Source organism: Zonotrichia leucophrys, chromosome 3 (assembly GCF_028769735.1).
Source record: "Zonotrichia leucophrys gambelii isolate GWCS_2022_RI chromosome 3, RI_Zleu_2.0, whole genome shotgun sequence".
Classification (NCBI taxonomy): Eukaryota; Metazoa; Chordata; class Aves; order Passeriformes; family Passerellidae; genus Zonotrichia; species Zonotrichia leucophrys.
In genome coordinates, this window is record NC_088172.1 from 107,038,215 (window position 1) to 107,110,303 (window position 72,089).

The 72,089-nt window shown below is 42.1% G+C and overlaps 1 long non-coding RNA gene across 2 annotated transcripts; it reads left to right on the forward strand.

Annotated features, from left to right (window-relative positions):
* The first annotated feature begins 38,628 nt into the window (after positions 1–38,628).
* Positions 38,629–40,875, forward strand: LOC135445067 (uncharacterized). Of its 2 annotated transcripts, XR_010439461.1 has the most exons (5): positions 38,887–38,986; positions 39,136–39,160; positions 39,264–39,357; positions 40,087–40,124; positions 40,677–40,875. It is a non-coding gene; the product is annotated as an uncharacterized LOC135445067 (long non-coding RNA). The 2 variants fall into 2 exon arrangements; XR_010439460.1 differs by lacking the exons at positions 38,887–38,986; positions 39,136–39,160 and adding an exon at positions 38,629–38,719.
* The last annotated feature ends 31,214 nt before the right edge of the window (positions 40,876–72,089 follow it).

The following is a 72,089-nucleotide window of genomic DNA, read 5'->3' on the forward strand; positions in this document are numbered from 1 at the left end:
ATGATTTTCCAGCAGCACTGTTTCCCTGTAAAGCAGCATATGAGACATGTAAGTACCACTTAGAGCACACAGGCAAGACTGAGGCTTGTCAGACTTCCAAGTTTGGTACAGCTAATTGCACAAGGTGTGTACAGTGCCTTGCCTGCAATGCATTCCCTGGCTTTCCTAAGGGTGATGTCCGACCCCTCTGCTGCCACTATCAAATACCTGGTGCCTCAGAGAAGTCCTTTGCAGCCCATACATGCAAAGCATCACAATCAGTGCCCAGGCACGCTCCCATCACCTGCATAAAACGCTGGAGGAGGGAAGGTGCTGGAACCTAGGACATGCCTCTGGCTGTCCTGGATGGCTTGAGATCCTGCCAAGGGGCTCAGAGACCTTGGCAGAGAGCCCAAGACCCCTGTGACATTGATTTTGACCCATGGAGCAAATTACCACCTTTATATGAAGAATTACAAGTCAAGAGAGTTTAAGTAGAATGATAGTGAATTTATCACAGGGTGAAAATGTAGAATATTGGGGTTTTTAGAATAGGAGTTCAGGAGGCAAGATGGAGGAATCTGGGCATGTCCAGTCTTTCTCCTTCTTCTTCTTCTTGGCCTCCATCTTCTGGCTGATGTTGGCACTTTTGGATTGGTTTAAGGTAGAACCTCACTGTCTAACATAGGTGATAGGTATTGGGAAGTTTTTGTAAATAGTGTACACATAGTTTTTAGTATAAAAAGATAACACCACCTCTGAAGGTGGCCAGTGTGCCTCAACCTGACCTGCCAGACAGATCTCGGCAGGTCAGAGAAAGAATGCTATAGATAAGAAATAATAAACAACCTTGAAAATGAGAACAAAAGAATCCTGACTCCTTCTTCAACTGCCAGGCTGGAAAAAAGAAGCTTGCATGTATCTCAGAGTGACTCTGACCAGCAGAGATTCTGAGAGGAAGGAAGCTGTTTGTAATGTTCATTCCCACCTTTTTAATATCATAGGCTCCTGGCTAGGGCATGGTGTAGAAGGATTGGGACAAATGATTGCAATGCTTCTTCCTAGTGGGACTTAAACCTGTCCAGTAAATGCTTAAACAGTGTTTGCAGATCTCATTCTCACATCATGGTCTGATGAGCATGCATTCAGACAAAACTGGAGTAGATGCCACAGGAAAAATAAAAATATTTCTAATGCATAATTTTATAGACCTTTGTTATTGGTAATTAACTAATCTTCTCACCTAACCTACCTGGTGTTATGGATCCTACCTGCAGGACCTGTAGCCTTTTTATCCACTGCCTGATTGCAGTCTCATCCAGGGACTTTCTTGGGTTTTTTTTTTTTTTTTCCTTTTCTCTCCTTAAATACATGTTCTGATCAAAAATGTACTGGAGTATGACGACTGCTCCATTTTGGTGTGGAAATCATTACACTAAAACACACAAGCAATGATCTATTAGTGAGCATCCACAGTTAACATGCCAGCCAACCATCTTGGTTTCAGAAAAGTTTGTTTCTGTAGTCTGAAAAAGAATATGTGAGAGTCAGCCATGAGAGAATGAATGCCAAAGTCAGGGCAATTCCCAGGTTACAATAAAGGAAGCTTGCAAAAAGCTGGAATTAAATTAATCTAAACAGATGTTAATGTAACTGAGATTGGAAATTGGCCCTGAACACATCTCTGTGGAGATATTATACTTCTAGGTTAAATGTGAAAAAGTGTCTCATTGTTAGGCAGCAGAACATTTGATGTTTGTCCCTGACAAGAAGGTTTTATCCTTCTCACATGATGTGACACAATCTCTGGCCCCAGACTCAGAATATATCAGCTGATGTCAACACTTTCTCCTTCCATGTTCTTAATATTGCTGATCAGGCCAAGTTTCATTTCACTGAAAAGACCACTTTCTTTCCTGACTGCGTGGAAGAGAGAAATTGTTAAGGTTCAGACGTGATACCTACGTCTCTGTCAGTTCAGACTGCAACCTCTGCAGTTTTCAGCTGAAAACTTCTCTACAAGGAAGCAAGGCAAAGAAATGGGAATTTGCTGCTGAGGTACAAACTCCCAGGGAGTTCTTAATCTCATTGCCACCTCTTCTCTGAGCACCTCCTGCTCGGCAGAACTCTGCCAAAAGAGGTATTCCTGGAAAGAACTGCAAGAGTGAAAGCAGAAATCTTTACAAACACTGTGCTGAACTAAAATACTGAATTTCAACATCTCCTTTAAGCCAGCCCTGCAAAAGTGCTGAGTTAATGCTTATGATAAACATTTAATTAGGATAAACATTTTTTTGAGCTGCAGCCAAAACAGAGCTCTGCCACAGCAACTGTATTAAGTGCAAGTGATACAACAGGGTGTCTGACTTCCACTAGATTCTGTCTTCTCTGATCTTATCTAGGGCACATGGACACAACTCAGGGTGTTGAGGCCACGTTCATTTGGTTTTGTTCTGTGTATTTCTACATACACATTCAAACAGATATTTTGTTCTATATCCCTTTTTATGAACCAGTCCAAATCAAAACACCTCCAAGAAAAAATCCTGTATGAAGTTGCCTGCCACAAGTAGGTTTTCCACTCAAGTTTCACTTTATTCATGTTCTCAGAGTTCCTCCTTTATATGTTCTCCTTCATTTATCTTCCTTACCTTGTGCTTCACATTCCTCTGCAGGAGTTATTGGCATTGTACGAATTAGAGTAATTTTTTTCACTTAGGATGTGAAAAATATTGTGCTATATATGAAAAGACATTTTGAAAATAGAGAAAATTTGGTTGAGGGATTAAAACATGATGGTCCTGAGAACTCACTGGCTACACTGAGGAGTTAACATGGGTTTGGTGGCAGAAATTAACCTGCTCTGAGAATGTCTCTGTCCAAATCTGAGTATATTTTAGGTAGGAAACTTCAAAACATAGCAAAACATTTGAAATGGCAAGATGTTTTAACAGGAAGTCCCTTTGGTGGTTAGGTGACATCCAATTCTAATTTCTTATTCAATTAAGCTCTTTAATTTGGGCCAAACAGGAAATTATTTCACTCAGGGAATTGCAAGCTGGTCATTTGGAGGCCACATTCTGGTCCTAGAGAAAGCAAACAAGAGGGAAGGAAAACCCAGTAGTGCAAAATGTTGTAGGCTTTCTCTAGAATTGAAGGCATTGTTCAGACAGGTCAGACACTCTGGGGTAGCAGGCAGCTTTTGCTTTAGACCCCATGTTCTCCTGGGATGCTCTCTGGTTGTAACCAAATTGCTGCCCTTCACTGTGAAGGAGTGTGCTCCTGCACTGTGCTGTGTAACTCAGTAGGTCTGTAAGAATGTGGCAAAATGGGAAAAGAGAGCCCAGGGCTCAGCAGGGAGAGAAGGAGGGAGAGAAGGAGGGAGAAGGTGTGAGAAGGTGCAGGAAGGCAGACACAGGGTGTGAGCACAAGAATGGGCCCAAGAAAGAGGCAGAATCTGCCCCAGGCATTGAAGCTTGGTCTGGTCCCACGGGAAGGGTGAAGGGGCCTCCTGGCTGGACTGGTGTGGATCATCAGTGACTGAGGCTTACTAATAAAGGGAAAAGTCTCCATGGCAAAGCAGGCCTTCCACTGGGGAATTCCCCAAACATCTGCTCTGCCCAAAGCTTCCCTTTTCTCAAGATGCCAAAAAAAGCAGGGAGGGGGGAAGGGAAACATAGACTTTCATTATTTCAGTCACCATTTTAGGCTGAAATGCAATATACAAATTTTGTTCTAATTTTTGGTTCCCACACCCTTTTTCTTCACCAGATAGGGACTTTGGGCTTTGATGCTGCCAAAAATCTTCCTCATCTGTACTATTTTCAGTTTTCCAACCACCCCCATTATTTTTTTCATTCACTCTGGTATAATTTATTGCTATAAGTAGTTTAACACTTAAAATCGTCCCATTTTCCACCTCTGAGTTCACCACTTGCCCAGACATGGAATGATTTTGGACTGGTAAGTCTGGAGTGGCTCCATTCCCCTCGCTGCCTGCTCAGCAGCCTGCAGCTGGTAAAACACATGTACCTAGGCCTGAGTACATCCTTACATCCTTTTTCTCTGTGCAGGCATGCAAAAGAAGTAGTCAGATCTGCATGGAAAAGACAACAGAAATCAAACTTAGCTGGGTAAATCTTACTTTGAGTTCCAAAGCACTGGTACAACTACCTCATGTAGTTGCAGTTTACCCTTGTTAAATAAAGAGAAGAAAAAATATCTTCTTTGATGAATCTATCCACAAGTATTATCTGCACCTATACTGTAATTCTCCCCATATGACTTTCTCACAAACTCCCCTTCTTCAGCAGCACAGCTCCACTCACACACAAGTGTGTTGAAAGACCTAAGTACTTTCCTTTTTACTTGATGTTTAAACCAGAAACTTCAGTGTGTGCACACTCCCTGTATTGAAACAAGCACTATGGTTCTGATAGACATCCAGGATATTACAGACTAAACCAATATGAACATTTATTTCCAGCAAACAGGTCTTCATTTAACAAAATTGCATGAGTATTATGAACTTAAGAAAAGAAAGATCTGAATTATATGTTTAATTAATCCTCTGGAGACAATAGTCCAACAATACATGTGTTCACTGTTATTATTCCTGTGTCCAGAAATTACAGTACAAACTGATCACTTGAGGCAAAACTAAATCCCTGTTGGCAAATGGACTGCATATGTTGACTAGCTAAATAAGTTGTACATTTCATTTGCCAAAAATGTCTGATGGGCCGAAAAAGGCCTTTTTGAAGTAATTCCGTTTTGGAAAAGAGAAGTACTAAAAGATCATAATGTTTTTGTGGGAAACACTAACCCCAAAATTTGAAACAGCTGAAGGATGTGCAGAAGTGATGCCATTTTTTACCTTATTTTAGTGGAATTTCAGGGTGATGGATTTTGAGGCACATCAGTCATGCTGCTGTCACCTGGCTTTAGGTCTGATCCTCTCTCCATACTCAGGGCAGGTTTTATTTGCCTCACACCTTTTTTGCTGTGAGGCTCCAGGGGAAATCCTGGCCACCCATCAGGCCTTGCCGTGGCATCCCTGCTCCCTTAAGGGGAGTTTCCCATGCCCAGGTCCTGGAAGGCAAATGCTGGGTCTGAGCCTGAAAGAACAGGGATGGGATTTGTTGTAGGGTTTTTCTTGACTTCATTCGCATAAAGGCCTGAGAAACACAGGGACAGGACCCTCTACAGAAAATATAGTCTGGAGCAAAGAGAGAAAACATGAGCCTGAAGGTGCTCCCAAGGCTGAGCACATAACACAGCATAGCTGGGCAGCAAATTTGACTATTTTCCTATTGCTATTTGACTGTTAAGGGGTAACTAAATAGGATCTTACAGATTTTCATTTATTTCTTTTTAGTTATTCAGATGTATCTGAAGAAGTTTGTTTAGACCATGATTTACCACTGAAAATATCCTGAGATTACTGTTTTTAATGGTTATTTTATATCCCTGTAGCTCCCAAGTGTGTCTCCTTGCTTTTCAGGAGATGGCAATACTGACTTAGAAGAGGAACAAGAAGAGAGCACAAAGAAATCTAAACAATATTTTGCTTCTTGCATGGGTAATTTATTTTAAAAAGTAAATAATTTCATGTTGGTCAAAATGAACTGGGTTCTTTAGATAGATTTTAAATAATTTGTTCCACTGTCTCCTTACAGAAAAATATTTTAATGTTCTCAGTTTGAAAAGTTTGAACTGAAGGGGAATTTTTATCTCAAACTACATCAAAGGTGGCCAGACACAAAACTGGGGATGTCAAAGAGCACTCCTGTTTTACCAAGGAAGAAATGAAAGTGTGTCTTTATGGTACAGAAACTCAAACTTCTTTTGAATTATGAGCTCCTACTGAATCAAAAAAAAATAGTATTAATTTTGAGAGCACCATTTTATTGTATAGAGAACAATGAAGTTAGAATGTCAAGGAACATTATGTTTGTCTATTTCTTTCAGTGCAAATAAAAGATACATTAAATGTTTATTAATAATTTCACCAGTGTGCAAAAAAAAAAAAAAAGGCAAAAAAAAATATAATCTTCTATACTTCCCCAATCTTTCCCCAGACATTAAAATAACTGCTACACCACAAACTTCAAGTCATAAACATATTTATTTATGGTCATTTTCCTATGCCATTTCCTATGACTGTAGATGTTGGGTTACTCTACAACATAATATTTTCCTTTCAAGAAATGGGAACTAGGTGGCCTTTGCTAAACAGAACTCTCTTCCTAAAATATTCTCCAATGACATGGGACAAAGGGCTTTATTCAAGTGGCCACTTTGTAAAACTAAAAATTTTGAAAGAAGAGAAAATAAAACCCAGTTTTAACTAGGTTCTAATGGCCCCTCACTGGCCATAGGAGAATTGGCTCAATTACACTGTGACCAGTGCCATTGCATATCAATAGCTGGAGCCTCTAATAATGCCAATAAACCATTTCTTTTGTTTCCTTTGTTAAACTGTTTGGCTTGATGCTGTAAATTGGGGACAACAGCATCAAGTGTCATCCCATGCTTGTGAAATCGTTATGGAGCACAGAACATTTTGTAGTTTTGAATGTCCACTCTAGAAAGGGTGTCTCCCTACATTGAACCACATCTCCTCCCTTGCCTGTTGTTCTTGCTGTTCACACTCCAAGAAAAGACAGAATTAAAAGATTACCAACTTTAGATCCAAACGGAATATACTCCTCTTCTCCTATCAGTCTGACCAAATATAGCCTCTGGGTTTCCATCTGACCTTATGCTGTGGCTTGTCCTTAAATAATCAGTTAATTAAAAGGTGACGTATCACAAACACCAAAACTTAAAATAACTTTAGTCGTCTAAAAAAAGAATAGATAGCTTTTCCTCAGAGGAAAAGTACTAGTAGCTTACTGAGAAAGCTTAACCTCCAAGGCCAGTCTAGCTAACTATGGCCTTAGGGACTAATCCTTGTAAAGTCCATCTGGAGAATGTCCTAATTCCACTGCCTGCTCTTCACAATCAGCCTTCTGCTTTTTTCCCCACCCTTGCATCCGTTTAGTGTCCTCATTTGCTTTCTAATGACTTTCTAAAGTGAACTCAGATCTGGTTTCTTTCACAGATGACCTTTAGCTGGCTTTCCTTTCCATTCTTCCCTACATCATGGCAATGTGAGCTGCAATGCTCATATCAATGTGAGTATCATATCAATACCATATGTTCCAGACACAGAGCAGGTAACCAACAACAAAGCTGAGCCATGCCAAAACACACCTGCGAACTTCCCAAAAGAGTAGGTGGAGCTGAGTAAACATCTGAACCACTTCTGCACTTTGAGACAAGTAAAGCTGCTGAAAGATTTTAGCCCTGGCAGCCAGGTCCAGTGCTTCCAATGTAGTTTCTGTGGAGCTTGGTGCTTTTCTGAACTTCCAGTAACTCAACAGAGTGGTATTAAAGACGAGGCAGTGACTCTGTTCTGGACAAGGTCGCGTGTCAAAGCAGTCATTTTAAATATTTTTACCAGCCTGACCCTTAAATACTGCAAGTACTAAGAAACCCTTGCTCTTCTCGGAATCAGTCACCAGATCTGTCGTGCAATTACCACAGAGTTACTTTCATTTGGAGAGAAATGTAGCAACAATAGCCTGATTTCTGGTATTGTGTTTATTGTTTCACCTTCAGAGTATGAGCATAGTTTCTTAATTACAGCCTCCACTTCAGGAGATTTGATCACTTTATATATCCCCAAACTGTATTCCTAAGAATGGAGATGGGGCAGAGTGCACCCCTGCAGACCACATGTAGAGCATTGTCTTAAGCTCTGTTCACCCTCATATCTCCCAGGAACCCTTGGAGAAGAAGTCTGAGGATCTCTAGTGGTACATGGACCAGCAGCCAAAATACAGGAAGCCCAAAGTCCTCAGAGAAGGAAGTGAAAATATTGCAGTGTTGTAATCAATGTGACATTATAGGTGCCAGAACATAAGGGCAAATGAGACAGTTCATCCCTGTTTTAATTTCTTGTTACATTCCAGTTTTCAGGTGCAAACTCTCTTAACAATTACGTCTTGCTGTTAAAAGAGCTTGTTGAAGAAGCCTCGTGGTAGAGTTAATTCTCTCACGTCCTGACACACTGACCTGAAATGCCCAATTCCTCTTACAGCATCAGGCTTCTTACTAACAGGGAGATCTCTGGTAGTGAGGACTTGACAACCTGGCAATACTGCAGAAGTGAAAAACTCCTTGGGTAAAAATAAGTTGGGTTAAACAGATACACCTATACTAAGTACCTGTTTACACTTATTAGTCACCTCATTAAAAGTATTACTCTAAATAACATGCCATTTATATTTGTTAAACCCATTTCACAGGAAGCTTAATGAAAAAGGAAAGAGGTTAAAGGCCAGATTTTAACCTCTGCATAAGTAGGTGGCTAATCACGGCTTCAGACACTCGTGGTGGAGGGGGAGGCCCTGAACCAGGGCAGACCTAAGAGGTGCATGCACACATAATCACCTCTCCAATGCTTGAGCTTGAGGCATGTTGTGGGAGAAACAAGAACTAGCACAATTGGGAATACCTTTTACTGCTCTGGGAATGATGCTTTTCTCTTTATGGGCAGGCTTTTAAATTATCTCTCCATATAGCATATTAACAACCTGGTTTCTTTCTGAGGACTGCTCCACATGTGTGGTGTGCCTGCAGATGCAGTGCAAGTTGCTCCAGCTCCCCACATCCCTGCCAGGTCTCTCCAGTCCTGACTTGCACACTGTCCTGCTCCTCTTCTTTCCACAGCAGAGGTTACCAGCTGTGGGACGCACCCTTATATTCTAGGAACTATGATGTCATTAACAAATTAATTTTTCCATGTAACTTGAGAGAGGAATAAAAGGCAAAATCTCAGCTAGCACAGATCATTACAACTCATTTGTGATGGGGAAGTTTCATGATACTGTGCAGAACAATGCTGATTGCTATCAAACAGGAATTTGACTCACCAGACACTGGTTGAGACTCAAACAGCCCTCCCCAAGCCCTGGTCTCCAGAAGGGCTAGATGGGAGAATAATTCCAGACAAAATGCCTTGGGTGCTATGTAGGTTGGACCACTATTCAGTTTTCAATGGGTTTGGGGTTTTTTGTGGGGATTCTTGAACCAGACTCAAAAGGCCCTTAATGGGCATTAGGAGATGGGGATGGGATTGAAGTCACCATTCCTTCCATCTCCCCAGCTCTGAATCAAGCTGTGGGCCAACATCCTCAGAGAATGACAAATGGCACAAACCAAGCAGAAGGAGCATACAGGTGGGGATGGGAAGCAGTGGGCATGGGGAGGGGCAGAGGGAGATCTTCCCCAGCAGTGACTCTGAGCTGTTCTGTCAGCTCTCTCCACTCCTTGGGTGCCTTCACACCCAACACACTGGAAGATCTTGTTCAGCTGCCATCAAAACCCCAGAAGGTCTTAACTGGCCAAAAGGTTTTGAGGTTTTTAGCTCCAGACCTGTGTGCAATGCCAGGGTTGTCCTGACACAGAAAGCTGAGGAATCTCATGCCTATCCCACAAAGGGAGCCAAGCTGGCTTCCCAAACAGGAGGCAACATGGCAGAGTCAGGAAGCAAAAGCTCTGGGTTCTTGATCCTGGTCTCAGGACTGCTTCATGCTCACTGGTAGAGAAGTACACTAGGAAGACTCTGGGGTGAGGGCCCTTACAGGAACCCACAGCACTGAGGTGAGACAGCTCAATGCTCCTTTCCTGCTGAGCTGCAAAGGAAAAGGGCCATTCTCAGGAGCATGGGTCATCACAGAATGGTTTACACCATTTTGCACAGTGACAAATCCTGCAAGGGAAGCCAGATAACTCCAAGTTGGAAGCTGGAGGACCAGAAACCACAATGTACAAGCTGTTCCCTTGGCTAACACCAGGCAGCTGTGGGCAGGATATCTGCAGGAGGTGAAACCTACTTTGAAATGCCAAATTCACCTCAAGGACTCAACAGGTATCACAAGGCACTCACCCAGGGATTGGGAAGTCAGATATTAGCAGGTGTTGTGCCACTTAACCTGTAGGCAACTGTGTTCTCTATAGGATTGGACCTGTCAAACCAAATCCGGAAAGTTATTTGTGTTTGTGCTTTGCTCAGCAGTGTGTGAAAGACAGCAGAAAAGTGAGCTGTGTAGACATCCTCTGCCTAAACACAGCCAAAATAATTACCAGATGGTGGTGAAAGTGACCCAGAAAAGAATCCCAGAATTCCATACTAAACAAGCTCAGATAAAGTTATTGTCACACAGGTAAAGGGATAACAGCAAAAGGCCTCATTAAAGGAAGAGGGGACTTCTAATCTCCTGTACAGGGACTAGCTTCTCTTGCTGGAGATAATACCTGTAAGGAATAGAAGAATTCTAATGTTCCAGTGTTCCCTTCTGAAATACCTTGACGTGTGTTACTGGAAACTTACTTTGAACACATATCAAGACCACTTATAAGAGGAATGAATCACTCCATTTTACCAGAACAAAGACAAGAGGTGCACTTTTTTTCTTTCCAGCACAGTTGTTTCTAGAGAATTAAACCTGTTTACCTCAGAGCTGGATTATAGACATACTGAAAAATGACTTAAAAGCTTCATGTAAGCTGAAACATTATTATTCAATAAAGAGTCCAAGTCAGTAACATAAATATAAAAGATAAATTGTTTCAGAAGGAGGGAGAAAGTAACTCTAAATTTACAGGTATAATATAGTACTTCTAATCACTCATTTCAATTTCTGGAACCTCTTAATCATACATGAGATGAGATGGTGAGTTCCTAGTTTTCTGACCGAGGTCCTGTTGTGCAGCATTGCCTGCCTGGAGTTCTGTGGCTGCCAGGGGACAGGTACAGCCTGAGCAGCACTGGGGGAAGAGGAGACAATGGAAACCCCAGCCACAGGATCCCACAGTGCAGAGTCCAGAGGACATCAGCTGAGTGAGTCCAGAGATTGTCTCTTCAGGAAACACAGCAACATCCCTCTTTTTAGAAATGCCTTCTCACCAGAAAAAATTAAATCAGACCAAATACCCTCCCACATTCCAGTAATCTGCCATTACTCTCCAAAATTTGAGAGAGAACAAGAGGGGAATTTACTGGTGAATTCAGGGAATATGAAAATCACACTGGGTATGGAGAGAGAGAATTCAGCAGAGACTGTGCTGTTGTTGCTGGTTTTAGGTAGAGCATACTCAGGTACTAACAAGATTATAAAACACAGATAGGTGCCTAGATAATGAGACAGACAGACAGAGCTTATTTGTTTTCCTGCTTTTTTCTTTCGTTGATTTGAAGCCAAAGATCCAAGCAAAGATCTTATATTTACAGCAGTCTGTAAATGGTATTCTCTCACAAAAAGTTGTCTGAGAGGCTGAGGAAGATAAAGAGAACTTAAGTATTTTTAGTGCTTTTTTAATAAAGAACTATTTGGAGTACAATCTTCATTCAATGTATATGCAGATCAGCCTTAATAATAACATGTTCTATTTTAAAATTTCAAAGAAGAAAATACTTCAGAGAAAGGATAACTCTGAGGAGCCTTAAACAAATATTTTTACACCATTTTACTTTCTTCCAAAAGTTTCTTGAAGAAGACACTGGATTTTGTCATTTAAATCACATTTATAGAAGCTGACAGATTTAAATTCTGACATGGCTCCATTTCATAGTTCAAGGGCTCATACACTCCTTGGTCACACAAGCATCTGTTTAGTTACTGAGCCTCAACTGTGCAGAATGGGCAAAGTTTCAGGCTTTTGTTTAAATTTTCCTGTAAGAATTAGGTCAGTTCTAATCTTCACATTTTAATAACTTCCTTTCCAACTGAAATTCAAATTGCTGAGAAGCTTTGTAGGGGAGAGGAATATTCCCATAATGATCTCATTTGAATAACCTGAGAAAAATAACATGTGTATCACTCAGTGCAGGTAAGCAGGATGCAGGTGAGCAGCCAAGTGAGTGGTCTCATCTCTTCCCACCAGGCTGAGTCTGACTTGCCTTGGATTTAAGGTTAGGATGAGCAGGACTGTGGACACTGGGTAACTCAGATCATCCTTGTGCTAGGCACAGGAATGGACAGTGAAGTATCCCATGGAACACAGAGAAATGGTGGAGAGATGGCCACCTCTCCACCTCTGTAGCTCTGGGTACAAGAACATTGCCTCCTGTGCAAGAGATGGACAAATTCCCTAAAGAGACAGAGTACAGACATTCTGCTTATTCCTGAGACCCAGGCTGAGATCCAGGTAACACAGGCTGTGAGGTACTCAGTCATGCTTCCTTAAGGAAAATGCTGCATGGAAAGATAACAGCTAACAGTATGTATATATATATATGTGTGTGTGTGTGTGTGTATGTGTGTATATATATATGTATATATGTGTCTGTATATATACATATATATACACGTATATATATGGTGGGGAATGGTGAGAGCAGCAAAGTCCCTTCTTTACTGGGGGCTACAGTTCAGCTCCTCTCAAAGTAGCTCTCTGAGATCTTTCTGAAGCAACAAACCTGCCAAAGAAGCTGAGCCCATCTAACTCTTATCACACTGCAAGGAACCAGGTACCCAGTGCCTGAGGAAGCAGAGATGGATGCAGCAGAGGACAGAAGGAGCAGTGGAGAAGGGAGGAAGGTGGATCCATTCCCAGCTTTCAATCTAGCAATGGTTTGCCATTAGGTTGACAGCTCATTGTCTATAACATCTGTAAAGAACTTCACAGTAAAGAAAAACACTAAAAACAGGATTTCTGCCTGCATTAACTGTCCATCTTTTCAGTGACCTCTCCTCCACCAGTGCAGACCTTGCACTGCCAGCGTAATGACTGACCCCCTGATGGGGTGCAGAGTCCTCTCCCACAACATGGAGTTGCAAGAAAAATCCAAGCAGCTGCAGCAGTTTGCGTCTGAGGAAGGTTGTCTTCATTCATGTCCCACACTTGGCTAGAGAGAAGCCCCACTAATACTGATAATTAAACCTTGTCAGGCAGACAGAAGGTGAACCAGCATTTCTTTTCATAAAGGACATAGCTTTGTTTTCAAAATTGCTAAGTCAATTACTCAGTCAAAAATATGTTGTAGAGACATCTAATACCATGAATGCCACTTTTGGCCTCAGAAGTTATACATGAGCTTTCTTACTGCACAGTGTGTTTATTATTTTCCCAGGAAGCTGGTGCTGAGAATAAGTTTCTTGCGCAAGGTACAGTGTCCCAGAGTCCAAATGGTATGGATCAGAAAAGGCAGCCCAGGGTGTAAGCCACTCTTTCAGCTATGATAGCCATGGATCAGCTCTGATTTTGCTTTTGCTTAGATCCTTTGTGGTTCAGAAACAGAATTTTGGACACTTGGAAACAGACTGATCTAATTTGCTCTCCCAGGATACGAGTGGTGCCACAAAAGGCATTAGAAACAGAGGTGCAAACTATTCCCTGCCTCAGAGTGATGCAAAACTGCTTTAGAGGCAGGACTGCAGCAGATTAGAGCTGTGGGTGTCGTACTTTAGCAGTCCATGCTGCTGGCAGCCTCAGCCCTTTCAAAGCATTCCCATCTACTGCTGGCCTGCCAGTTTCTGAGCCTTGCCAGGTGCCCTCTCACATGCTGCTCTACAAGAGCAGATGCTGTCCAGAGAGATTGCTTTGCACGCCTTGATGGCATTACCATGAGTCCTTGCCCTCAGCCCACTGCCTCACCAACCCATTCCACCCAGACACAGTGTGCTAAGAGCTCTCCTCACCAGGAGAAGGTAGGAGCATCAGCGGGATGTCACACACTGAGCTAGTTCTGTGTGCCTGGAAAATTCGGCAGTCAGGGGTGGTAGGACCTGTTTGCAATGCTTGGCCTTGCCACATCTCCTTGCAGGACACCCCTGTCACCATCTGGCAGCTTCCTGGGTGCCTCAAGAGAGGAATGAGGGCAGCTGGGCTGCCCTGCCAAGTGCTCCCTATTATGTTTCTCTGTTTTCAACGCACAGTCTCTCCTTTATATCTCTGTATATAATTTGTGATCACCTAGGTATTTTTCCTCCCCAGTGTCTTCTCTTCACCTCTCCTCCCTCTGTGCATGTAGTTTTAAATTTTTTTTATATGTTTTGCTTGTTTTGTTTTAGCTTCTGTTGGGGATGGTTGCTTCCCATACCTATACTGAAAAAAACAACCCAAAAAAACAAAAACAAACCCAACAACCAAATTAAAAACAAACCCAAAACCATGGGGACAGGGGCCAAAAGCAGATAACTCTGGAGGGGTATAAAACAAGGAAAAATATAGCAATATTTTCCTGGTACATTTTCCCAACCACAATATTCTCCTAGCCTCCAGCAACTTGCAGGTCAGAGATGTAAGCAAACACTTTCTTCAGAAAGTGTTCATTGTTCATCAGAATTCTACTTTAGTAAGCCACTGCAGAGCTTGTTGTATTATCTCCCCAAAATAAATTAATATTAAAGGATATGTCTGGCTATGGCAAACACTGCTGGCTGAATAAGGCATGCTGCACCATGCCCATAAACAAGACAGAGCCATGATGTCCTTGGAGAGAGAACAGAATTTTTATAAAGCCATAGAGGTTCTTGTAAAAAGAAGAAGCTTCATTACAAATGCAGACCGTCTGCCCATAAACCAAAAGTCAGTTCCTGCCAATTTCCTTGTACACTTCTAGTTCCTGGTACCTTGTGAACTGGGGCTGGGTTTCCTTTCAGTAACGAAATGGAAAATGAAAGAGCATGAAGGGGCAGCAGTGGCATGCTTTAGCAGACAGATACATATGAAGAATAAAAATCTTACCTTCTTGAAGTTAGCAGGAGGCTAACACTGACTTCATGGGGCCAGAGTTTCACTCTGATCTGTACAAGCTGCCAGGCAATCTCATCAGTCTTTGGAAAGTGCTGCTACGCTTGTTATTTGTAGTATTTTCAGCAATTTTAATGACATTAAGCCCTAGGGGGTGAAACCCCAGGAAACAGAAGGATGCAGACAGCCTGATGATAGTATCAAGAGCCCTGTTAACTCTCCTTGCTTAAATCAATACCCTCAACTGCTCCATGCAGAGCTGCAATGAAAGGAGCGACACAAAGCTGCCTCCAGGAACCTGAAAGTTTTTGAGGGAAAACAAGCTCAGATCAGCCACAATCTGATGGTCTGGTCTGACCACACCACCACATTTTTTTTTCCTTCTCTGTCTTGGGAAGCGCTGAAAATTCACCACTGAGCCTGCACTCACTTTCTGGATCAGTCTTATGACAATTTATCTTATTTACATTTTTGCTATTTCCATAACACCTAATCTAACCAGACCTTGTTAAAGAATTGTGGTCATGTTGTATGCAGGTGCCTAACTCCAGCATAAATATTTACAGCAGTGTTGCCACTTGAGAGTTTTCACATGTGGCCTTTTTAGGCAGTAATTTATGTGTGTTTTAACTCTTCTGATGCATTAGAGCATGCAGGTGAAATTTCTCCTTAAAAGTGCAAACAGTGACATCAAGTATTGCCTAATAGCTAGAATATGCTGCATGTAACACCCATGCTGTTTTGGGATCTAATCCTTCAAGTATTCTAAGCCTGGCCCTAATAATGTCTTTAGATTTCCATACCCTAACACATACACTGCTTTCTTTTCCATTTTTTCAAAGTCCTCCTATTTGTCCCACTTTATTCATTGGCAAAAGACCCAACTGAACCAAATAATAAAGGAAGCAAGCACAAGGCTGAGAACTCATAAAAGCACCCATATCTTTAAAAAACTAGTTTCAAGAAATGCATGCAGCATTTATTACGTGAATAGAGGTTTCTGAAGGACCCAAGTCCTTTTACTAACTAAGTGCAATAATTTAACAAAAACACTCCTGAAGTTTAAAGAAGTTAAGCTGGTGATGACAGAGATTAATGTTCAGATTCGGGGAATCCACTTATTAATTTTGTCAAGCTGAAAACAATGGTTAACAGTTTCCAAAATAGCTGAACAATGTCAGCAAACATTTGCTTTGACTGAACTGAGACCCTCCCTTGCCCTAAGATCAGCACCGGGACACTTTCAGAAAGGCTTCCTTTATCTCTTGACAGCATGAAAAAAAAACGTTACCTGCAAATTGACTTGTGTGTAGAAGGAAGCTATCATTCATGCTAATGGAGCCCATCGACTTGCTTTCACTGTACCATGATACCCTGGAGCAAAAAAATGTGAAGCCTGTTAAGCCCTGGGCTTAGCAATAGGATTTAACAACTCTAAAATGCCTACCTTCCTCTGTACACATGTTGTCGACCACTATCCCACACATTTCTCTGCTTCAGTGACAGCTGGTCAATGTAAACTAGCTCTTAAAAGATTTTATGTTGATTTTTATGCTCTGGGAGCAGTTTTCTTAAAATAAACCTTACAAATTTTAAAAAGCAAAGAGACAATGGGAAACTGCAGTAGAAAACAGAGCAGAAAATTGTACAGAAAATTGTTTACAAAGCTCCCAGTAATTTGGTAATGTGAAGCATCTTCACTGCTCACTGTGCTCCTCAAATAAAAACTTGGTGGGCACATTTTGAAAGCATTAGAGATCACGACTCCTGCAAAGACATCACTTTTTTAAAATGTGAAGGCATGACAAGAGTTAATCCCAGACCACAAAATCAGACAACAAAAGCATAAAGAAGCTGGCCCCAAGTGTGGAAAGGCTTTGACTGGGACACTCAGGTGGGTTAAGGTGCAACAGATGTGCCTAAGTGGTGGGCAGCAACTTTGTTAGAGATAGTTTACCAGTTAATAGTTCACAATGCTAACGTGCAAGGAAGTGCTCAGTGCAGGGAAGAAATGGCTCCAAGCCATAATCAGCAAATGAGGAACATCAGACTATTCCCAGCCTGGCCTCCTGAGATCTGGAGTCATGCCAGCCCGGGATCTGACACACCCCATGGCAGGCAAAAGGAGGGTTGAGACAAAGGCTCATTGGCAGGTCCTCCCATCTCAGGCCCTTTCTCTTACCCATAAAAGCTGATCACAACTCTCCAGAGCTGGTCCCATTGGCCTCTACCCTTCACTGGACCCTGTCCAATACTGTGAAGGCACCACCCCCCTCATAGTCCAATCAACACTGCATACTGCTGGGCAAAAGGGGGTTTTTTTAATTGAGTCTTTGGTGATTTGAAAGGAAAACAAAAGCTAAAGGATATGACAGAAATAAAAAGAAACAGCAAGATATAAAATATCAAGGATAGGACAGAATAGTTGTTCTCAAAGCTGGCACTGAGCAGGTACCCTTCAGTTTCAGGTGAAACAACAATTTGCACATCCCTGCACTGTGGATTATGGCAAAATGAAGCTGATCAGCAGCAGGAACAAAATAAGCAGAGCTTCCAGAGAGAACATTTTATGAAAGCCTGCAGTGAAGTGTAATGCTCACTCTTCAGAGGGCATGAAACAAACCAAAACTGCTGCTGCCTTCTCGACAGAGGCATCCACGTGCCCTACCAAGACACATGGGAGCCTGAAAGAACCACAGCGGGGTGAATGTTCCCCTTCCCTGCCTGTTTTCAGAGGACAGAATGGGCTGAGGCTGAGCAGGACTCTTTCTCTGGAGTCCCTTTAAAAGTCCCAAAGATACAGTAAGTTAATGTGAAATGCCTTGAGGGAGGTTAAAGAGCATGAACCAAGATTTTCAGTAAAGAAACAATGTTTTGTGTCTCTGCAGGGCATGTATTCAATGCATATTCAGCATTTTAGCCCAGGCCCATCTTCACCAGTTCCACCGCACTATTTTGTGCAGGGATTCACCCACTAATCAATTCAGTTTGGTCTCACAAAGTCTTCCACTAATATTCAGTTTCTCCCCGGATATGTATAGCCAGCATTTTTCTTCTCCCTCGGGCAGCCCTGGACTCTTGGTCACTGTGCAGCCCTCAGTAGGCATGGCACCAAAGGACTCAGGGATTCACAGGAGTTTCAAAGTCCACAGTGCTTGATGAGGGCTACAGAAGTCCTACCAGAAGGATAATAAGTCTTTTGAAAAATGGTTCCTTTGCATCCTGTCGTACTATAAAAGTACATTACAGACCATAGATTGTCTGGACATACAAATGAATTCCCAATGTTTAATCTATCTAAATGTCTTTCTTGTGGTTTTTTACTTTAGTGTAATCCTTCACTAAACATTTTTCAGCCATTAGCTCAGGACAATACATTTTTCATTATTAAACTGTCTCATGTTTTCATTATAGCTGCACGTCAGATTTTACTTAGTGATATATCAGTGGGATCACCTCTCTTATTACTGCACTTGAATTTGTCTTCTGAGAAAAATACACTTATTTCAGATGAAAAGGGGCTCCTCATAGTTAAATGGCCATGAAGCATATAATCAAAATATCTACTCAGGAAAAGAGAAAAGACATCTTTGGGGTGCCCTGATTGCAGCCTTGCAGTACCTGAAAGAAGCCTAGAGGGTGGAGAGAGATTATTTACAAGGGCATGTAGTGACAGGACAAAGGGGAAGCACTTTAAACTGGAAGAGAGTAGGTGCTGATTAGGTATCAGGAAGAAATTTTTTACTGTAAGGGTGGTGAGGTCCTGGAAAAGGTATTCCAGAGAAGTTGTGGATGCCACATCTCTGGAATTGTTCAAGTCCAGGCTGGATGGGGCTCTGAGAAACCTGATCTAGTGGAAGATGTCCCTGCCCATAGCAGAGGGTTGGAACTGGATGGTCCTTAAGGTCCCTTCCAACCCAAACCATCCTATGATTCTGTGACTCTGTGATTCTATAATTAGTCTTGCCACATCCATAAAAATCTGTATGGAACTGAAGTAACAGCAAAGTACTTTAATTTATGAGGAGAGAACCAAACCAAAAGTGACCTCTTTGGGGAAAAGTGCTGCATGTAGCTGGAGGAAACTCCTTACCCATGGGAAGAGCTGCCCAAACGGACAAGACAGATAAAAGGTGTGAGAAAAGAAGTGTTGTTGCCCCATAATACGAACTGGGACTTGAGTCACAGGATGAGTAAGAAGTGATCCAGAGAAGGTCACACAGGAAATCTGTGTCACGGTTGGTTATTAAACCCAGATTTCCTGATTTGCCACTGAATCCCATAATTACAAGACCATCCTTCCTGTCCTTTTTAACTCTATTCGTAAAGTATCTCACTAATTGGGCAATGCTTTATGGGCAATGCTTTATGGGAACAAAATGCCTTCCATGCATCCTGCAGCATGATCTTAGGTGACTCCCACCACTGGATTCTTGTCCATGTCCCAGGAGCCTGCCTGAGGAATTGCATTTCCTCATCCACACCAGGCTGCCTGGAGTCACACAAGGTCCTCCCACCCCGCTTATGCCTTGCCCCACTCCCTCACATCCCCTTTCCTGGGTCCTTGGCCTCTGCTCATCCCACAGCCCTCCACAGTGGCATCCAAACCAGTTCTGCTGCTCCCATCATGTTTGGTGGGGGTTCCTCACTTTGTGAGTTGGGGTCTGGCTCGTGGGGTCTGATCAAAGAGGAGGGGTTGGTGATCTTCAGGGCTGATGCTGTGGTGCATTTAGTGAGTCTACTTGAAATAAAAAATGGGGTCACACTGTGCACAGGCTGGCTAAATCTGATCCCTCATACTTCAAGCAAAAGGAGGAAAAAGGACTAAAGGTGGCCACATTCAGTGCGGAAAATTATCTACCCAGAAGATTTCTACCAGCAGGGGGAGGAGACATGGGTCTCCAGGAATATCAGATATCCTGGAAATTTAGGGAGCTTCTGAAAATCAGAAGACAAAGGAAGTTGGGTTGGGACTCCTGTGAATAGGAGATGAGAGGAAATGAAATGGACACAAGTCAGCCTACCTTGGAAAGAAAGCAACTGACAGCAAACAGAAAATGTCTGAAATACCAAGTGAAACAAGAGGATAATTGTACAATCTCACAGATTTCCATAATTTGCTAAGGAAGACTCATGAGATCTACAGATAAAAAAAAGAATTTGAGTTCCTTCTTAATGGTCTTCTGAGAGGTTTACAATCTGATTTTGGAAGTGATAAAGGACTCAGTAGTGGAAATAATGAGAAGGTACAGACGGGCAGCTCTCCCTATGGAAGAAGCAGCAAACTCATTTTCAAGTTTAAAAAAACAGAGCCATATGGCTAGATGGTAATGCAGGGCTGAACCCTATTTAATATCAGCATTAACACTATAGAAGCTGTTGCTATAGTAGTGACATCTGGAAGAATCCTTCAAATAGATTATTCTCTAACCTGGATGAAGGATTCTGCCAGTCTGTCTGTCAAGGAAAGCCTTCAGAGCAAATCAATAACAAAGATCTTGTTACCTGAATGCAATGTAATTTAGTGGCTAATCAGTTTGACAACATTAGAAACACAAGGAGAGAAGAAAAGAAGAATAGAAACCAGGAGATGTAATTAACAGCCAAGAAGGCAGAGAGGACTCCAGCAACACAAGGAGAAACATCAAACTTTTATATGCCGCTATCCAATAAACTTGATCAGTAAAATCACACCTTCACTCTGAACTGTTCCCAGTCTGGCTGACATTTGCTGTTCACAGGCTTCACTTAAAAAGCATTAACACTGCCAATAGTTAGTGAAGAAGAGAGATGCATGCACAAAATACTGCTAATTGCCAGAGCAGTGATAGACATGATGTTCCATTTTTTTAATACTGATTTGAGTACTGTTTTGCTTTGACCAAGTGAAAAGGCTCCTCTTGACTAATTAAAATGTCTCTGCTGAGCACAGACATTTAGCAGCCACTAGAGATTCAAATGTAGCTGGTTTCTTGTAGCTGGTTTCTCTGGACAAAACAATGTATGAAAATATTGCTAGAGAGAGGGGTTTGTTGGTCATTTTGTTGGTTTGTATTATATATACACAAAAACATTTTGAACCTGATTTACTTCTGACACTGAGGAGATCAGCTGAAGCTGGCAGGAGCAATTCTCAGCCCTTGCACCAGATCTGGCCATTGAAATTGTAAAGTGTGATAAAGTTAGCAAAGTCATTTCCATTCACTTGCACAATGTATGAAACAGCTGCATGCAAACACTCTGATGTGAAATCATGATCATGGCCACATGTTTTTGGAAGGGAACAGGCTGTGTGTGGGGACACAGCATCAAGCTCTGGGGATATTATTGAAAAATCTTGGAAATAGCAATTGCCATTTTTCACACTTGTTTTCAAAATGTACTGTCCCTTGCATCCCGTAATGTAATGTACCTATCAGTTTCCTGGAGGGAACAAACCATTTATTCCTTGAAGAGACATTGTTATTCGTTAGGGGTCTTACCCCCATCCCTTCAAAGTCAGAATGGGTGAATACTGGGTCCCTCTATGTCTTCTCCACTCAGCAGAGCAGATCTTACAGAGAACAAAGGCATGACACAATTCCTGACTTGCAGCCCATGGTTTCCCAGGTGAGCAAGGGAATCCTGCTTTTCAAGAACAGCCATGGGCCCACGTTAATGGTTTATATGTATTTACCAAGGCACGTTGCCATGAAGGCCACAGAAATTTTGTCACAGAGTCCAGTGGGAGCAGACCCTTGCAGAGGTCCCTAACCCCATCTAAGGTGCCACCTGCAGATGTCTCAGAAAATTTGTGGTTTTAGAAGTCACGCAGTCCTGGTTGTTCACAGACACATCTGAGCTAGAGCTGGATACACGATTCATATCAGTAACACTTAATACCAGTGCTGCCTAGGTGTTAACACAATATGTGCTATTTCAGTATACCACATTTCTCACACAAAGTAATTCTGGACTTTCTTGTGCATGAAGCAGAGACAGAATTTCAAAGTCTCAGCATGCTCAAATGTGAAAATAGATACAACCTTTAGACCAAAAAGCCCATGCTCTTTGAAATTTGGTTTTATTTAGATATATAAAGGTAATAAAAGTTATTTAATAGCAGAATTCATCGAGTCTAAGCAGGAGGAGCTGTAAGAAAGAAGAAAGGTAGATGGAGCACTAGGAGAAAAAAAAAAAAAAGAAATTTCATTCCAGTTCTGAGAAAGTAGTTAAGAAGTCCCTGGATGGCTGTTCATGCAATTTTTTCTCTGGCAAAACTGCCACTGACTTTAATTGTAGTTCACTCTGTTGGATCAGCCTGCTAATCAACTAAGCACTTTTCATTTCATGGCAATGAGAAGGTGTGCTGAAAATGCCATCATATCTCTAACCATCTTCAAAGCCTAGAATGTCTTCACACCCTTTCATGGGTTTCCCCTTTCCAGTACTAAAAAAAGGATGCTATAAAAGTCATGACTTAAATGATATATTGCAATTTTATGGACTTGGAAGCTAATTTTGCTTAGAAGTATTTTTATGGACTTTGGAAGCTGAGAGTGGGGGGAAGCAGAGCTCCTGAGATCAACAACTTTCCTTCTGTAGGAAAAGGTTTCAGGGGATAGCAATTTCTGCCTCCTCTGGATAGGACTCAATTGCTTCTTGGGTCTCCAATATTAAAAGGGTTTTGCTGGAGAATATGCCTATAAGAAGGAATTCATTCTATCTGCCCTGCAAACAAAAGAGATTATTTTCAGTTTCTGTTATGAGAGTGAGAAGGGGGGAAGTCCTTTCCAGGGAAAAGCTGTAAGATGTTTTCCTTAATTAGTTTAATTACAAAATGCACTAAGACTATTAGATAAACATTAGGCTGTTTTCGGGTTCAAAACAGGCAGATGTCAGCAGGATTAAACCAAAATACTTTATATGCCTTTGAAGATTTTTTTTTTACTTAAAGACCTCAGCTTTTTTTTTTCTCTTTTTAGGCTCTGTAACAGCGGATATTATTAGATTTTTTTTCCTTTTGATTAAAATTATATTTATGCAACTTATGCAAGTCAGCTTTCATTAGCAAAGCAAGTGGTATCTGGCCTATGGTATCACATTTCTGGAATCTGATGATTTTTTTTGTATTCTCGTATTCTCCCATTCTCCCTACTCTGATCAGATTCTAATTATACCCAAATTACAGCTATTGTCTCAAAGGCTGAGTAACATATTTGTGGTGGTGGGGAGAGGAGGAACAGAAGATGGCTGACTTAAAAATAGGAATTGTACAAAGTAGTAAGAGTTGTTTATAACAATTTTTAAGGGAAGGTGGCAATGATGGAGAAGGGGAAGGCATCTTCACATCCAAGCAGGAGGCAGTTACACTTTGTTGAATTGAAACTGTGTTTCTACAGCTTTCCTCAACATTATAATGCACTTTATCAGCTGCTATGAGCCACGGAAGAGCTTGGTAACTCCAGAGTTACAAGCATGATATATGCTGCTTTGGGACCTAACAAATTCATGAATAGTTAAAGTATCACTGGAGAAATAAGTGTAGAACATATAGAGAAAGATTCGTAGTTATAAGCAAATCTGATATAAACTTGTCACCTTTACATACATACCAAGAGAAGAAATAACACTTTATTAAGCAAAAGTATAAGGAGCTGAAATCCATGCTTGTGGATCCTTTAGAGCAATAATAATGCTTCTCTGAAACCATAAAAATTATTTGTAAACTGAATATAGGCCAAAGGCATTTCCAGCACAAGTATCCTTAACCATTATCATTGACTGAGAACCTGACAGAACTGCTTGTAAAGGTATGAATGTCATCAACCCTAAATGGGAACTCAAACTAGAAAATGCAATAAACCCTTTTGCTCAGAAAGGCATTTTCCACTGGTAATATATTTACAGAGCATTTTTACTTTGTCACTTTTAAAATCTATTGCTAAAGACCACCTCTAAGATTGCTTAATACTGCAAATGACCCCAAGATACATGCAAAGTCAAATGAAAGACTTCTCACACATTCTTGCATATCAATAGAAGCTGGTTTACAACAACAAGGCTAAATGCAGTATATTTTATTGCATTACCCTTCTGGTCACCTCAATAAGATGAAAATGTAAAAAGCCTTTTTTAGAATTTTGTTTTTAAAAGGCACTTTGGATACTTGGCAGATTTTTGTCTCCACAACTGATCTAAAAGTTTATTATTTTCTCAGAGACTATCTTCACCAGCATCTCCCAGGTAGACAATAACAACAAAAAACAGCAGGGCAGGCTGATGATGAACAGGCAGCTTCACTAAAGAGTCCATAAAACACAGAAAATCTATATATGGACAATACTGCAAAGACAATGCCACAAAGACATATACAATACAGACTATGCTGATATATTCAGTAAAAAAGTGTGCATTGTGAATATTTGCTCTTCATGTGCATGCACAGCCCAGTGGTCAACCTTTCACACACAATAAACCTTTTCAAAGCCTTTGGTGAAAAAATAGAGTCCCTGAAATGCTCCTCCTGCACACAGAGTTGTGCAGCTCCTCCTCAAGAAAGAAATGCATAAATGTCATCAGGTGTTAATGTAATGCAAGGACCACCAGATTTTATTAAATGACTAAATCTATTAAATGATTAAATTCTTGGTCCCACCAATTTGTATCAAGTGTAAACATACGGTGAAACACTTTTAAATCAATTACCTGATGATAAAGGAATAATCTTCTTACTTGAATGAAAGCTATTAATGTATGTCAGGGCTATGCATTTAAGAGGTTTCCAGGATCAGAACCATCCCTTTGATAGTACCTAAACTCACACTTTCAGAAGTTAAATGAAATATCACTTGCAGATGTTGAGTAGCACACTCAGTTGTTGTGCACTGAAGCACATGGAAAACTAAATAGTGCTTCCTTTCCCCCCTCAGAGGCACATTTCATTCCACAGGATGGCACAACGTTGTAACTCACAGAACACTGAAATGCAGCCACCGATTTTCCTCCTGCCGTTTATTTCAGTTTCTGTGAGCAGGACCCCGGGAGGGGAGCAGAAGGGCTGCTCCACTCACACTGCTAAAAGGTGACGCCGTGGCGCTCTTACAAGCCAGGACAACATAAATAGTATGTGAAAGAGAAGAGGAGATTCAATAGGGCCTGATGAGGTGCCCCGAGGCAGTGCCTCAGCTGCTCAAGGTAGCTATGGCTGCTGGATGTGGGGCCAGGCAGAGCATCCCCATGCTGAACCAGGAGCACAATATGCTCCTTCTGGGACCCCTGGACCACAAAAACTGAGACTATTGAGAGGTTATAACATGCACCAGGCCAGCTGACAAAGAATAAATACCGTCACTGCTTTAGTTAAGAGCCTTTACAGAAATTGCATACAGAACCTGCCACATTTTCATAGAATTAAAGAATCATTTAGTTTGAAAAAGACCTGTAAGATCATCAAGTCTAACAGTTAACACTGCCAATTTTTTTCTGACTCTTGCTAGCTAAGCCTGTCTCCTGCTCTTGGCAGAACTGTGGCCATTGGTCTTGCTCTTGGGAAGAGGATAAATGAAGAATTGCAACTGCCTCCATGTTCACACTCTTCCTTCAGTCTTCTTTACTCCTTTCAGGCAACTTGTTTTAGACGTTATATTTGCAGTATGGTGGCACTGACAGAGAGGTGGATGTGACCGCCCTCTGTCAATGTCACCATACTGCAAATACAATGTCTAATAGAATCCTTTCTTCCTCAACCTGTGGTCCATTCACCTCAACACAGGAATCACCACCACCACACACCACCACAGAGGTAGGAGTGACCCTAGGAGGCATATCACCACTGAGAGGTCATTTTCTGAACAGAATAATGGCAGTGAATGCCAAGCATGAGCTCAGGGGGCCTGGCCCTGGGCCCTAGCTGAAGGGCAGCCTTCAGTGTGCATTCTGTTGGATACTTTGACCATGCTGGAGAGGTCTCACAGCATTTATTGTGGGTGTGCTGAAAGATGTGCACTGTTAAGTGATACTCGTGAGCAGCGTGACCATGCCTGTGTAATGCACAGTGAAACAGCATTACACATGGCTTGTGCCAGAAGTCCAGTCTCCACGAGCATGCAGCATGCAGTCATTCTGGGGCAGGGCCTCAAGGCAGCCCTGCTAAGTGGCAGCAACAACTGTGGGTGCTGGTGGAACAGGCTGATACCCATTCTGCTGAGAAAATGCAGCGTGTTCCTGGAGCTGACATAGCAGCTCATCCAGCACAAGCTCAGTGCTCTCCAGCATTGCAGGATGCATTAGATGCACCCCAGGTTGCAGAATGTTGGTGACCTCTGTCTTCTCAGTGCCCCTTTCCAGCCTTCACCCTAATTCTGTGAGGGAGAGAGAAGTTGCTCTTCCCAGCACATGGGGAAGGGAGAAATTCCAGCCTGCTGCCAGTCTACAGCTCAGAAACATAAGTTGTTAATTCAGACAGAGTCCCACAGGCAGGCAGATAGTTGTGCGCAGAGTACAGATGGACATGGAGACATGAGTCCAGGGATTCTTTCTTTGACTGACTGGTCTTTGGGAGCAGACCTTTCCTAAAGTTTCATTAGTTGCATCTTTAATTCAGCTAGTGTTGTTTAGTGTCCTGGCTATTCTCTACTTCCTACCTTTCTTTTGTCTCCATCTCCTACATCTGTATTTTTGCTTTTTTTATGTCTAGGGTTTCACTGTATCCTGCCACTAATACCTATGTCTCTATGGCAAAAATAAAATCAGAGGTGGGAAATATTTCCAGGACTACTATGTCCAGCTGTAAAATCTTTGGACCTGTGTGTCTTTGCTCTGATCCCATTCTGAGAGCCATTTCCAGAAGAGATGCAAAAGACCCTTAGATGTAGGGAGGCCCTTGGACTGCAGAGTGCCAGCTTTAGCTAATCACATCATGAATGTTAATAAAATTAATTTCCCCCATAACTTATTATGTTGCTAGGCTGTTTGTTACCACTTCCTGCATCCCAGGTTTCACTGACAAACTGAGAAAAGTTCCTGTCTATACAAGGTGATACAGAATTGGATCCTTGGGAGCATCATGTGCAGTATAAATGTATCACACTGAAGTATTTATCTCACCATAACTTTTCATTCACACTGCCCTTATATTCCCAAACTGACTTCTGGAACTTCAGCTATGTTTTACCTACAATGCACAGCCTATATACCACATATAACTGTCAGGAAAGACTTTGAGCTCTCTCCCATTTCTGCTGAACTTCATCATAAATTCCCCTTAACCTTTAATGCATAGGTTCAAGTTCTTTCTCAAATGATTGAAGATCACTCTTAAAAACCAGACCTCTTCTAAGTATTAAAACCTGGAAAATAAATTCATGATACCCTCTTCTACTTTTTCCAAACCCAAACAATTGACCAAGTTGCCTGATTTCAAAATCTTACGGAGAGGGAAAAAATGTCCTGCCTGAGACTCTCCACACCAAACTTAAGCCACAAACACATTTTTACCATGACCATTTACAACTGGGAAATGTGTGGTTTATAATGGAATGATTATACAGCTTTGGCTTGGGATGTCACAGGCCTGCTGGTAAGATCAGTAAGAAAGGAGCCAGTTCTGAACCTTCACGCATGTTAGGCACAACTATTGCAATAAAGCAGCTCCCTGGCCCTTTGTACACAGTTTTACCAGGTCTGGGTTTGTGGAATTCTCTTTTTAATAAAGTATATGGTCTAAGGCCCAGCTTGAAACAAAAATGCTCGTTGCTTGCTGAGTTGTATGAACTTTGGAAATATGGCAATAAAATGGACACATATGTTCTATTATTATTATTATTATGCTTAAAGGCTACAAAAATAAATCATTCACAAAGCTCACATGGACAAAATGAGCACTGCCTTCTGCGAGAGTCTGTACTTACATGTATCTGTTTACTTAGATGCATCTGTTCTTGATATCTTGTGGAAAAATCAAATATTGTATCTTATGAAAAACCGTTGCTGAAGCATTGTTCAAAAAATCAATCCTAAACCAGAAGTCCATTAAAAAAACCTGAATACCTGGGTCTCTCTGCTTCGAACTCTCTTTTATTGTTATTAATAGATCATTTATCTTCAATATGGTTGGAGATAAAAATTCCTTTTTAAAGTGATGAAATGAAGAGATTTGCAAGTGCTGAAACCCCCTGATCTCCCCCTCTCTCTCATCACCTGATACAGGCTTAAGGTTTCACAGTTTGTAAAAATCAATGGGAAGTTCTCTCCTTGCCAGCAGACTGGGCCAATTTAATAAGCACCTGAACAGAGGGGCGGCCTGTGGAAGGGGCAGTCACCTTTCGCCTGGCATTGGGAGGAGCTGCGAGGGACACTGGAGTGCATTGTGTCCCCGTGCGAAGGCCTGGATCAGCAGTGACGAGATTTCTTCTCTCCTGCTTTCCCCCACCGGCCTGGCTGCAACCTGGAGGGGAAACTGCGAGGGGATGGACAGCCTCTGCCATTGCAGGATGCAGCTCCCGGGAATGGTGGGAGACTTCACGTTTCCAGTAAAGGGCTCTCTCATCTCCCACTAGGGCAAGCTCATAGTAGGGAAACTCCAAGCAGCTGCCAGGCAATTTCGTTTCAACTCTGTCCCAACACCACTGTTTACAGTTTTATGAAGGCAGCTTTGACTGTCCCTTCTCCTCCTCTCTCTCCCACTTGTTCAAGTGTGTCGATACCCGATCCATGAACATTTGTTTCCTGCTTCCCTGGAGGAGTTTAGCGCTCCACTGACCTCAAGTTCAGCCCCGACGAGGCTGGCAGGAGGGCTCAGCTGGCTCTCGTTTCCCCACTTGCTGCAGTCCCTTCTGTGGGACTGGCAAAGCCAGTGTAATTCAAGCGGGGCGACTCTTCCCTCGCCAGCTCCTCACACCGCCCAGGGCTCTGCTGACGGGGCAAACTTCATCCACCCTGTCCCGACCCACGGAGGAGAACCCCGTAACTTCCATCCATGGAGGCCACCGGTGCTGGGGGTGTGCGGTCAGGTCAGGACCCTCAGCCCCGCTCCGGCTGCCCTTAGCTCTCCTCCCTGGTCTACAGCGCTCCACGCTGCTCTGCACCGCACACACCTGCGGCCGCACTGCACCGTCCCCAGGTGGGTCCCAACTTGGTAGCACAGGGGTGAAGCACTGGGGGTGGCACTGGAATGGTTGGATGGATGGACGGACGCGTATTTAACTTCCCTCGCAGCTTCATCTCCAGGTGATTCCCCCCCTACCCTGTATCTTGTACTCCTCAGCATCAGACCTCTCTTTCCTCCCCCCTTCTCTCCCCACATCTCCCTCTTTCCAGCAACGATAAAGCCTTTTACTTTAACCCGTCGGGGCTATCCCCTGCCATCCCGCGAAGATGGATTGAGGAGAGCTTGGGAGATCGAGGCTTTCTGTCTGTCAACAGCTGCGCGGCCCCTGCCCCGTCCTCGCCGCCGCGCTGCCCGGCGCGGAGAGCCGCGGGGGTGCGCGGAGCTGTCGCCGGCCACCCGCGGCGAGGACGGGAGCCTTGCGGGGCAGCGGCACAGAGCCCCGAGAAACCGGGAGCAGGGGAGGGGAGGGCTGGATCCCCCCGTGGATAAATCAGCATGGATGTCCCTGCCGGCGCCGTGCGGAGCGTGTGCGCAGGCAGGGAGCTGGAGACGGGAGGTGGGCGAGGTTCCCTGCCCGCATCGCGGCTCCGCTCTCGGTCCGCAGCCCGGCGGGGAGAACGGCGCTAATCCCCGTCCCGCGGAGCCGCTCCGGCGCTGCTCCCACGGCACTCGGAAACCGCCGCCCCTCCGCTGGCTCCTTCTGCGCCACCGGCCACTCAAATGTTTATTAAATGCCGGCATTCGTTGCTTTCTAATTAGCGGAGCCCGAATCCGTCTGCTTTGTCTTCTTCGAGACGTTGCTGTTACGCGAGCAAGATACATCGAAGACGGGCCGGGGGAAAACTCTTTATTTTAATTAATTTTTCCCCCAAGCGTAGAGAGGTAAAAAAAAAAAAAACAAAAAAAACAAAAAAAACCGCAATACATATTCTGGAAGATAATCTCTGCCTAATCTGCCCCGGGTTATTCATTCCGATTGTCGCGCTATTATTTATTTCCGTGTATTTATGTTTCCCGATAGTTACTCAGTAAAGCTGTTTACGCAAACTTCAGCGAGGGAATCGTGGCAAAACTTTTGGGAAGGATGTGAAAATGATTGTGGTTTGATAGTGCCAGAATTACGGCGGAGTTCAAATTTAAATTGCATTCGTCGTCGGAGTACTCTGGGTATGCGTAAGGAAAAAAAAAGAAGAAAAAAGGGGAAAAAAAGGGGGAGGAAGGAAAAAATAAGAAGAAAAAGAGCACACGCTAGGAATATCGTACTTTTCTCGGTGCTGCCGAGGGGCGGGCGGGGGAGACCCGCCCGTGTTTGCTCCGCGCTGGTTCGGAGAGCGTTGCGGCGCCGCGGCCCCGCGGCCGGCGGGAGGGAGGGAAGGAGGGCAGAGCCGGCTGATCCCGGCCCGCCGGGCCCGCTCAGGTGCGCCCAGCAGCAGGTGGGGTGAGCTGGGCCGGGCCGGGCCGGACTGAGACCGCGGAGGGGGCTGCTGAAAGGAGGGGTGTGCGAAAGCTGAGGGCTCATTAGCGCGGCGCTAATTGATCCTTCCCTCCGCGCCACTGCAGCGCCGGGGCGCGTCTTGCAGGTGGGGAGCGCCGCAGCCCCGGCCGCCCCTGTCCGCTTCTGTCCCCTTGCCCAGCACCCGGCAAGAGCCCCACGGCCGGGAGTGTTTCTCTTTCCCCTCGCACCAGCCGCCGGCGGGATTACCGGCACGGCCCTGGGCTTTGACCGCTCTGCAGCGCGCACCGCAAACAGGGAACTGCCCGGTGGTTCCTGCGCTGTGGAGTGAATCAGCCGCCGGTGGGATGAGCCCTGGTGCTCGGGAAACACGCTCGGGCTGCTATCGGGAAGGAAAGCCGGCATCTTCTTTTTTTTTTTTTTCTTCCCGGGGATTTATGTGAAATAAAAAAAAAGTCCCTTTTAAGTGCGTTGTAAAGCGGGAGAATTTATGATACAACACGAAGTCCCTCGGCACGGGGTTTATATTCGCTCCCAGGAGTTAACTCGTTCCTCGGCGTCGCGGTGCCGGAGGCGGGAGGTGACCGAGCCGAGCCTGACGCTTCTCACGGTTCCGCAGCGCTGGGAGCTGCTTAAAATGTGTCCCTCCATACACGTTTTATAAAAACCGATTCTCATCTGCAAGCAGCTTCTCAGAAGCTAAACAAATTACTTGTTATTATCGGCTGAGTTTACCACTTGCCATTAGGGTAAAACAAAACTAACTTTCTGTAAATAAACTTACCCCCGGGGGTGAAAAGGAGATTCCGGGAGACTGCTGATGTCTTTTTTGGATTTTTGGATTACCCTAAATGCAACGCTTTGCATAATCTTTAGAGGCTACCTGGTCATTAAAACGCCACAGAATTATTTGTGGGGGTTCAAAGAAAAGGGCCTCCAGGCGTCCAGGAGGAAAAGATATACATACTGGATTTTGGGAGTGGGGAAGAGACCTGCATTCAAGCAAGCACTTTCCTCCTAAATCACTTTTCAAACCAAATTCACCTAATCCTGGTGCCACCTGAGCCTCCTCCTCACTAGCACATAAAAGATTGTGTTGTCGGGTCTCTGGGATGGTTGGCAAGCTATTGATTTCCCAGCTGTTGAGAAGACAGACTGAATACAATTCAGCAGATGCAAACAGACAGAACCTGGCTGAGAGATTTTTTTCCTCCAGAAAGTAACCTTGTGAGATGCTGAGGTTATTGACTTTGGAGTGGGGAAGGAGGTGTCTGATAATCAGCTCACTCTCTATCTCCCCTAGATTTATAGCTCAGGGCCTCCCTGTCACTCCTGAAAATATAATCACGCTGGCAATAAACCCTGAGGGAAGAATGAGACAGCAAGTGTTTTTTCTTAGAGGTAACGCAGTGACCTCTGAGTTACACACTTAAATGAGCCATGATCTTATAGCAAGCCCAGTGCTGGTCTACTTGATTGCCCTGTCTTGGCTGAGATGCCAAAAGTGTCCCAGCACATGCAGGGCTGCTAGCATGTCCCACAGCCTCACTGCAGAGCGGCCCAGGGCACAGTGCCTTTGAGAGATGTAGTTTGAGAGGGGGGAGAGATCTATCTCACTTTGCTTCTCCAGATGGGAAAACTGTACCAGAGGGATTGCTGGGGTTTTTGGTTTGTTTTTTGAGGGTTGTTTTTGCTTGTTGGGAGGGTTTCTTGACAGAAACATTTCCTGTCCTCTTTACAAAAATGTATTTTATGACCATTTTGCTGTACAGACTTCTCCCTCTCTGGACATTGAACAGAGTAATGTAACACCTTCAATCTGTGGAGCAGATACCTCTGGGTTTCTCTAGCTCAGAACATGCCTTTGTCTCTCTTCAACCTGTTCTTCAGCAAAACCTCACCTTTTTACAAGCTGTCAAACGTAACACTAACAGCTGAGCATTCCTTTGGAAGGAAAAAAAAAACAACCCACATATATTTACTTAAAAATCACTTAGTATTTATTACTCCTTGATTTTTTATTAGCCTTTTAACCATGTCTCTCACTTTAATCCAGAGGGAATGGGCTCTCTCTTGTGCTGTAGTAGATATATCCAAACAGAGAAGGGGAAAAGAGTTGTTTAATTGCTTGTAGTATTTCTGATATTTAAGGCCATTTTTGAACAAGTAAAAGATCCTGCTTTGGTGTGTGCCCTCTGCTAAAAAAAAAATATTGTTTCCAAAAACCATGGTCTATCTGCTGATAAGCAGATTCAGACAAAAGCACAAAGGCTGCAAAAGCACTGCTTCTACAATCCCATTCCAGCGAGAAGGCACCAGGGATCTTCCTTTTAGGAGGAAGAACATAATCAGGAGATTATGTTCTTCAGGCCCTTTGACACAAAGATGGCCCAAGCATCCATCTCTCCTTCACTTTCTTTCCTAAACTCAGTTGAGTACCCTCAGCCTGCCCACAGTCTGGCAGGCAAAGGGAGGATAAGAGCAACTCAGCTGAGCAGTGTCCATCTTAACTGGTGCCAGTGGTTACCTTGGCCAAAAGCGTGACAGACTGAGAGGAATTTCAGAGAGCCCCAGGGCAGCCAGGAGAATGGGTAACAGCTTGGGAAATGTTAAACAACAGACATAAGATTTGAACAACACATTCACCGATCTGCTCCTCAAGTTGTTCTAGTGACTCAGGGTGGAAATCTGGACATCACTGTGGATAATACAGTGAAAACCTTTGGTCAAAGGGCAGCGACAGTAAAGGAAGCGAATTAAATATTGGATAGCAGTGGAAAGGGGAGGCAGGCGTGGGAGAAAGGTTTACATAAGCTTTGTCATCGTGTACATCAGCGGGAAGCCCCTGCCAGAAATAGGATCTCAAAAAGAAAAGAGCAAAATGTAATGGCTCAGGGAAAAGCACCACGAATTTTCAGTGATCTACACAAAACTGATGTTTGGAAAGACCACTGGGTGCTTTGGGGAGTATGGGATAATCAGAGAGTAAGATGAACACAGATGTGTAAAATACATTGGGTGTAGTAGAAGATAGATTAGGAACTTCTTGGCCCTCATGACTTGCATGAGTAATACTTAAATAAGACAAGAGGAAATGGAAAAGAGATCTCAGGAATTTTCTGCACAAGGGAGAGTGGAACACTGTCATCAGATGCCATTAAAAGCAAGGTCTCAATGGAATTACAGGAAAAAATACAGATGGATAGATAGAGTTATATTCTCAAATGAAAATAATAATAATAATTTTATATCATCCCATTTGGAAGTAAAACAGATCTTCATCTCTAAGCCTAAGTAACTGAATGTTTAGGAAGAAACATGATTAATCTAGAAATGTTATTCTTGGCAATTTTTGCATCTTCCCCAGAAGCAGTCATTAGTAGTCATAATTTGAGACTGAATATACCTTGGATTGAGCCAGTATGACCATTACCATGTTTTTAAATCTGTTCTGGAGGAAGCTTTCTTTCCTGGACAGCTTTTAGTTCAGCTTGCTAGCAGAAACTCTTGAAGAGAATTCACAGAATAGAAATATTGAATATGACACTAAAATATTAAGGAGAACAAATCAAATAAAGTTCTACCCTTTTCTTCATGTTATTATGGCACCTATATGAATTAGGATATCTCATTTTAGTGTCATAAAAATATTAAGTCTTTAGATTTATGAAGATGGGATTGAGAAGCTTTTGAAAATATTAAACCCACTGCCTAAATAATAACGTGGAATGTGTTAACCATCACCTCTTCACCCAATTCAAAATAATAATCATGAACAATAATGTGGGTCTTCACATGTGGCAGAGTCAGTTTGACTTTCTCTTCCAATTCAAGTAATCACTACAGGAAATCTTTATATTTGCATACTAATTTGGGGACTTGAATTTGATTTCAGTGGAACTAGAAAGAGTGCCAGTATGAAATGTAATTTTTTTTTTAAATTACAAAGAGAAAAGTTCCACCCTTATTTTTGTTCTTTAACATTTAGTAAGAATAATTTTAATTTACCACATCTGGGCACGGTCAGATAGTGCTTGCATATCCATTCTTCTAAGCAGTCTGGACAAACACAGTGATTCAACACATATTTTTATTTAAAATCTCAAATTAAATAAACCCAAGAGCAACCATGATAGTCATCAACCACCCGTACAGACTTCTAACAATATTTTTTGCCCCTCCAAACATCCATCTCTTTTAGGCAAGAGGAAAAAAAGAGCAGGGGGTTTGTACCCTGAAAGAAAATACCATCAGTAAATTGAAGCTATTTGAAACATAAAAGAAAAATAAGCAGCAAATTTCCAGGATTCTAATACAGTAATTTCTCCCTCAGTAGAGACTGTGCTTCAATACCAATTCCTCTGCTGATTGAAATTTCTTAGCCACACTCTGCCTTGAATCAAATACTTTAATGTGGGACTGCTGAAGCAGGTTACAAACCTGAAAACACCCATGCTTGCAATCACTGTGACACAGTCACTGCTTCACAGAGAAATATTATTTACCTAATCCAGAAGAAGCAAGGTACAATATCCTGCCCAAGCTTAAACGAAGTCTGTGTGGCTCAGGAAGAGAAAGCTCTTCCCAAATCCCATTGTGGAAGGCGGGAAGGCCACCATTCCACACAGTATTTAACCCAGCCAGCTCACCTCACACAGCACCACACTTTTGTCACATTTTCTCCATTTCAGTTGTCATTATGGCCGGGGGACAAAAAAGGCTGTAGACTGCCCCAAAGCACTTTGCCCTCTGCTCTTTTTTCAGAACAGGATGCCATTTAGACTCATGCATACCATTAACATAAATAACCTCAGAACTACTTAAATCACAAAAAGAGTTTTCAAGTGTTTGTAAACAAAAATGTGTGCCAGGTATACATTTTAATTTATCCTTTCCTCCTGTTTTGTTTTTTTGGGTTTTTTGTTGGTTGGTGTTTTTTTTTTGGTTGGGTTTTTTTTGTTTGTTTGTTTGTTTTTTTTCTTGCTTGCAAACCTTGGTAAATTAGAATATTGTGAAAACTACAGGGGTAGTTTTCTAAATTAAAGGGATAGCTTTCAGTTTGCTCATTCCTCCCTTCACCCCTCAGACGTTCTCTGTGTATCCTGACATGCAAATGCAGGGTGGTTGCCTCAGATTATTCTGCTATTGATTGTTGTAATATTTTTACTGCTGGCAGCACCCCTCTCTGTAATTTTGAGGATGGAAAGCCTTTGAGTCAGTTGATTTTAAAAACGTGTTTCACTTGTTTGGGAACACTTTTTTGGTGTTGGAAAAAGCCAAGAAACAAAGTCACCCAATTTGCTTAAAATGTCATGGACACTTGATGGAAGCTTAACTTGATATTACTTTAATTTTGGCCTTTTGTCATTGCAACTGATGGTAAAGAGCAGATATTTAAATTAAAATGTCCTGTGATGAAAGTGTGACAATATCTAAATAAATTCGTGCCTCTTTTTAAATTAAAAAAGAGAGTAATGGTCCTTCCTCTCACTTTCTGTATTTTCTGCCCTTTTCCTTTGTTTTCCAAGCATCCAAGGTAAAAGAGCTTGATAAAAATGTAGCAATGGGATGGGGGGAAGGAGAGGAGAGGTAAGATAACATTATTTCAGGTCTTTGCTCTGCTTTGTTAGGACAGATTTAATCTTTGGGCAGCATCAGAAGATAGGCCTGAATGATCACCTGATCATCTCTTCACTCTCTCCTCTTTTATCTGGATTGCTACTGACTCTTTTCAGGGATGGCATCTCACTATTCCCATTTGGTAAATCAGGTTATTTTTCCCTGTATCTCGCTTATTGTAAAATGTTTTCTTTCTTAACTTTAGGCCATTGTTCCTGAGTAGTGAGCATGCTTGTCACTGGAGACAGGGTGAGAGGATGGAAATGTGTAACTGGGGACACATATGCATGTTTTTTCTGCCACATTTTGCCAGTTAGCAGTGGCTTGCTGTCAAGTGCTCTTGACTTCATGGCAGTTTGTAGCAGAAAAAACATGGATGAAAGGGGTCAAAGTTGGCCTTGTAATTGAAAAATGAGGAAAGATAATGAATATTATGGAATATTCTTAAATGGCAATTTAATTTTCAAGTTAGCAAATACTCAGAATGATAGAATAATACTCAGAATAATACTCATGAACTGGGTGAGTTTTGAGAAAGCATTTGTTCACAGTCTGATTTATCAGTGCTTCTTGTTGCCCTATGACAAACACTAAAAAAAGAAAAAGAAGAAACAAACACAAACACCAACATCACAGTCATCTTTGTTCCATTTAACAGTGAAATGCAAAGCTAACAGTTGCAGTTCAGAACCAGAAACCTCACGACAGAATACTAAAACGTGTGGCGCTGGGACTTTGTTGTCACTGGAATGTATATTCTGTGTGGTAATCTTTTATCTAGTTGTGCACTGAAAATAAAAACCCCAAACCAAACCCCACTGTAATTACATTTTGCTTGTTCATGCTGAGTAAAACATGTCAGACATTTGGGGAGAGCAGGCTGAGGTGCAGAGGAACCAAGCTTGAGCATGTGCTAGTGTTCCACAGCACATGCAGCCTGGTTGCTGGCACCAGCCAAGACAACCAAGGGATTGCTGCTGTGGTTGTCACAAGGTGAAGGTGATTACAGGCCAGCTCATTAAACATTATGGACATGTGTTGTGCCACGTTTGATGGCTGTTGAGAGAGGCCAGAGAGAAAGAGCTTACATAAAAGCCAGGACATAATGCCAGTTGACTCACAGCACAAGGTGGCCTCTGCACTGTAGCCAGAAAGAGTGCAGGAAGTGCTGCTGTGTCTTTCGGGAAGCGTTGGGAGCTACAAGTTCCATTAGGTGGTCAATGACCACCTGCCCACAAGTCAGGCAGGTGATGGGCATTTCACAGAAAGCACATGGAGAGCTTCTCTGGGGAGGATACTGCTCTTTTCTGGCTCTCTCCCCTCAAAGGCATCAACAATAAGACCAGGGATATTAATGGAAAATCACACCAAGAGGGCTATGTCCATAACAGCAGGGTGCTTACAGTAGAAGAGTGCAGCAAGATGGAAGTCGTAACTCCCTTTTCCTTTTTAATTGCTCTTTCAAAATGAGGCAGGGATGCAACAGCATCTGACATATGGAGCATGCCTCTCATCCTGGAAATATTTATTCTGAGCTCAAAAATAACATTGCTGGACCAGATCCATCCCTGTTGTTCATTGTGGGACGCTGGACTTGCTGTTGGTGGGGTACTTGAGCAGTCTGTGCCCATAGGTGTGAGGGCAGAGTGTTTTGGTGGGAGGCATGGAAGGACCCTGCTGAGTCACCTCCACATCACCATGCCAGATGTGGAGATTGCTCAAGGACACCTTCCCTGCTCAAGGCATGATGATCAAGGCATGGCTCTGGCTCTCCAGTGGGATTTTCACCAACCCCTTTATACAGACTGACATAAGGGATCGAGCAGGCTGGGGGGCAGGATGCATATGGGATCAGTCCCAACAGAAAACAGAGCAAGCTGCTTGTCTGCAGCTCTCCAATGCCCCACTCCTAAGAGTGTCCCTGCCACACCCTCTGCTGCAGCGCTACACGCGATTCCCCAGCCCGGAGCTCCCATGGACCGAGCTATATTTTTACTATTCTCCTTTTTTTCTACATAAGACACGAAAGGAAGGCTGACACGAGCCGAGCCGCTCCTGACAGCGCCGCGCTCAAGGGCCCAAGGGCGGCCCCGCTCCCTGGCAAAGGCAGCGGAGGGGCCTGAGCTGAGCCCCTCATGCCTCGCGGGCCAGGCCCTCGCTGCCGGGGCTCCTGCCAGGCGCCGCGGCCCCCGGGAGCCCCTTGCCGGGGCCAAAGTGAAAGTGAAGCGACTCCCGAAGCCCTTCTGGGGGTGGCGGCAGGGGTGGCCATGTGACAGCCGGGAAGCGGAGCCCGGCCGCACGGGGGGCGAACAGCGGGCCCGGGGCTGTGTGTGGATAATTCCTGAGGGCCGCGGTGCCCCCTCCCCGCCCGCCGCGGCAGGGGCGCCCCGCGCCGCCTCCCCTCCCTTCCCCGCATCCCGCACCGCCCGCATCTCCCTCCGCAGCCGCACTCGAGCCCTCCCTGGAGCCCGGGCAGGGCCGGGCAGGGCGGGCGGCTCCCCTTCCTCCCCTCCCTCCGCCGCGTCCCCCTCAGGCAGGGCAGGAGCGCGCCCCGCAGCGCTGCCCTCGGGAGGAGGGACTCGCCTCCCCAGCATGATCACGGCGGCTCGTTAGGGTGGTCGTCTCTCCACCTCTTTTTTTTTTTTTTTTTTCCCCCCCCAATTTCCCTGCTCGCCGCGGCTGTCAGCGCTCTCACTGCCGCTCTTAGCACCGCGCCTCCCGGGGCCGCCCCTTTGTGCCCGGCGCGATGCTGCGGGGGCCCGGGGCAGCCGCAGGTAAGCGGGGCGGCGGCGAGGGGCTGGCGGGGCACGGCCGGGCCGGGAGGCGCCGCTGAGGAGGGCGCGGAGCCGCCCGCCCCCGGAGCAGCCCCGCTCCTCGCCCGCGCCTCCGCGCCCGGCCGGGTTTGTGCCTTCCTTTGTTTTATTTAGGCTGTCTGTAAAAAGTTGTTATCACCGCCACCCGAAAGGATACTGCCTCCCTTCCCCCCCATCCCCAGTCGAGACCTCGGGGGCTCAAACTCTGCCTTTACTTTGGGTCTCCCTGTAAGCGCCGCGTATTAAACCTGTCTCCAGCTGCGAATCATTCCTCTCTCCACCCTACTTACCCCGCTGCCCCACGGAGTCCCCCACTCCAACCTCTCTGCCTATTTTGATTTTATTTTTCCCCCCCTCGCCTGTCCTCGGTTTCTAAGGGACTCCCCTCCAACCTGCCTGTAGGTATGTTTGTGTAACCAGACACTGAGAGTAGCTGTCTGCCGAGGAATTAACTCGGCAACCCCCAAAGCTTAGTTTGCATTCAATAGAGGTGTTTGTTTTTCAGGTTTAAATCTCCAGACTGGTTGAAGAAGTCGCCCAAAAGGAACCACTTCGCAAATTTTGTTTCCTCCCTTGAAATCCCACTGGACGTGGAGCAGGTGGGGGATCGGGAGGGGAAACTTTTGGGGTGGGAGTGATGGGATGGAGAGTGATCAGGGGCTGAGTGGTGGGGGAAAGCGCTTTAAAGTTGGGAGAGTGGAGCTGCACTTTCCCCCTTCCCCTCCTCAGCGGAGGGTAGCTCAAGGCTCTTGCTCTCGTTCGTTAAAAATAAATACTACAGAAGTTGGCAATTTTTTTTAGTTTTAGAGAAGTGGATTCTCTCCAGGATTAACGTAAAAAATGTTGATGTTTGAGGAACTGCTCTTGCTCAACCCGTAAATAAAGTGGAGATGTTGACAGTTTGTCTAGCCTCTGGTAAATGAGAACAAAAAAATATTTCATTTCTTGAAGGGCTTCAATAATTGTTAGGGTGGGTGGGAGAGGAAGGAGTTTAACTATTAACCTTTATCTGGGCTCATAAATGAGTTGAAACTCGTGTTTCTGAAGCTTCTTTCATGCGTTTGCTTTCCTGCTTTCCCCCCTTCTTCTTTCCTTCAATTGAGATGGTGAAAGGTAAATGAAAATAATGATGCTCGCATTAATTGGACAGGCAGGCGATTTTATGGCTCACCAGTAAAAAATAAATGCCACGGGAAAGTTGCTGTTTGCAGTGCAAGCGGTGGGAAAGTGGTCTGGAGGGCGTGAGGGGGGGCGGGGGGCACGGCAGAGAAGCGTGGCTGGCTGCTGGTTGCACTCTTACTTTAGGAGGTTTGGATTTGTGTTTCCAGATCTTCTCTTGAAGGCGGCAGAGCACAGTTTGTGGAAGGTAAGAGAGCCTCTTCCCCAGCCCTTACACCCTGCCCACGTGTGCTGTGAGTACCTGGGTGTTCGCTCCGGCCCGCAGAGCCAGCGCAGCCGTGCTGGGAAGTGATAAACAGGAGACTGTGGAGCTGTTGCTGGACACGGTGTGCATATTAGGGAGCACAGGATTTTTTAGCAGAGAGATTAGCTGCTTTTGCACACTGAAATGATTCTTAAGTTAATGAATTCTTCCCCTCCAAAAAGGGGATAACTTTCCTTTTCTTAATCAGAAAACAGCAGATGAAGACTACAGTGAAAAAGCTTCTGTTCTGACTCTTTTCTGCTGTGAAAGTAATATGCCTAACTTAACATGTAGGTTGTTTTTATCAAAGATGTTAGTATTTATCTTGGTACGAATTGGGGGTAAAATTATCCCTCTGTTCTTCTTAATTGCATCTTTTCCAAATGTGGTGGTGTTATTTTTGGCATGGCTCTTGCCAGAAGTGAAATAAAGTTACTCTTACTAGTTTTGGAGATAAACTATGTCCAGCCACCAGAGGTTTTCTCCTTCCTACAGGCTTAATGAAGTGAAAGCAAGAGATCCCATGGAGGAGGCAAGAGTGGGAGAGATATGGGATCATAAAATTTGGCAGAGCAAGTGATTGAGTGTGGTGTCTTTGTTAGTTTGTCAGCATCACAGTTACAAGTAAAATATGCTTGTAAAATGCAAATTCAAGTAATTTTAAATGAAAATTGAAAAAATGCTTTCTCCCTTGTTTTTTTCCTAGTAAGAACAATCTTTCACTTATTTGTCATTGTTTTGTCGTTCTCTTGTGTGGGAATCAAAAATACAAGGACCAAGTAATGCTGTTTATTCTCATGAATTTTTGTAGAAATCTGTACAGCATACTCAGTTTGGAGGGAGTTCCTCATCTCTCCCCTAAAATGAGTCCTTGTCAGCAACAAGTGTGTTGATATATGGATCTGAAGGACTTGGGCACGATGCCAGCTCAAGCAATTTAAATGACATGGTTAATAGTGTCTCTACTGTCCTTATCACACAGTAGTTGTCTTTAATAAATTCAGAGACTTCCAAGTGATAATCACAGATGACAAATTAAGTGGAATCCTAGCTCCCGTGTTCAGATGAACTCTCTTTTGCACCAGTCGGTAAATATGGAATGCTAGTTCCAGATGGACTATAAAAATTCATGAAATGTACCTTTCTCCTCTAAATATGTGATTCCTTTAAGACAAATAGAAGCCAAAAAGATTATCTGAAAGTATTTCTAAAGTTGAAGTGTTCTCATGGATTCTTTTGCTAGCAGTGTAATTTTTAAAAAGTTTTTCTGTAGTAATAAATGTATGTGGGACACTGCATCCTTCAAATGAATCTTTATCAAACATTTCAAAAGAGGGAACAGTTTTACATAAATTAGGTAAGCCAGTACAGCAAATATAACAAATTAAAACACACTGTAACTCTCGTGAAGCATTTAGGATTGACATGAAAAAGATCATACCATCACTTTCAGTTTGAAATAAGTAACCTTTAAAGAGCAGCAAATACAATTTCAGAAATACTCACACTGATACACAGCTATTTCACAATGGGAATTTTAAAGTTCTTTGAGCACCTCTGGTAATCATAACAACTTTAAACAACTTTTCCCCTTGTCAAATTAAAAGACTACAGCATAATGTGTAACTACATAAGAAGAGGCAGAGTAGTGCAATTGACAGTTTAACTGCAAGTTGCATGTATGATTGCTTAGTTTATGACCTTTTTTTTTTTTTTTTGGAAAGGTTTGATACTAAGAATATCATGACCAGATCTCATTTTTCCTGATTTTCAAGCCTGCTAGATCTTGCCAATAGTTGTAGAAATGCTCCCTGAAATTCTCAGCAGCTGTTAAGATTTTGCTGAAGCACCTAATAATAATGTTTTAGAATTTGTGACTGTGGTAGAAATACAGTGCTGTGTGTTTAACTGATAAGCTTGGAAATGTTCTTCTTAATGGTGAAGATTGTGTTTTTGAAAAACAATGAATGCAAATTGTCATCACAGATTTTGTTTCTTGTGGCTTTGTTTCCAAAATTCATTCCTTTGAGACGAGTGAAAACTGACAAGATACTACCTATGTCTTAAAAGTAACAATGGATAAATAATAGTACTTTCCTAAAAGTTGTACAAAGAAGAAGTCTAACAGATTTTTTTTAACTTTGTATCTCAGATCATATCACAGTCACACCAAAATTTATTAAAGCGTTAGCTTTTGTCAAAGTGAATGACTCAACCTGAGGTAGTAATTAAATGTTACCATGAAAGCCTGTGGCCCAGAAAAAGAGGCAAAGAAGGGAACGTGCCTTTATGTGTAAATTCACTGTATAACAAATATGTTCATATTTGCCACTCCTTGCCAATATGGATCTGCCCTATTCATTAAAACTGAATACTTGTTAGTTCCAAGTAATACTTGGAAAGATACTATGCCTTCACACCATCAAGTATTCCTAGAGAATTGAGTTGATAGGTCACTCCTCTTTTTGCATGCTCTGAAATTATGATAGTGCCTTTCTGATACTCGGGATGTGAAGTTAAAAGTGATCTTCATTGTTAAGAATTATAACTTACTACCTTTTTTCCCCTGGAGCCCTCCTCAAACCTGATAGCATTTCAGTTCCACAGCTGACCCACTTTTCTTTATAATTTGAATGCTGGGCAGAAGTCTTGTCAGGGTCTGCAGCTGTACTGCTCCGTGTAGGGCTGGGTGTCCATGCTTGAAACCATATGGGTGTTACTCTTCCAGAAGTGTTGCCACCGTTCCCAATTCCACTCTTTTATTAAACCAAATAATCCTAAGGATTTCTTCCTTAATAATGTATCACAGTAGAAACCACACACTGAGCATCATGTACTTGAAAAATTACAAGCCTCAAAGGGTTGGATTTTTCTGGGTGGGGTTTTTGTTGGGATTTTGTTTGTTTGTTTGTTTGTTTTTGTTGGTTTTTGTTGTATTTTTTCGGTTGGTCGGTTTGGGTTAGTTTGAGTATATTTGTGAAAACTAGGCACATTCATTAAATGCATAGGAAAAGTGTTCAGGGTCAGAAAACTTTGCAAATGTTGTGCATCTGAAGCATATCTCTATAAAATATCTTTGTCTTTTACCCTCTCTTGCTTGCCGTGTTCATCACAAGACCCGAAATTACCAGCATGCATAATAAGCACAGTCTTACTGCTGTGAGGAATGCCGCTGAAGTAATTGCAATAATTTTTGGTCAAGCAGTGCCCTGTGTTTGCAGAATGGACCTTGTCTTTTAAGCTCTGCAGGGAAGGGAATTGTCTTCAAAGTATTTTCTATGAAGTGCCTGCTATGTCTGTATGTGCCAAAAAATGGTAAATAATAACAAACAGTAGTTGACAGTTTATGCAGACTTCTTTTTTTTTTAATTATTATTATTATGATTTTGGAATTTGCCTATGGGGTGCTTTCTAGCAAAAAGAAAAATGCCAGAGTGGCTTCCAGCTGGGGCAAGATGTGCTGTGATGGCAAGAGAAGCTTTTAATCGGAATAGAGCCCACGATTAATCGATTGTATCTTCTGTGAAGCCGTCGGGTCAAAACATCAACTGGCGTAAATCAGCGAATCTGCACTGAAGTCTGCAGAGGCACGGCTGACTTACGCCAGATGATGTGAGTGTCCTTTTTGGCTTTAGCAGTTTTCCTTTAATCTTCCTGCTGCTTAAACTTTTACTATGATCTGCCCACATTCCAGAAGCATGGATGGGCGATGGGATAATGTTTCCTTACTTTCCTTCTCCTTTCAAGCTTTTGGAGGCTTTTCTTTTGCGTGATGGTGTATATGCTTCGTTAGTTATGTATGCTCTATGTTCTCTGCAAGCCAGTGAAGATAGCTGCCCTTCTCAAAATCACACCTGCAATTATATTCTGAAAACCTCCAGTCCTGTCTAGCTTGCCAGAAGCAAGTGCATTGCGAATAGCACTCATGGTGTATCTGTAATTAAAGGTTTCTAATACTGTTGCTAGTAACCCCCTTATTAACATTTTTTGTTACTTTAAGAGGTTTTAAACCCTTGCCCCCTGCATCTATTTCCCAGAATAATTTTATTTTGTCTGCTAAGGGTCATAATACCTTTAGTTACTAAATTGCATCATCCATACAAAATAATTGAAAATACTGACTTTGTCTTGTATGGTGGGAGTCATCCCACCCATGATACTTGCACAGTAAAGAGTAGAAATAAACTTCTTTCTCTTTCTTACAAGCCACTAGTAAATATTCTTGAAAGCAATGTTACTAAACTAATTCTTGTTAGACATGGGAAATCTGTTTCATTAGAGATAGGAAATCTGATTGATTTCCAAATGTTCAAGCTAAATCTCGTTTCCCATTGAAGTATAATGCCATTTTTAGAATTTCAGCATAAATATTTTTAACAAAACTTGCTTTGTTAACTAATGTAGAAAAGTAATCAAGTTTCTTAGGTGCCTGCCCAAAACTGATGGTTTTGAAGAAGGATTTGAGATACTTGTGTGTGTGAGATTTGAAAAACAGAGAAATCATAAATCCTAAAACACAGGGACACAGGCATGTTCTGAGGAGAATTATATTAAGTGCCTAACCATACATTTTTTCTCAAACTTCTCACCTCATATCCAGTTTTTCCTGATCTTTATAAATTAATAATACCTTCACTGAAAAAGGAAGTAGTAAGAGGAAAGTTGTGCCCAGATGCTTCTGTACTGCATAAGGTGACACAGAAATGTCTGTAGACCCTGATAGAGAGTGGATTCTGCAAGTGGAAATGACCATACTCCATTTTCTTTGAATTGATTGGCAAGTTAATTTCCTCTTTCCACTTGTCAGTTCTTCCAGAGCTATAGAGGACTATAGTAACCAAACCTCTCACCAACATTTTATGAAAGCAGGAAATATATGTAATTACAACATTTCAAGTGGCTCAACAGAGATACATAGAAAGCCAATAATGTATGTAATAATTTTAGTTTTTTACAGGCACTTGGATGTCTGTTTTCTTTTTGTTCATAGTTGGGAAAAACTCTGGATAGAAATGGAGCTGGAAAAGGTCGAGAGTTGATGCCAAAAAAAGTAAAGCACATTTCAGAACTTGGCTTGATTTTATTTTCTACTGGTAATGCTGTCTTCGCAGAAAGTGAAAATATTCCAGTGAAACTCTTAACTGGACTGAAAAGCTGTAAGAGTGAGCCACTTTCAAAAATGTGCCTCTTCAATATATTTCCATGTTGTATAAGAAGACATGTTTTCACTCTTGGTTTGTACCTGTTTTACTGTCAGAAACACTTTGCTGGTCTGAAATTAGTCCTAGTGGGACATCAGCTCCAGCTGAGATATGACAATTCATAGCAGCTGAGTATCTGATAGAATTCTAACTTTAGAACCTGATCCTGCTAATGTAACATTGTTAGATTTCATAGGTAGCATGTTATGTAAGGAAAATGAACTTCTAAACACTTATACTAGAATTCCTTAAAAATATGAATTTATAAGATGATTTAATATGAGAAGGAAGTCCTGTTATTTCACAGGTTTTAGTGATTTTCTTAAAGTTCTGTATGACATTTACAAACTGTAGCTAGTGATAAAGAATCAAATGCCGCAAACTTGCATCATAGATTGTTATGTCTAAAGATGTTTTTACGGTTGCAAATACTTCACTGGCATTTAATCTATAGCAATAAAATAATTTCTTGGTTCAGATTTCTGTTACGTATTTTCAAGGGTTTTTTCCCCCACCACCTTTTTAAAGAAATTACAGAAGTCTATAAAATACAAGAGATGGGTGTTGTGATTTAGAGAAAGTAAAAAAAAAAATTCCTAAGTGAAAATCAGTAATGCTAGAAATTATTTGTTTTGTAGAAGCCTTTTTCCTAAAGAGCAAAACACCCCCAAAAAGTGTTGTTGTTTTTTTTTTCTCACAAATTTTAGAAATATTTTAAAACAGTGGAAGAACTTTATGTATTGTGTGTTGCTTTTATCTCATAGCAAGAGGATTTTTAAGGCTAGAGCTCTCAGGATTTTATATACCAACCTAAACGATTCTATAATTCTGTATGAACTACAGACCCCTCCCAGCCACTCACACAAAGTCTGCATGGTGCTGACTCCTGTAAGGTTCTTGTTTATAAGTAATTAGAGTAATATAATGGACATGCTATGTTGGATAGCAGAACACCAAAAAGTTTGTGGATCAGGAGTTTAATCCTTCCAGCCTCGCTCTGCAGTTGGCTTTGAGCAAGTTAAGTGTCCAGTTATGTGAATCTGCAGCGGGAGAGGAACACATGGGAGGGCTCAGACAGAAAGTTGTTTGTGAGGGAGTGTTTGCAGGACCAGAGCCTTGTACTGTGAGTTGGCTCTCATGATTTCAAAATGAAAGCATTTTAACTTATGAGCTTAAAAGTAGTTACTCTTAATTTAAATACACATTGACAGACTCCTGAAGTCTCCTAAATGCTTTTCTGCTGTGACTTTGTATGTTGAGTTATCTATTTGAGAATGAAATCATCTATCACAGCGAAATTAAAAACCAAAATCTGATCAAAGCAATTGTTAGAAATTACACTATTTGATAAGATCATCTGCTGAAAATAAAGGGGGAAATAAGATCTGACAGAGGTAAAACCAGGTAAATAGCTTTCAGCTCTGCTTTTGTTATTCAAGAAGAAAGAGAAACAATAGGTGCTGTTTAGAGTCAGGAGCTGCCCTTCTAACCTCTGCTGCTCTTAAAATGCCTGAAGGTTATTGCATGGTTCATGGTGGCTTTTATGTTTGCAGTTCAACTTTTAATTTTCTAACAAAAGGAGATGTGGTACCAGCCTGCTGATAAACACTGTATCGAACAATCAGAGAAAAGAATGGAGAAATTCCCTCACGTTTTCTTCCTCCATTCCAGTTACTGAATTATGCTGCCATATTTTTAACAGAAGAGCACTTCTTCTTTTGTTAAGCTGCCAAAGTTGGAGACTGATTTTTTCTAAAAGTAGGGACATTATGAGGATGGGATGTGCTCTTGCATTCAATAACTCCAGCCCAAACAGATGATTCGTTGCATGCTGTTATGGGAAGTGATCTGAACATCCACAGGGGCTGAGTGTATTTCAATAAGATTTTTAGTTCTTGCTGCACTGGTAAAACAGAGCCGAGTTAGCCCTAAACCCAGCCTTCTCTGCATCAAAACTCCAGCTGGCCCAGGAGTGTTCCCTGAATGAGAGAAGCAGCGTTTCTGTGCAAGCTGTAAAGTGGTGCACGGTGTAAGTAACACAGAGAAACTTCAGTCAGTGCTCTGGCCCTGTCCTTACACGAGCTGCTTGAATTTGTTGGCTGATCATTGCTGCTGTTTGGAATACCGTGCTTGCTGTGATGCTTTGTACTCGGACACCAGTGCCATCAGAGGAGAGAAGGGGTCAACTTCTGAAGGTATTGTTTTCAAGCACAGCTGAAAGTAATGGAATGTAACAGTTTTAGGAATGTACACCTGTGAGTATATAATAAGAGAGTATCTGTTTGTGTATTTTCACCGCTGACATTCAGATCAAAGGTCCCCTAGGTGGTGGTGGTGTAAGAAAAAGGGAAAGGGGCCACATGTCTCGGCAACTCTGACCTGTCCTCCTGTTTGTTGTTTGCAAGTTTTCACTAGAAAATCAGTCACGAGCCTGTTCTGATGAGGTGACTTGCTTTCAGTTACATCCAAATATGCATTCAAAAAGCTGGCAGTGAACAGAAGAAAAAAATACTGTTAGCAAGTGCTGCTTCTTAAATACCAAAACTAATGTCCAGTCTTGCATTGGACTGCACTGGGATATTGTCACAAGCCCTTAAAAAAACCCATTGTGTTTTGGGGCAGAGACCTCTGGATGACCGATGCCAAAAAGGCTGACAAGTAAACTGAGAAACATCTTCAAGCCTTTACAAACATACCAGCTAAAATAAAAAGCCAAGGAAGCATCTGTCTCTTGCCCTTCAGCATGCTTAGAGCTAAAATAAATCTATCCCAAATGGAGGAGAATCCTCCAGGCCCTCGAAGTTGTTTAATTAATCATCAATTTCATCCTTCTCATTAAATGGCTTTTCTTTTCTCACACAGGCAAATTAATAAGATGATTACACCTGGGAGAAACAATGACAGCTGTTAAATTTTCCCCTGTTGCTGAGCATGGTTACAAAAAATTAGATTTAATTTTAGATATGCAGAATAAGTAGAATTAGGCTTGGTTTCTTTTCATGCGGGTTATGTGGATGTGTGCTGGTACATATTTGTGTCATAATAATGTATGCTATTGCTCCTGGCAGTAATTCTCATCTTCTTTAACTGAACTTGCTGAAAAACTAGCTTTTTGAAAAATTTATTAAGGTAGAGAAACTTTTACCATCAATTTTTCGCTTGCTTCTGTGACACATCTGACTTAGATGTATAACAAAGGTGTTTTACATGAGAGTCCTGATATTTTTTTTCATGTTGCTTCAGTGCTGGCACCTTGTTAGCTATGAGGAACTTCAGGCAGAATTTTCCATTGACTCAAGGAAGCCAGCAGACACACTGTTAGACTTTTTCATGGATATCTGTATGTAGATAGGGCATGAAGGAAACTGCTTATGATTTTGGGTGCATGTTTGGTAAGAAGAAGTAAGCCAGGGGTGTTGGGTAACTGTGGTCATCAAGAGCTTAGTTTGGTGTCTGTTCTCAATGTGCATAAGACCTCTTGGAATAATTTTCTAACATGTTGTGGAAAGTTACCAGTGCTTTGATGATACACATTTTTCTCTTTCCTGATGGGCTCTGCAGCTCCAGTTTGCTCTAGATGAATTCCTGGGGCACATGGTTTGCTTTCTGGACTCAGGCCTGGGAAATCTGTATCTCACTAGGTGATAAAGAGGGTTGTTTAGACAGTTTGATTTAAGGTATTATTTCTGAGATAGTGATTGAAATTGAGTCCTTATTTTGCTTTACCCAGATTTATTCCAGAGAAAATCATAAGCTGGGTATAATTTGCAAATGTTTTCTTTAGTTGCAAAGTTTTCACAGTGTGTTCTCCCAGTCACAGGGTGGGGAAAATATGCAAGAAAGCCTGTGACAGCATTTTACTCAACTCTTGGCCACATGGTTTTGTTTTATTTTTGTTTTCTGTTGGCAGGCACTAAAGGGGGTGTTAATTCGTGGCCTGCTAATTTTGCTTGGAGGTCTGTTCAGCCAGCAGCACAATAAAAGGGTTGCCAGCCTTGCTGTTGCCTGTGGCAGCTGTGGTGCAAGAGCAGCAAGTGCTGCTCAGATTGATCTCAAGGCTGGGCTGTTGAAATTCACCCACAGTAAAACCTTCACCCAGCTCCTCTTTGCCTGCCCTCTGCATCTTTGAGAGCAGCAGTGTGCCTTCAGCTGGTGGTACTGTGTGCTCACTGTGCCACCCCTCTGGTTTTTTGGGTTGCCAAGCTATGTGAAGTGGTGACTGAACTTTAAGGTGGTGGTTCTGCTGTATACATTTCAAAGCTACGGGGTAGGACCTGGTTACCTTAAGGATTGCTTCCTGAAGCTTCAGCATGAAGAATGTTTGCCTTCAGATGTAAGCCCTTTAATTTTCCCACCATTATATTGACTATGAGTAGAGGTGGTGAGATGTTTACCTCCTGGACCCTGCCTCAGGCCTTCAGTTGTATCTTTGGTCCCTCTTCAGTCATTTGCCCAAAGTGGCATTGTTCCAGAAGGTGTAGGTCCACAACAGTTTGAATTCCTCTTTCCTTGCAGTTCCTGCCTTCTTCCTTGCTCTAGAGCTGGCTCACAGCTGATCCCATACCAACCACCATACAGACCCCAACCTGCAGACTTAACCACAGAAAAATCAAGAATATTTCTGCAGGGTTATCTCCCCAAACTGGCTTTTCACAGCAGTGGACCTGTTCTGCCACCAGCAGCAAAGATGTGGTGATGGGAGCAGAGAGCCTGGACAAGGGGGAATGATAGCACAGCCTGAGCACCAACACAATTTAGTTGTTACCTTTTAAATATTGTGAAAATGCAGCTCTTTCCTAGCATTGAGGTTATTGCCCATATTTCTAAGCAGGAAAACCTTTTAATTGCTTTATCACATGCCTGGACACATGAGAGAGCAAGACAAAAGCCTGAGACATGGTTAGGCATAACTGTTAGAGAGGCTGAGGGGGGTGTCTTTTAAATGTTATCAAAATCCTTGTTGTCACCAGTGCTGAGGGCTGGTCTGTAATGTCATGTTATTTTTCTTTATAGCTCAAGATGATATATCAGCATAGCAGACTGGGAAGCCATAACAGCGAAACCTAAGGACCAAGGGTGCAGTCTGTCTAGCTCTTTGCATCTCTAGCTCCTGCTTTCTTATAAAAAACCTAATACCATAGCAGGCATTTTTGGCTGAGGAAAGGGGTCTATTTACAGTATTTATGTAAATATTTTTTTTTCTGGAGGAAATGCCAGTCACTGCACTTCATACTTTAGGTGATTAGCCAGTGGGAGAAAATGAGTTTGTTGCTGTTTAGCTTGCTATAAACAATGAAACACATTCTTCTTATGGTTTTGCCTTTCAAATATCAGATTTTTTAATCTTTTTTCCCTAAAACAAGGCTAAAAAACTAAAATAGGAGCTGTCTGAGACTGAAATTGGTAATGATAAATATTTTATAAAATTTATTTTCATATTTTGGTAATCAGCTGGAATGTTGAATAAAGCAAAACACCAAAACCTGAATACGCTACATGTATAACTTAAAAAAAGAACAAGAGAAATTAGATTAAAATACCTTGCCCTGACAGTTGCTGAAGTTTTCATCTCTTGATGTATGAAATGTTAAAAGCCAGCAAAAATATCTAGTGAGACAGAGAGGAGGAAAGAAAAAAAGCTAAACAAGAGAGACAAGTGGGTTTTGATGCAAAAATAAAGGCAGCAACAAGTGTAATGCCTTCTGTCTTCAGAACAATGTTGAAATTAGTACAAATTCCATCCTTGGAGGGGCTTTGTCATGTTAGAGTGATGCATAGAATAAAGTGATTTTTATATCTTTTTTGCTTATGTTTAAGTGGGATTTCTCTCAGACAAACAAAGTAAGGCACACTCAAAGACTCTTTCTGCCTCATTTAAACACCCCACCTTATCAAAACTCCATTTCCCTGAGTGATGGATCTCTGGCTCTGGATGGGAGAATGAAGTATTCAATTACCTTATTTTCATGTGCTAATGAAGCAGAATGTGGCTTTAGGGGTTTTCTTTTCAGCAAGGTAGCCTGTTTGGTTATGCACATGCCGCCTTCTTATGTTTCCTTCCGTGTCCCTGCCTACAGTGGAGCGGTGCCTTAATGGGCAGCGGGGGCTAATCCGTCTGTCCGTCTGTCCGTCTGCCTGACAGCGAGCCTTGGCCTTCTGCAGCCCAGCGGGAGCAGCCCTGGCCTGTAATTAACGGAGCCATCAACCCAAACTCTCTGGCTCAAAATTATTTCTTTTGGCACCTCTTGCAACAACTTTCTATACTGCAAATCCCTGCCGGGTGGTTGTTTTGGGGTTTTTTCCCTCAATTTTTTTCTCTGCATCGTTGAGTGCTGATGTGGGCTCACAAATCCTCATCCAGCCCTGATAACTCTGCCAGTCCCCAAATGGGAAATGTGCAGCTTTTAAGGGTTTGCCATGGTTTGTTCAACTGAGTTTAAAAGTGCAGGTATGTTTGTGACTGAGAGTCAGATGGTAAAGGGTATTTTTTATACAAGTGTTGCACTTCTGCTGATGTAGGAAAGGCACATGTTCAGCTCACAGAGTTCTCAGTACTGGCGCAGCTCCTCTGGCATCCTCAGCTTTGCTTCCATGAGGGATACTGGTTGAATAGGTAGGATGACTTGAACCCTTAATGTTAAGCTTTTACTTAGTGCTTGGATGAAACAGAAAATAAGTGTTAATGCTGTACACACTAGTTCCTTAGCTGCAGTTGCACATCCTTTTAGCACCATATAATGAAAATAAACACATTTGGATTTTTTTTTCTAGTGATGTATGCTAGGAATTACTGTGTCAGCTTCACCCCAATGGATGATGGAGAAAAATAGCCATACAGGAATTAAGTTACTCATTGCCAGTTATGAAGAAGAGGAATTGGAAAAAAGCAACAAATTTCCCCTTGTTTCTTCCCCCAAAGAATGAAATAAAAGAACTTTACAAAGTACATTGAAACCTTTGCAAGGCAGGAATTTGTGTGTGTGTGTGGAGACTTCTGAAGAAAGCAAAGAATCACTTAAATGGTTGTGGTAGGTGTAAGAATAGTCACCTTCAATTCCTTTAGTAGGTAAAAGGAGGAAGTGTAGTAGACACTGAGGATTTTGTAAGGTGCACCATGCTGCTTGGCATTCTGGTTTCTCCTGAAGAGGGAAAGAAAGTGTGAAAACAAAAATTGGAGATGTTTTTGAAATGTGCTTTCACAAAGGGACCAAAGTTAATGGTTTAGTGGTTTAGTCTGGTCAGGAATTGCAGGTGAAGAAGTTAGGTGGTGAAGGATAACAGCCCTCAGCTCTTGAATTCTATTTAAATGGAGCTTTAAAACAATACTATTCCAAGCAGTGTGTATTAAAGGCAGAGAGAGATGAAGAAGCAGCCCTGATCATTGAGGATTCCTGGCCAGTAGTTTGAAATTATATATTTTAAGGCTGCTGGCGGAAGATGACTGGAAAAATGTACAAGAAAATGAGGCAACCTAATGACACACAATGTGTCTGGAGTGCATCACAAGCCAGATGTGATCAATGCAGTGACGTTTCCAATTCCCTTTCATGCAGGTGAGGCCAGTACCATGTTCTGCTGTAGATGGTCAGTATGGCTTTTGTGCACAGATCCCAGCCAGTGCTGCTCCCAGGAAATTCACCTTGTGTGAAGGAAATTCCCTGCATGCCTCCCCCCCCTCCAGCCTTCCTCTGCTTGGAGGGGAATTTCCATGCCTCTCCCTTATCTCTTGCCTATCCCATCTCCAGAGTGTGCTGGGGAAAAACAAGGGGTATTTGGAGCTCTGCAGAGTCCTAGCTGTCTTTGGCAACCAGAGATGCAAACTGTGGTCTGGCCAAAGTCACAGCAACTCTTTCATCCCTCAGATTCGGGAAACAGCTCTGTGCTCTTCAGCTAGAGCTGTGCAGAGGAGGGTCTCATGACAAATAACATTGCCAATACGTGCTGCTGTGGAAAGCAAAGCAATTAACTTGGTTATGAATTCAGTTTGTTGTTCTGGTTAAGAGTTGGAGAGTTTTCAGCTGAAACTTTTTTAAGCTTTTAATTTCATTAATCATTCTCAAAGTGTAGCATCTCAGAGCGTCCCTTTTGAAATAAAACACATATTTTTAAAAATACTCAGACTTTCTTTGGGAACACTTGAGAGGTTTGTTTTTTTCACACTGCTTAACATTATTCATTCATCCCAAAACAAAATTTTTACAATGTGCAGAAAAACCCCCACCTCCTGCCTTCTTAACTGGTTTTAAGAAAATTCTCTTCCTTCCTTCCACTTCCTTTTCTATCTCTCTCTCTTGGATTTGAGTAAGTAGAGTATCTTGTATCTCAGTGTGTCTTGAATTTACTGAAGCAAACTTTCCAGAGTTTTGGAAAAAATAAAGGGAAGCAATGTAGCAGAATACCACTTGAAAAAGTAAACTTATTATTAGCTCTGCACTTGGCAATTGCACTGTGCATTCAGAGCTGGTAGCAAAATTAAAATTAGTAATAAACAACATGCCTGTTTTGCAAAACTGTATTTCTTAGAATCAAAATAAGTTTCTTATTTCTTTAGTTACCCCAGGTTTTGGCTTATTTCCCATGAATTTCTCAGCTGAAAACTTCCCACTAAAGTTACTCTTTTTAGCTCCCTTTCTGATTCGCATACTTCAGTACACTGCTGAACCATTAAAGCTGGAAACAGTGCATAGGTCTTTCTTTCCATGGGCATGCTTACTAAATTCTTTAGAAATTGGTAAGCTGGTGTGTTTTGGAAAGCTCCTCTCAGAAAAACTAGATTTTTTCACTGCACTGCATTTTAGATTGATGATGACAGGAAATAGAAAAAAATAAAACAATTTTATGGTGGCAGAGGTAATATCTTCTACATCATTTTATATTGGGAAATATTTTGAGTTTGTTTTAGAGTGATGTGTCTTGCACTGTGATATAGCTTTGTGTATTTATATATACATAATTCCTGGGGATGAATTTTTTACAGGAAGCAGTTATCTTACTGAAACTCATCTCATTCAGGAGGGACATGTGAAAGTCTTATGATCATGCATTGTAACTTTTGTACACAATAAGTATGTACAGCATAACCACCAAATCTGGAGTACTGAGTTGCAGTATTCAGTGCCTAACAGTTTATAAGACAGTTCTGTTATTACTTCAGAGATTCACAGACTAGCAGTCCTCCTCCTGCCTGGTTATATTTAGTATAAAATTTATCTCTCCAAAGAAATATAAAGAGAACAGTGTCAAAATCCAAGCAAAACCAGGAAGAATTGATAGTGCAAAAATCATCAATTGATAGCAAAAGGCATGTCAGGAAGAGAAGCCTTCCCAGTGAACTGATTACAAGTCTAAGATTAGCATTTAGACGATGTTGCTTCTTGCATATCAATGAATTTATGCAGACCTAGGGGACATGGAGTTAGGCAGCCGTGTCATGGGGAAACTGAAAGTACTCACAGCTAAACCTTTATCACTGCATTAAGTTCAACCTGCTGTCGTGCATAAGTGATCATAGAGCCACGCTTGGGCTGCCCTGTGTGTTTGATTTCACTTCAGCTTCTGTGCAATCTTAAGGAGCCCAGCAAGTAAAGCCATGACAGTAGCCCGCTCTTGAGGTGACCAAAATATGGTAAATGTCAGAAATCCACATCTGAAATAAGAGGTCACACGCTCTTTACCAAGCTCAGATGAAGAAAAAAGGCTCTTTGATGTGGCTCTAGTGTAGTATCAGCTCTGTCTGTAGCGAGACCTTTGTGCTCCGAGCTTGATCTGTGTGTAAAAGGCTGTGCTGCTGGGTGGAAGGGCTGGTGCAGGCTGATCCTTCCTGTGCTCTCCACCCCCACCCTCCTTCTGCACCTCTCAGGGATCTCTGTTTTGGCTGCCTTGTGTCTCAGTCAGCTAGTCCTCATCCCAGCCCAATCACCTAAACCCCCTGATAATCCCATTCCAGGGCATAAACCAGAGCAGCCATAACAGCAGTAAACAATTGCAGAGCAGCTCCTTGTTGCAGACATAGCCCCACTGGAGAAACTGATGGACATCAAATGCTGCTGCCCAGAGAGCAGCACCTCAGATGGCAAGGTGGCCTTGGTGTGTCCCTCTGGTTCCCAGCACACACAGCAGTTTCCATACCTACAGAATTTATACTTTGCTGAATATATACCCCTAATTAATATTAGCACTGCCCTTCACCCCACTGCTGCTCATACCTGTTTCTGTGCTGGGGGAAAGACCTACATAGGACATAAGGACTCCTCTTTCATGCCTTTTTCCTTCACAGTCCTCATTTACCCTGGCATTTTTTCACTGTGAAGGAGTTTGTTTTGATACACCTGATCTGACAGCATAAGACAAGACAGTGCCCCTCTTTGAGTCATAATTATTGACAAATCAGACTTCTATCCCTGGATATGTGAGCAGGGTAAATCTTTCAATGTATTTATGGTAGGCAATGGATGTGGTGGGAAAATGCTAAAGGATGACATAACTAAGTGGACCATGTTAGCCTTATGTTATAGCCTTTCTGCTATACTTTTCTCACACTATCACTGTCTTTGAAGTGCCTTTAAGTTTTGTAAAAAATGGGTTGGGTGTTCTGCTAGGTAAGAAACATCCTTCCCATCACATTGCTGTAATTAATCTGTTGCATGGATCATTGGTCCTCATTCTTCAGCCATGAAATGCTGTAGTCTGGTTTGATGAGAAGTCCCCAGCTCCTGCCTGGGTACTGCACATATTAGGGTGTCAGGGATATGTATGATCAGGGTGTTCACTTCCTCCAGAATTCAGGCCGTCCATGAGGATGGCAGAAGGGGGGATTTTGCCGTTGGTTAGGGACATGCTCCACTTGATTTTTGAAAGGTAAAGGGGTTCCACATATTATTACAGCACAGTAGTCACTCCTGTGATGACTGGCATGTTTCCTCAGTGCAGAGACTTGAGGTGCAGGGACAGAAGGGTTGCCCTGAGAGCTTTGTCTTCCCTGGTCCTCACTGCACCAGAAGCCAGAGCAGAGCAAAATAAGGCATAACGTTTGCACTGGAAAAGCACTTTCAAAGCCTGGCCTTCCAGTTAGGTTGTAATGGCATTTCAGCTACCAAGTTACTAATGCACGGCACAGGTGAACTGGTGGTGACAGCTACTTCTGCTGTCCCACTTCCTACCTCTCCATCCAAGAAAACGCTGATATTCCCAACTCTGCCTTCACTGGTGTATACAACTTGTTAGTGACTGGCTATGTAGTGTAACTACTTGCATGGCTGATGTTGGTGGAAATGAATATATCTGGACTTGAGGAAGAAGAAAGAGCACCACGGTGCCTGTTACACTTTTGGTGTGGGGAGTACAAGAGTGATGAGCCGTGGGTGAGCTGTGCCTGGAGTCCCCTCCTCCCATTCCATGGACTCATGGAACACAGCCAGAGTGCCAGGTAGGGCAGTCTGCTCCTGGCTGGAATGCTATCACCTTTTATTAACCTTCTCTTATTTTTCAAAACATATGCAGAGTATTTACCAGGCCATAAAAAATATGCTATGAGGAGTTGCCATATGCAAGTCCAGCTGCCAGAATGAAAAAACTGTCTTTGTGAAGCTGGTGATAGTGTATTTAGAGGGGAATGAGTTGCTTTGGGGTTTGATGTGATGTTTACACACTACCTTACAAATCTCAGTGCAATGCTTGAGCTCCCAGCGTTAAGGAGTAAAAATTCCACTCTCTCAGGAGAGCATTCACTCAGGGCTGTGTGAGTCAGAGCTGCTGATTTGCAGTGTTGCCCAGACTCCATCCCTCTGCATGGCTATGAGCAGAGAAACACAGCCCTCCCCCTCCATCATTTGCTCAGCAAATGGAGGGAAAGATGCCAGTGGGAAAGGCAACCAGTGTGGTTCTTGCTCTGGCATCTGGGCAGCAGGTGTGCTCCCAAGGACTGCCTGCCTGCAGCTGTGAGCTGTTACAGATACTGAAACAGCATGGGCAGAAGGGTTTCAGAAAGCAGTCTCTTCATTTGTGTCCCCCAGACTTCACCTACCCCTGATAAGGTCTGTGTTAAGGAAAACAGGGCTGTTTGTCAGGTCTCAGGTGTTGCTTGCCAGCCATGCATCTGGGTTTTCACAAATATTCCTCAGCAACAGGTAGTGTATAGTGAAGGAGTTTGTACTTAAATAGGGCCATTAAGGCCATTATGAATTGTAAAGGAGGTTCTAAAGTAGGGTCATATCTCCTGGCAAATTAATCTACCATGTAATCCATTACTTTTAGTTTTATGGTTTAATAACTTTGTGTGGTAAGGCATTAGCTGCATCACTTGTTCATGCTGAAAATCAGTTTGGTCGGTTCAAGACTTGCTGTATAGGCGCTCCAGATCACAGTTCACATGAAGGACTGCCTCTCTAGGTATTGTCCTGGGAATTGCTCCTCCATGCATCAGAAATCTGGCTTTTCTCTTACCTAGATCAGGAACAGAAGAGGAGCTGATAGAAGTCACTCATCACTGTTAGCCATGAAACAGCCATGACCTTGTTTGTTTTGAGCTAATTTTCAGATGAAGAAAGCATTGACATTTCTTTCCCCTCCTTTTAGATTGATGGGTGGAAGCAGTCCTTGGGATTTGGCTATTTTCAAAACAAAATATTTGACCTGTAATATTTATAGCAGGCAGCTAATAGAAAACATACTTGCCCTCTCTGTGTGTCTCTTGTGTGTGTGTGTATGGGCACTTTGGGTTCCCTCCTGGGCCTGACCTCTGCCGCGCTCAGTGCAGCTTCATTGACTTCACCTTCTATTCCCTTCTCCTGATAAATGAAGCACTGGCAGCAGAGGGGCTTGGTATGCAGGGGAAGCAGGGTGCAGGAAGTTCATGGCAGTCCCGTGCCATTCTGATCCTCTGCAAATGTCCCTTCCTGCCGGAGTGATGGATGGCGTGGGGCTCCTGCGCCCGTCACTTGTGAACTCTGAAGGTCACCCGGGACAGCCTATTCTCCCTTTGGAAAGAGACCCTGCAGGGATGTTGATTTAGTGACATCTAGCAAGGACTGACCCTGTCAGTCAGTGCAGTAATGCTGGGAGTGGGGAATGGTGTTAGCATTGGGTCACTGGATCTAAAGCAGGAGGAAATGATAGCTGGCCTCTATAAAAACCCTCCTCTGGGCTGCTGATTGGACCTGGCAGGTGGGAAGGAGCTATTTTGGAAGAGGTGTCTGGCTGAATGAGCAACTGCAGTCACAGCTCTCTTGCAGCAGCAAGTGCTTTGCCTTTAAGTGAGGGCTGGGGAGTCCTCATCTGCTTGCAAACAGGCACTTTCTGGTATTTTTTTTCTTCAAGGTAAAAATATCAGGGGGGCAGTGGGTCTCTACAGAGCTTAAAAATATCCATGTCATTAGAAGTCATACCTGCCTGCAGCTTTTTGGGCTCATGGTTCCTGTGAAGTTTGGATTTGAACAAATCTAATTTTCTCATGTTTGGACCCCTGTGCATGCCAATAAATCCATCATTGCTCAGGGAGGATTTGCTGTGATGAGGTGTGGCTCAGTGGGATTCAAGGTGAGCACGGGACAGGCAGTGAGGTGCCTATGCCATTAAAATGAATAATGAGCAGAAGCAAACCAGTTGCAAAAGCAGCATTTGGAGTGAGGTGGGAACAACCTGAGCTGAGCCAAATAGAGTTCTGGTCTCCTTTTTCAGCCTCTGCCTGAGATGCAGTGCTGGTGGCCTATTTATCATCAAGGCATTTCTTATACTCCAGTCTGGCCATAGCTGCAGACTTCACCACATATTTGAAAACACGTTCTCTTTTTTCCAGTCAAAATTGCTGATACACCAAACAGCAGTGACTTCACAACAGCTGGAGACCCAACACAAAAATTCTGCATTCCACAACATCGCAAAGTTCCAGCTTTTGGTTCAGCCATTATGTGTTCAGAAATAGAGATCATACTCTAAGCAGGTTGGAATTTGGGTGAATTTGAGCTGACTATTTATTAAAGCTCTATTTAGACTGAGCTGTGATGAGGGTGAATTGCAGAGCTACAGCCTGCGATCAACACTCAGCAGGAGGTTGTTTAGATTAAATACCAACTGTCTTGGAATGGTGGGAAAAGTTTCAGACTAAAGTTTTATTTACTGGGTTTTTGGACAAAGCTGTGGGATTGCGGTAATATTTTAGGAATTCTGCTGGACAGACATTTTTCCTTCTTGAAGAAATATTCGTTTTGCATTGCAGTGTTCTTGAATTCAGCTACTCCCTTACGTATCCTCTGATGAATACAGCTCATATCCAATTTGCTCCTGTCCTTTATCTCCTTACTGTGAGAATGTAATCATCCTTTTGCTTTCTTTCAGTCTACTTTTTTTTTTTCTGCCAAGAGAAAAACAAAACAAGGGAGAAGCTTTTTTGGAGGGGGGGAGGGTGGAGGGATAAGCATCACAATTTTCTCATTTTTCTTGAGATTTTTCTCTCTTTTCCCACTTTACTTTTCCATTTTTCATGCTGACCTTCCTTCTCACCTTTCCTTTTCCTGTGTTCTCTCTAAAGGGTGGGCTCGCTCCTCCCTTCTCATCTACTCTTTTATTTTTGAAAATAAGAATCATGACTGACTGATTGTTTTTTTCTCTCATCACTTATCTACTTGTCCACACCTGTTTCTTTCACTTTGGTTTCCTTCAAGTTTCAGCATGCATTTTCTCTTGTTCTGCTATTTGCTTTTCGTTTCTCCTCTGTGATTATGCCAGATCCCCTGGTCCCCCCTCTCCTCCTTTCCAAGCTGCTTGCTTCCTCCTGCCCAGCCCCAGCAGAGGACTTTGCAGCTTGGCTGAGCAGCCCCTGCTGCTGCTGCAGTGCTGGGGACAGACTCCTGCCTTTCCTTTCTGCTTCTCCCAGCACAGTGGCATTCGGCTTGAGCGCTAATGTGATTTGCATCGTTTTATTTTGGGGTCAGCCCTTTCAAAAACTAATGCAGGTAGGAAGCACCATAATGACTATGTTGCAATGTTAGGCTTGAACTGCATAAAAGAGGGTCCAGTGACTTACTTTCAGAATGAGTGCACAGTGTATAAAAATCACAGAGAGGAAAAATGATACTCATGCAGTTAATGTCCCTGTAAACAGAATGAGTGATTCTGTAAACAAATGTGGCAAGCAACTCCCTGAAATTAGGAAAAATGCATGTTTCCTGTAATACTGCTTCATGTTTATACAGGGTGTCTTGTCTTTTTTTGGCTCCACAGAGCAAGCAATACAAAATACTGGAAATTATAGTTAGACTATTGAAGGTTTCCAGCCTTTCTCACTTATGCAAGTGTGAGATTTCCTGTTTCTCATTGTCCCCTGACTGCCATGATGAAGGTATTTGGTGCAATTGTTAATTTTATTTAGAAGTTATCTCTTCCTTCCTTTTTTCCCCCCTTCCAACTGCTACAAAATTTTCCTGAAATTTGTTTTACTAATTAGTGTATTCCTCTTGCCTCAGTTACTTTACTTTGTGTTGGAGCGTGGAGGTTCCAGGTGAGATGATGCCTGCCAAAAGTCTCAGTGAAGCCATGCAGTCCTTGTCACACAGCAATGTGAAATAGGTCACAAAGGGCCTTCCTTGGCAGTGATGGGCTAGAAGCAAGTGTCCTCCAAAGACTACAGTCACAGGTGTGCACTGTACATTAGCAGGGCAGTCATCGGAAGGTGGAGGCCTTGCAGGCACCAGCTCATCAAAAAGAATCAAATGCTGGGGCAAAACAAACTAGCCCCATGGCCAGTGCTGAGCAGAAGGGTTGGAGGGAGATACAAAGAGTGATATTTTTATCTGTAGAGGGGCAGTCTGAAAGGCTGATGTGTGAAGCATTTCACTGTGTTAGGCAAAGAAAATTATGCAGACTTTGTACAATGGAGGTACTTTACATTACTAACTTCAATAAAAATCAGCAATACAAAAATTATAAACTTCCTTAAAATAAAACTGAAAATACTGAGAGCCTTTGATCAGAATTTACTCAAGCTCGAACTGAAACTCTTACCTGATTTTCCAATGTCACAGTGAAACCAAACATTCAGTAAATCACTGTAACAGTGTTTAATATCCTTAACTAGTCTGCAGAAATTTTTGCTTTCAGAAAATAATTTCACCAAAGTTACATTTGTCATCTGAATTTTGCTAAGTAGGTTAATCAAATTGTAATTTAGTATCTGAACCACAAACACCTTACAAAGCTCGCTGGTTTCAGGTCTTACATGCTAGTTATTCTATTTCCATCCTGCCTAGCATAGAAATAATACTTTAAAGGTTATAGGTTTTAACTAGAAACCATAGGTGAATGATCTCAAGACATGTAGCACACTTTATATGGTGTCTCCTGCAGACCCTTGTAGTGCTTAGACTCAGACTATTTCTTCCTGCACCTGTCTCATACAAGCTTTTGGGGAGGCTCCCTTGTGTAGGCATTTTCATCTTTGCATCTTGATGATGAAGAAACTGAAAATACCCCTTCTGTTTGGTGTTAAAATGTGCCAACAGACATTGGAAAATTATTATTGTTATTAAAAGGGACAAAATATGAGTGGAAAAAAAAAAAAAGCTTCACAGGTCCTCAGCTCATGCAGCACTCCTGTATCACAAATGGTGCAAAACAGATATCAGTGGGCTTCTCATGAGTTGTTTTCTGCAGGGTAGAGAGAGTGACTGAGCCTTAGCTGGTGTGCATGGACTGACACAGCTTCTTCTTTCCAAGGTGCTTCCTTGCAGAAGCTGTGATCAAACTGCAAACCTTCTCAGACAGTGCTGGATTAGTGATTGAGGAATGATGCCTGGTGGTGGCAGAGCAGTAGCCACCACAGGAATGTGTACCATGGCAGCTCTGGCTTCTAAGCAGTTGAATCCACATTTTCAGGACATCCCTTCAGAAGTGGAGTTAGTGCATCTCAGTTTGAAAATGTTTAAATAAAACTTTAAAGTAGTTTGGGAAGTTTTGCTCACAGGCTCTGAAAGCACTCCTCTATATGTCCCATCAAAACTCCTGATGAGGAAGGCTCATTAGCACGTGTGCTCTTCTACTGTTGTAAGATCTCTGTGTTCCAGAGAATTCAGATTAAAACTATATTTAATGTGATTATTAAAGCAGACAAGCAGCATCTCAAAATTCAAGCACACAGCTCAGCTGGTAAAATGATTGCACATCAGCAATAAAAAAAATTCTTATACAATAAATTTATTTGTCTTTGCTAATCTAGAGAGAAACACATTTGTTCTTCATATAAACAAGCAACTACAGTTACCTTCCTGTTTTGGATTTCATCAGTACATCACACATTTTATTTTCCAAAATCCAATAAAACAGATGGGAAAAATTCTTTGAAACTCATTTAATGAACCCTAATATATATAATTTAAAATGTGGTTTCCCTGTTTCTACAAGCTGTTTGCATGCCATGCTTTACTACTGGTCTAGCATCTCCTAGATGAGGAAAAAGTGATGAATAACAAAGCTGCAGTTTTCCCCAGTGTAGGAGTGACTGTCCAAGCCCAGATTTCTAACAGACCAAAGAGAATTCCTGAGAAGGGATAAGACAACTATTTACTGTGGTAGCCTTTAAGTCTGAATAATAACTCTTCTGATTGAATGCAGGGGTCCCAAATCACAGCTTAATAGCAATTCCCAGGAGGATATTTTACATCTCAGATGAAAATAAAATATCAAGATTTTTTTTTTTATGTGAGTGATGCATTCAGGTTGTGTCTGTATCCTCTCTTAAAAATTGGGTCTTATGTTCTGACTCTGAGAAAATGGCAAAATTGAAATTGGGATAAGAACAACTTGGCCATGTATTGAGATAATAGATTTTATTTTCACTCATGAAATTTTGAACAAGATTGTGAATTAATGTAAATTTTTAAGCCATCAGCAATTTCACAGCACATACAAAAATGACACAAATTTCATTTATAGCTTATCAATTGCAACAGTATCAGGAAAATATTATATGGACCTGAATTTGTTTGGTGCACTCACAGTAGCGCTGAACAACAGCCTCCAACATTAAGGTCATAAAAAAAGAAGATACACATTTCTCTGTCACTGTTAATTTGATACTGAACTGTGATAGATTTATGAAAGAAGCTATGTGTGGAAATCATTATTCCTAGAAAAGGTACTGCAGGAAATATCTGTGAAATGCTGTGGGGTTAGCACACTCAGGACAAAAGGAAAACCTATAGGTTCAATTGTACATATAAAGCATTATTTTCTTCTTTTTTTTTTTTTCCATCTAGATGAATATATTGTGTTTAGATGATGGGAGATATAAGTAAGGCTCCAGTACTGCAAACCTTCAGTAGGATTCCCCATGGCAGCAAAGCACAGGGTACTCATTTGTCAGAGAGATAGTAGGATTCATAACCGAGTGTTTTGTTTGTTGACTTGCTCATAAATGTTTTATTTTGGGCTGATTTTATGTTGGCTGTGTGCAGAGGGCATCAAGCCGTGTTCTGAGGCAATTCTGCTTTGTTACATTTGGAAAGAAAATGGGTTGGATTACATTTTTTTCTCAAATTATTCACAGGAACAAATGGTGTTTGATTTATCTTGCTTTTCTTTTGCATAATGATTAATGATAGGGCAGTTCCTGAATTAGCTTGGAAATCACACAACTGTTTTGAATTGACCTGATTTCTATATTTGGATAAGTTTCCTTTTCCTGCATGTAAATATCCATAAAAATATGTTGAAAATTTCAGGTTTCACCTAGTTATTCCTCTTGTTGTGGCTACTGCTATCTTTATGAGTTTGATTCTCAAACTCTTATGTACCAGTGCTCCACTTGATGGCTTGTTAACACACATTGTTCAAATAAAACCCCTTCCCTTTCATCTGATTTAATGTCATATTCTTCTTGGAGAATCATGGAAATAAGAGATAGAAAAGTAAACTTGTGCAAATCTGTCACTTGTGTAAGATTTTTCTCTGATTCCTGACTCTCATCCAATGTTTATTGATTGCCAGTGGTCTGTTAGTTAATAGATGGCCTGCCACCACGCCTTATTTAGGTAGAAGGCCTTCTGTGCCTCTGAAGCTCAGGCAGTTCGTCATGTAATCATCATCCACAGAACACTGTTTTTCCTATGGAAAGACTGGTAGCTGCACTGTTTATAAGCTGGCTACTAAGAAGGCGTAAAACCCCATACAGTTCTGACTGTTCCTCTACGTGGAAAGTACAAAATAATTTAAGAACTGTGTTTCTCTTTTTTACTCAGGCAATGTTCCGAGTAAGATTTCAGCAGAATTGCTTTTGTGATGCAGCAAAAAACCCCCCGAACCTGTCCAAGGAGTTCACTGTCTGTTTTCTTTCTCTGTCTTTCTCTTTTTTTACATCTTGCAAGCAGACATTGCCGTTACCCAAATTAACCTCTTCTGAGTTTTTCTTTTTTCCCCTGGTATTTGGATCAGGCTTCTCTCTGGGTGGGGCGAAAAGTGAACTCTCCTAACATACAGTACAAATTAGGTCTTTCTAAAAACAAAGACTTCTCTTAAGAATAGCTGTATTTTATTTCTGACAAAAGAAGGGAAAACACAAGTGTGCTCAGTAAATCAAGAAGTCAAATGTGTGTAATCTGATGCCAAGTGTAAACATGTATGGACTTTACAAGGCTTGCCGACACTAGATGCTCTGATTTTCTTTCATTTGAAAAAGTGCTTTTGAGTATTCACAGTAGTGCTTGCAAGAGGCAGTCAAAATCACAGAGTGAATAAGAGCAGGTCCATGCAACAGCTTTTGCTGAATCGAGACACTTTAAGTTTTTTATGAACACATTTTCTGCTTGTACTAGCTAATGTAAATGTGGTAAATCTCGCTAGCTGCATATGCAGTGGGACCTTTTGGCCTGGCTTTTTGGCAGAAAGTTTGTTAATTGAATACTATAAAAAGCTGCTAAAGAATCAAAATATAATCCCTCACACATTAGCAAAACAGTTTGATTTCAATAGATGTTAAATACATAACTGCCTGAGGATATTGGGCATAAAGACCACCTGAAAACTCTTCCAGTACTGAAGGGCCTGAATTCCTTTCTGTGTCCACAGAAGGAAAAACAGAGTGCAGAAGTTAGTGCTTTAATTAATAAAGATGTTGACATATCTTCATTGCTATTCTGACAGGCTGCTGCTGCAACAAATCGTGGAATTACTCCATCTGTGCAGGAGTACTGATGTAAAACTAAAATTTTCAGGCTGCTCAACATTTGCACTGAATGTTTCAAGCTGTGTTAATTAGATATCTGTAAGCACTCTGACACTTGTGTTAGTTGGGCAGATCCCAGAGGTCTACCAAGATTTTTATCACATAATTTTAATATTGACAGTATTTTTGTAGCTGGGTATTTATTTTAAACATATCTCAAGTGTTTCTGAGCACTAAGAAAAATTGTGTTTGCCGACAGTGAGTGGGACTTCTGTTCTTCAGCCATATCTGTAATTACACCCCATGAGAGGTGTATGGGAGAATGTGTGTTTAATTTTTGCTTCTTCATGCTTTAGATTGCTTTGTGGGGAAGGGAAGGGAAGGGAAGGGAAGGGAAGGGAAGGGAAGGGAAGGGAAGGGAAGGGAAGGGAAGGGAAGGGAAGGGAAGGGAAGGGAAGGGAAGGGAAGGGAAGGGGAGGGAAGGGAAGGGAAGGGAAGGGAAGGAAGGGAAGGGAAGGGAAGGGAAGGGAAGGGAAGGGAAGGGAAGGGAAGGGAAGGGAAGGGAAGGGAAGGGAAGGGAAGGGAAGGGAAGGGAAGGGAAGGAGGTGTGCTGCTGTCCGCCTTGCTTGTGACATCAAATCTGAGGGACACCTTCCAAAGAAGAGTCTAGAAATTCCTAGATGGATTCATACAGTGCTTTTCATTCCCTCCCATCCTCTGCCAAGTTTTTTCCGTGTAAAATGAGAGAACTGGCTCCTCAAAGTCACTTGGATGAATATAAACTCTCGAAAGTGTCACGTAGCCCTTGGAATCATTCCAAAAGAATCCCAGCTTATTTGGAAAAAACTGTTCCTTGAAAGAAATGCACAAACATTGGTCTGGTTTCAAAGCCATGAAATCAACAGAGAGAACTCTCATTACAGAGGGCTTTGGATCTGACTGACCCATTGGTGGCTATGACCAGAACAATGGTCTGTTACAATAAATAATTTTTGGATTCATGTTTTCCTGATGCCTGCAAAGTTTTGGTAAGAGTAGAAAGAAAATAACAACCTTCCAGTGAAATCTCCTTCTGTTTTCCAAGCTCTTTGAAACTAGAATTTATGACTGTTATTGTTCTGTTTTGAATGCAGTACCTTTTTTTCTCTCTTTTTACAAAAATTAGAGATATATGTAACCATTTAGAATGAAGAGTGAATTAGCCATGCCAAGGACTTGCTTTTAATTTGCTTTTCTGTTTGTTTTTCTTAACTGCTCTGTTCTTTTGATTATATGGATCCATAGGTCATCCTAGGTAGTTTAAATACCTATGAGACAGAAGAGATGGAGCAAACACCAGGGACTAAAAAAAATCAAATATAGTCCTAATATTCTCTGTCTTGAGTTCTTCAATGTGCTTTTACATAGCAGAAGCTTGAAACTACATATTTGCTAGTGTCATTTGCTTTGCACTCATTTTTTTTCATCATTTGGGTTTTTTTACCGTTAACAGCAGACACTGCACTTGCTTTGTCAGAAAACCACAACCTTCACTGCTAAATGCAGTAGAGACAAAAGTGTTCGTCTAGAGGTTGGAGAAAGGAGTTTATTATGTCTTGGGGTATTATGACAAAATATTTTACCTACAAAAAAAGCCAAGAAAAAAATTTAAGCAGTCCAGAGAATATGGGGGGTTTAGATTATCACCTGTAGTATTATCAAACCCTAGCTTTCAACAACTGTAAGTCATGTCATGAAGTTGCCTTAAAATCACAGGTTATGAAAACAGTATTTTGGGTTCTGGGCTTGGTGCTAATCTATTTCATTTTCAGGCTTATCTTTGTCACCTAGACTAGACAGCTAACCTCTTTCTTTCACAACAACTGAGATTCCCAAAAATCACTTTTTAATTTTACATACAAGGCTTTAAGAAAAACCTATATTGTAAGATTCACATTTGAGTTTCAAAGAGCTCACAGCACTGGTCTTGCACGAAGTACAAGCTGAGGATAGATAAGCAGGTTTTCCAAATTTACTCTAATAAATACATGCTGCTCCTCAGCTGGTATGGATACATACCATCTTAACATCCTTAAATATTGTGCCCAGAAACACCTAAGGAGCACCTGCTACCCTTAACTGTGCAGAATGGTCTCTACTGTGCCTGCAGCAGCAGAGGGTCTCCATTTCCTCGGTCAGATTGGCAGCTCTGGGTGTGTCTTCTTCTCCCCTTTGTACTGGGAAAGGAGAAAGCTGGGGGCAAGAGGGTGCGAAGTGGCCCTGTCTGTCTCTCTAATTAGCGATGTTAATTAGCTGCCTTTTCCCGGAAGCCATGCAGATCGTAGAGAGGTGACAGTGGTAATAGGTTTTCCTATTGCCAAGTCTGGAAATGTAATAGGTACTCAACCTTTTCATGGGCAATAGTACATCTGAGAAATTGATGCACTGGCAGAGAAGAAGCACTGGATGCTCTAGTAGTCTTCACTGACTGACCTGCTGAGATGAAAAGTATGGCTGTATGATCTTGAAGTGTTTCAGAGTGATGAATCAAAGTGCACTCTTCTTTTAGACTCACAGTGAAGACAGTAATGTTCTGGAAACAGGACCACATTCACAAATAAGCTCTAAAGTCTTCTATCTTAGTCCAAACTTTGGGACTTGTGATAGCAGGATCTCACAAATGGGCTCTGCTTGCTCATTCTGGAGGAACTAAGAAGACAGAAGAAAAAATATGATCCATATTTCTGCTTTTAATTTTGTAAAGGGATGACTGTTTCAAGGATAAAAGAGTTATAGCTGGGGTTGGGATATCTGAGATTGGATGAGGTTTTCTTACTGAGTCCCAAGTGAAGGAGGTTTGTCAGCCCTGTGGAAGACACACAGAGGTGACCTGAATGGTGGGGCCATGAACTCCTCCATCCATCAGTTTTTGTAGCTGGAGCAGGACAGTAGCACAGCCCTGTGCCAAGGGCACATACTAATTCCTGATTTGCTCATTAATGCATTTTAACAGCTCCTTTTTCTGAGTACATGAGGCAGGATGATCAAAAATCCCCCAAGAGGGGGACTGATGTATGAGAAGTAAAAAGCTTCTTAGTAGCCTTTGACTGAGAAAATCCATACTTGGCTCCATTTGTGTAAGTTACTGCCTCTGGTTTGGGGAAAAAACAACACATTTGAAGCACTGTGCTTTGGTTTAGTTTGGTTGGTTTTGGCTTGTTGTTTTGTTTTCTTAAATTTTTTTGTTAGGTGGGTGTTTATGCTTTTGGCAAGGCCCTTTTAATGCTGAATGTCCAGAGTCTACATGCTGTCATACACAAAAGCTTGTGGATTCTTTAATACCGTGCATTTCTGAAAATACATAATTATTCACTTTCTAACTTTGTAATGGAATAGTAGTGTGTGTGTGTATATATATATGTGTGTGTGTGTGTGTGTAGTCTTCACTTACAGTAAATGTGGAAATAGGGAAGACCTGAGGAGGATAAACAGAGTCAAAGTGAATCTCAGAGGAGATAAGTGGTGAAAATGGGTAAACAGAAAACTGCACTTCTGTGGGAAAACATGGAGGAGCTAAACCACAAAAGGGAGAGGAAACATCCAAATCTAAACAAGGAATTCAGCAGCAAGCTACAGCAAATGTGATTTTAAAGAACAGAGTGTTCACAACAGACATGCGTCACTGCTGAAGTGTGTGAGCCCTGCTTTCCTGCTTCCCCATCCCCAGTACCTCCACAGAAAGCTCAGCCTCTCCTGTCCACCTTATTTGTTCAGTAGTGAACTTCATAGGATTGATTCAGTTCTCATTAAACTGATTTACTGGGCTCACTGGCTCTGCTCAGCTTCAGTTTATTCCTACTTTGTTTAAAATTCGGGAAGTGCTGGGGGAGGGGACAGGACACTAATGGCCGTTCTCGTGTGAGTGGAGTGGTAGCTGATTTATTGCAAAGGTTATAAAGGAAAAGTATTAAGTGTGTTCCATTCTACTTGGCAAAGCCATTCTGCACAATGTCCAACAAAACCCTGAGAGCGCTGGTTTGTACCAAAAAAAAAAAAAAAAAAAGGAAAAAAAAAAGGAAGGAGAGCTCTGTGTGTGTGTGCATGTGTGTGGAAAGGGGATGCTCCTCCAAGATGTTCTCTTCTTCTTTGAGAGCATTAATTAAGACTGTAAATCACGAACAACATGAAACAACTGTATTTGATGGAACATGGACAGTTCTGGAGTTGTGCTGTGCTTGCGCCATCAGTTTGAATACCTACACTGAGACACTAATGGGAGAGCAAACTTCAAAGAGAAATTCTGGCATGAAGAAGCAGGCTGCAAGGATCATTACATGGATAAAGTTGTAAAATAGACTCCTCCGTGCAAACTGGGAAGGAGGTGGAATGAAAGTTTGAAAGGTTTATAGGAACTCAGGCTTGTTTTCCTTTCATGCACAAAGTCAGTCCCACATTAATCTGGTAAAATAAACTTGTGTATTAGTGTTTTGAATAAAAGGGGAGATAGGAGGGTGACAGCAGGAAAAAAATTGTACTTGAATAATGAAAAACTCTTTAAAGCTAATTTTCCTTTTCTAATTAATAGTTGAGGGAGGTTTTTTGTTACATCACAAGTAGGGGTGGATTGCATTCCCCATACTTAGAGAATTTAAAGCCTAAATTTGTTACAATCACGTAGTTTTATCTTCAGCAGAGCATCAGTAACAGAAATTCACCCAGTAATTCCTGCTCAGTTGTCATACCCTAAATGAATGTGCTTATATTTAGGAATCTATTTAATCTTGCTTTAAAGGCATTAAGTAACGCAGACAACCCCCTGTGTCAGACTGTTCACTTTATTATTTGTTTAAAAAATATTTTGTCTTTAAAATTTGTTTCTCTTTGATTTAATCTAGTTTCTTGCTGTTGTGTCTGTACTGGGCTGCAGTGGAGTGGCTCTGCTGTAGCTGAGATGATTTTCATCCATTGTGGCATATAGTCCTCATTAGTTCATTATAGTTCCTCATTTTCATTTGGTGTAAAGGACTGGATACAAGTAACATTTTGATGGAAAATGGTCTATCCATAATAGTTAATTCTCAAGCAACTTATTTCCCAGCACAACATTTTTATGTAATTATAAGTAGACCTCTGTCCAACTACTTGTCCAGGATTACTCAAAGTTTTTGGTTTGCCAAATGTGGTTTGAGATGCAATTAATAATGTGGTGGATTCCAGAATTGCTGATGGGGGTAATTTTCCTTCTTGTAGAATATGATACTGTAATAGAGATGTTCTCTATAGATGCATGCGATGGAAAAAATTGTAAATAATAACTTAGGGGAAAAATTATCTGGAGTTATTTATATTTAGGAATCAGGAGCCCTGATTGCAGCAATAGCTTCCACGCTTACAACAAAGCCTTCTTCCATTGATCCTATTAATTTTATGAAGGATAACCCCCTGATGTTATGATACTATTTTGGAGACTATTCATTAATATAGACACATTAATTCTGTATTTACATGTAGTATAAATGCCTATGCAATAAGTAGGGAAAAGGAATTTGTTATATTACAGGAATGTGCATGCTAGAGGGTTGATGGAATGAGAATTCATGTGCCTCAAACCAAAGGTAGCGTTCAGAGTCATTGGACTTGTCATAACTTGCAGAAAGAGACAAATTACCTGTATGCTACTTGGGTTGTAAAGGAAAGTACTTCATGTTCAGCACAGTGTATCCACTATTTGCCACTGTACTGGTACTTCGGAACAGTACCTCTCCTTTCCCTAAGGACAGAAAAAACCACATTAACTGACTTTCTATGGCATTTAAGACAGCATCTTTTTTCTTCGTTGGGAAGCAGGATTGTGCTGGCTTAGCCTGCAGTGCCTTTCAGAGGCACTCAGATGGTCTTGGACATGAATAAATGTGTGCTCTTTGCCAAGAGGGGTTGCACCATAGCATGGTCGTGTTTGGAAAGGCTAACACTTGCATGTCCAAGTGTAAATAAAAGGTGCACAGTCTTGAGCTGTAACTACACTGGGAAAAAACTCTTGTCAGAAACTCTGGGATACAGCAGACTCTTCTTTTACTTCTCCACTGTTCTCCTGTTCTCTATCAACCAAAAAAACCCCAAAAAACCCAAACAAACAGACAAACAAAAACCTCCAGCACTACAGCATAAATGAACCTTATGTTAATAATTCTTTTTAAAGAAATTTATTTCAGTGTTATTATAGAATTTCATACAAAAGGCATAATTTGCCACTGATTTCCATGGACCAGAACCAGTGTTTCTTACACCCAGCCAGAGCAGCTGCCTTCAGTTGCTAAGGACATTGTGTGCAGCCACTACACAAAGTTGTATTTTCTTTACTCCATTGTCTTTTGTGCACTGCTGTGGCTGGTTCAGAATGTCTGTGACTAAATAGGTGGTCACAGGAAAACCATGCATTGAAAACTTCTGGCCTGAAATGACTGGCAGATGTGAAGGATCTGTCCCAGGCTCTTTAGAACAAGCACCCTATAACCTTGGTTCCCTAGTTGTCCTGGTGTATGTAATCAATACTTTGATCATCTGGGAAGACTGCCCAGC